This window comes from Lissotriton vulgaris, chromosome 12, assembly GCF_964263255.1.
Source record: "Lissotriton vulgaris chromosome 12, aLisVul1.2, whole genome shotgun sequence".
Classification (NCBI taxonomy): domain Eukaryota; kingdom Metazoa; phylum Chordata; class Amphibia; order Caudata; family Salamandridae; genus Lissotriton; species Lissotriton vulgaris.
The window spans coordinates 86,437,240-86,508,894 of NC_141700.1; the positions used below are offsets into that span (position 1 = coordinate 86,437,240).

Here is a 71,655-nt window from a genome sequence, read left to right on the forward strand (position 1 = left end):
TATAGGTGGTATCTAAAATAAACTTTTGTTTGTGTTGTATTTTCATATTAATGCTGCAGTTATTATGTAAAGTAAGGGATGTCAATTATTGTGATGTCCTCAGGATTAAGGTCACATGACAATACCTCCTGGAAAGATTTGGAGTCAAAGGTCATATGATATCGCTTTGTGCCATAAGAGTGAAAACATGTACATGTGTGGGCATTTGTGTCTATGTGTGTCAGCATGTGTGTGTGTGAGTGAGACAGCAACAGCTAGTGAGTGAGCATGAGTGTGAGTAAGAGTGACTGCAGATGAGTGAGAATGTATTAACAAGAATACATGGAAGGGAGTGATAGAGATTGTGAGTGAGAAATAGCGAGTGACCGAGAGTGGGTATAAACACAAGTGCGAATGAGTGAATCAGTGAGAGAGAATAAGTCAGGGTGATGTAGAATAAGGGATTGAGAATTGTAACAGGGTCGGGGCGGGAGGTCTTGAGGACTGGTGGACCCCTGACCCTAACTCCCCTCCTTCCCCGCAGACTGACTCTCCGAGGGCAGAATGGGAAAGCCTTCTTGAACAGGACGATGAATATGACCCCGGCGCCTTTAACTGGGCGTATGACGACCAAGACGAGACTCCGCCCCCTGCTGACGTCGGAGGCTCCAGATTGGTGAAAGGGCAGGAAGTCCTGTATGCGAAGTGAATGTGAGTGAAGTAGTGTGGCTCACTGGTTAGAGGCGGCAGACCCGAGAGCAGAGGACGGCCCGGGACCAGGGTTCGATTCCCGGCGCGGCAGGTTTCTGGACCAGGGTCAGCGGACTCGATAATTCTCTCGCCTCGGTGCCCACTCTGATCAGCGATCACACTCGGCAACTCTGGGCATTAGCTTGCCTCATCTTCACTAACGGCCCCACCAGACCGCCGGGGATGCCTGGTCTCACCCTGGAGATACCCATTAAGGGACCATCTCTCAGGGAAGCCAGGAAGGGTTTCGCAGCGGTCGAAGCGCCTTGGGACCCTACGGGTAAGTAGTGCGCTATATAAATGCCTACACATACACATACATTCACATACAGTGTGACATCACCCCGGAGGTTGGAGAAGGAAGCGGAGAAGAGGAACCGAAGGAAAAGCGAGGAGAAGACGGAGAGGACGGAAGAAACGAGAGCGGAGGAGAGCCAGGAGGCCAATGACCCCGTGAACCGCCATGCCACACTCCCGAGGGAGGAGTGTGGCTTTCTCAGGTACGGCGGCGTTGGGCAGCCTGGGTGGGGAAAAAGAGCGCCCCTTTGTAATTATTGTAAATACCCCTGTGTGTGTCTTTCCCGTGTTCTTTCCCATACCCTTCACCCTCCCTTACCCTTTCCACGTTCCTCACGCCACTCCTCCTCCCTGAGCACGAGCACGTTCTTCTTGTATAAAACACGGGTGCTCCCTCACAACCACTCGGTCCCAAATCGGGTAAGCCGGTGTCAGACAGCGAACTAACGGCTTCCCTCTGTTGGTCTCTTTTCCCTTACGGTCCGGAGACGGCGTACCCAAGCGGGAGGAGAAGACATCCGCTAGGAGCTACTTCGGCCAGACGGCACCGCCACCACGGACAATCTGGATTTTGCAAGAGAGAGACTCACCTTTCGAACCCGTCGCACCTTAAAAATAAAACCCAGTTTGAAGAAATCCTCTGGTCTTCAGCCTGTTACTGTTACAGCGCCCATCTCCTCCTCCCCTCCCACGCCCACAAGAATAAAAGAGATTGTGAGTGTGAGTATGAATGAATCAGAGTAAGAATGGGTGAGAGTGAGTGGAAGTGAGTGAAAGTAAGGAGTGCAAGAAAGTGAGAATGAATGTCTGAGAGCAAGTGAAAATGAGTGAGAATGAGTGTGAGTGAGTAAATGTAAATGAGGGAGACGGGGAATGTAGTGTTATGCTTGTGATTCTTCAATTTGCCCAGGCATACCCAAGAAATTCTTGGCTTAGAGAGGCACCATGGTAAAATACTTGTGCCGGTGACCTGAAATCAATTCTGATCACACACACCTTTGATTAAATACTTGTACTGGCATATTAGAGGTAAACCTTGGCATAATTGGTCCAGGATGAAATATTGTTGTTGGCATATTACAAACAATTCTGGGCATATGGGGCACCCTCGTAAAAATCCTGGTGCTGGCATACTTGAGGAAGATATTGACTTAGCCATAATGGGAAGTCATGGCAAAATGCGGGCACAAGTACATTGGAGGTAATAACTGACCTATGGGATGACAACAGTGACAAATGGGAGGGGGGAACCATGATAAAATGCTAGGCCTGACATGTGATGGAGCTCGCTAGTGCTCCAAAATTGTAGGGGATTCAGAAAAGGGGGTGGTGATGAACAGAGTGTCTGAATTAAGCAGACCACTCTTACCCAGTCCAAAGATCAGGGCTTGATCCATCACCGTTATTTATCTCACTGCACCATCCCAGTTCAGAACCTGGCTATATGCAAATCAGTCTGTCCCTGGCCCAGTGCATCATGGGAACAGGGCAGACTAAACTACCAAGCCAATTCTTCACCAGAAAGGAGACAAGCGACCGGGGACCGGTTTCTGGCATTTCAGCCGTCGTCGGCGCGGCTTGCTTGAATCCTGATGGTGCAGTGAGAAAGGGACTCATGTCTGAGTATACCCTGCCACACCTATAGTGGCCAAAAACGATTCAGAAAAGGGGGTGGTGATGAACAGAGTGTCTGAATTAAGCAGACCACTCTTACCCAGTCCAAAGATCAGGGCTTGATCCATCACCGTTATTTATCTCACTGCACCATCCCAGTTCAGAACCTGGCTGTATGCAAATCAGTCTGTCCCTGGCCCAGTGCATCATGGGAACAGGGCAGACTAAACTACCAAGCCGATTCTTCACCAGAAAGGAGACAAGCTACCGGGGACCGGTTTCTGGCATTTCAGCCGTCGTCGGCCCGGCTTGCTTGAATCCTGATGGTGCAGTGAGAAAGGGACTCATGTCTGAGTATACCCTGCCACACCTATAGTCGCCAAAAACGATTCAGAAAAGGGGGTGGTGATGAACAGAGTGTCTGAATTAAGCAGACCACTCTTACCCAGTCCAAAGATCAGGGCTTGATCCATCACCGTTATTTATCTCACTGCACCATCCCAAAACGGTGATGGATCAAGCCCTGAAGACGGCTGTAATGCCAGAAACCGGTCCCCGGAAGCTTGTTTCCTTCCCAGTATTAGAATTGGCTTGGTAGTTTGGTTTGCACTGTTCCCATGATGCACTGGGACAGGGACAGACTAATTTGCATGTAGCCAGGTTCTGAGCTGGAATGGTGCAGTGAGCTAAAAAACGGTGATGGATCAAGCCCTGATCTCTTGACTGGGTAGGAGTATTCTGCTTAATTCAGAATCTCTGTCCATCACCACCCCCTTTTCTGAACCAAAATTGTAGGGGTGCATCATAATCATGGATAGTCAACACCTGCATATATTTCTGTGTTGTATTAACATTTGGTCATTAGAAAACGTGTTATAATAATAATTTGCAAGTGAATTGATAGGAATTGTTTTGTGCCATGCAAAAGAAACGAAATGGCATTTATGTTTGGAAAGAATAACCTTTAGTAAATTGCATTTGCCTAACGAAAAGCTCATGTGTAATGTAATGCATTTTGATTTAAACGTGCATCATGTTGGAGTCTACATGTGAAGGTGACGAAATGCGCTTAATATGTAACACTTGTAGATGTTTCAAAGCAAAGCACTGTTAACCTGTGGGTGTATAATTTGATGTTTAAAGGCCTAGATGGAATGTTCACTTTGTGTAATTGAAGACATATTCGCTTAATTCTTATGTTGGCCGATTTGTGTAGGCCTGAAAATGTAATTTTCCTGGTAAGCTCTCACATTTCGAGGTAGTCAGCGAATTTCATGTGCATGCACGGTTGTTCTGTTCTCACGTTTCCATTGCAGGTGGAAAAGCTGTCTTTGTTAGTTAGAACTAAAGCCTTTTGTTTTAGGAGTTAGGCATGGAGGAGAAGTGATTTTTTTTAAGCATATTTTATTGAGTTTCCTATTGACCACATACAAGCAAGAAAGGCACGTACCACATTTCCCAATTCTGTCAAATATGTCCCCATATTAAAACCCAACATACCCCTCAGCTCCCTCCCCCCTGAACATCCAGTGGTGTGGGCATGTCCAGAGTCTCAAACCCCATCGTGGCATCAGTAGTCCAAAGAGTTCGCACAGCAATTTTGATGGCTTGTCAATCACATGAACATGGAACGCTTATTCTTCCTCCCCCTCCACTGTGAAGTTCCTCAGATCCTGAACCAGGGCTTCCCATGCTCTCGCCACTTCCATGGCCTTCTTATTCCCCACACGCGTAGCCTGCCTCAACCTCACAACACTCTCACATGCAGCCCACTTGCAGAATTCCTTATACCAGCGGTTAAACGATGGCCCCTCCTTTGCCTTCCAATGCCAGGTTATTTCTCATTTGGCCAGCATGAGACCCAAATCAATAAATTTGCTGGTTATTTTAGTTTTGGCCGTGTGTGGGAACCAGTGTAACAAGCAAGTGGCCATATCGTATTCTTGCTGTCTATCTGTAACTTCAGTCAGAAGGTCCCCTACTTCCGCCTAATAACCCCCCATACGTGGACACAGCCATAACATGTGTTCCAGTTCGACATCCTCCTCCATGTATCTAAGACACGCTGCATCCCGAACCCGGAAATATTTCCGGATCTTACCCGGGGTCAAGTAGGCCCTATGTTATTGTTATTGTTATTGTACCGACCGCACCTGAATCGCAAGAGGTTCTACCGCCAGCGCGAATAGCAGCGGTGACAACGAGCAGCCCTGCCTCGTACCCCTCATGACTGGGTACTGGTCGGAAATCACCTCTCCTAGCCGTATCCTGGCTGTTGGCGAGGAGTATAGGACCTCCGTCCACTTCACAAACTGGTCACCCAGTCCGCATCGGCCCAACACTCTGCGTAGGAAAGCCCATTCCAGGCTGTCGAACGCATTCTCTATGTCCACAGAGAGGACTGCAAGTGAGCTCAGGTCACTATGTCCCTCTGCGATCACTCGCAGGAAGCAACGTATATTCGAAGCCGTACTTCTAGTGGGTATAAAATTTGCTTGGTCCGTATGTACTAGCGAGGTCATGGAGGAGAAGTGATACTTTGTAAACGGAATGTTGACAATCAGGAGACGGTGTTCTTTCTCATTGAGGAGACCTGGGAATCAAGGTCATCGAGCCGAACTTGGATGGAGTGAGGAAGACAGTGGAAATGTACCTATGAGAAGTGCCCATCGAGATGAGGTGATCTGTGGGCGTGTTTTACATCTGTGCTTTTTTGTATTAGAGACAGTGTACCGAGAGAAGAGTTAGGGGAAGAGGGAAGAACGGAGAAAGAGAGAGTCTCTTACAACGAGCTCGGTAGCTTTGGCTACTGGACCCATACAACGTGAGTGTACTTCTTAGGAAGTCTTCACGAGCTGACACCTTTAATTGATGCTGCCCGGGAAATGCTAAGTAGGAATGTTACTCTAGAGATAGAGTAGGGATAGTCTAATGCTTTTCACTTTTCAGGCACAATGAAATCTGACTTAGACTAGGGGCAGTCCTTGCCTGTGTTTTGTTTTTGGAAATTTTCATTCTTTTCATGATCTATCGGATGAAGCTCACTCATAGGTATGGCGTTGTATTAGTTCCCATGTGCCTTTACAGCATCGTCCTGAGGTGTTTGTACATTCAGTTGGTTTTGGCTTTGTAATAAACCCACTAAATTGGAATTTGGAGTCTGTAATCTTTTGAGTCCTAATCATCGAAATTGTTGCATTGCCTCTAACGAGTCATTTCTCCCCTTTACACTTCTCAGCAGGTAACAAAAGATCCATTGACCCAGGACTCCTAGTAAAATTCTGATAGCGGAACCCAGCCTCATCACAAGCTAGCGATAATTTATTGCATATGGGGGCTCAAGAGCACATCCTGAAAGAATGGGGTGGTTTGGCTTAGCACACCATGAAAAGACATGAATTGCAAATAAGAGCTAATTTAGAAACTATCCCCTAGATGCATCAACGTTGTCATTTGGGATTCCTTATTTGCGAAAAATAAGGAATCGCAAATAAGGAATTGCAAATGGCAATGCATCATTAATTTCGCTATTTTATTGAGATTCGGTAAAAATTGCAATTTTTACCGGATCGCAATAAAATTGCGAGTTTCAAATTGCGAATTCGCAATTCCCATTCATTCCTATTGGCTGAAATGCCCATAGGAATGAATGGGAATTGCGAATTCGCAATTTCAAATCGGAATTCAACAAAGCCTTTCAAGGGTGGAGAGGGGGGTCCAAAGGACCCCCCCCTGCATCTATGAAATGGACTTTTACATGTAAGTTACATACACACATGTCCTAAGGACATGTGTGTCTGCAACTTAACAGTTTAAAAAAATGCATTTTTGTGCGCTTTTAAACTGTTTTGCAAATTACCACGAAGTTCAACTTCGTGGTAATTTGCATTTGCAATTTGGAAAATCGCAAATGTTTTGAGAATGATGCATTGCATTTAAGGAATCGCAAATTTGCGATTCCTTAAAAGCAATCGCATTTTTGAAACTCGCAAAAAAAAGCGAATTTCAAAAAATGCTTGATGCATCCCAAAAACCATTTTAGGAAGTGCAAAAGGCCGATTTTTGCGAATCGCACCGTTTGCACTTCCTAAAAAGGTTGATGCATCTAGGCATTTGACTTTTTAGCTCATCCATGTGAAAATTTGCTTTACAATACACTATTTGATCCAATATTTTCAGAACGCCTCGGCACACTCCATTGAGAGATTACACTCATTTGTTCACATGGTTAAGTTCAGAGCAAGTATTGTGTTCCCCCCCCCCCACTACTTTCAAAGATCATGTCAGCACCATAATATAGGTGGTATCTAAAATAAACTTTTGTTTGTGTTGTATTTTCATATTAATGCTGCAGTTATTATGTAAAGTAAGGGATGTCAATTATTGTGATGTCCTCAGGATTAAGGTCATATGACATTACCTCCTGGAAAGATTTGGAGTCAAAGGTCATATGATATCGCTTTGTGTGATGCCATTAGGGTCTAAGGGTATGTGATGTCACTTCCGCTACCCCTGACATGTTGGTGAATCTCTATGCCTATGGTATGGTATAGTAAGGGCAGGCTGATGATGTATGAAAACTTCCATGTCAGGTGGGAAGCAAACGTCTTCGAAAACCCACTTTCTGTCTGGAGGTTTTTCATTTCACAGCAGCAGCAGCAGCACGTGCTTTGAGGACCCGACGTGAGATGCACGTGACACATATCAACCAATCCGATCCGCCCAAGTCTCAGAGGCAGAGTGTAGTATATAGTTATTGTTTGAAATGACGCGCGTGAACGCACGCGCGTCATTCACAAACAATAAATATCGTGTAATGGTTTGAATGTGTGTATGTCGTGTGTTGTGTTCGTGTGCAGTGTGTATGTAGATTTGTGCCGCGTGTCTGTATGTTGTTATTTGAATGTTGCGGCGTGCATGCAGGTTTGAGTCGCGTGTCTGTGTTGTTGCTTGAATGTAAATGTCTTCCTCAAATAGTGTTGCTGTGCGGTTAAACAGCATTCAAATTGTACGCTGTTGCTTTGGCTGCACATTAAAAGATCTGTAAATGTCTTCCTCAAATAGTGTTGCCGTGCGGTTAAACGGCATTCAAATTGTACGCTGTTGCTTTGGCTGCACATTAAAAGATCTGCTTACCGATTTAATCTGGATTCCGTTTTCATTTGTTTCCTGGAGAGTTTCTTTGACTTTCATTACATAGAGGGCCATATAATTCACAATCCAGCTCTTAAATATTAAAAGGAAGGTAGATAAATGTGCATCAATTAGTTTTATAAATAGGAGCAGCCTGGCACCATAGTGCAGCTGTTACAACCAAATGGAACTTTGACTCCGCACTCTGTTTGTTTTTTGACGGTGTACTTTTTTAAAAACGAATTTCTGGAGTGTAGTTGGTGCGTGATGTGAGTACCCTTCTGAGCCTCAGGTTCGAAATATGAATGTCAATACGTGTTTCTTGTGTCACAAGATTCACAATCACATCCGCACTCTCTGTTATTTTCATATGCAGGTGAAAAAGTTGTTTAATAAACTTCTTTACTTAATTGTTTATCTGTTCATTTCATTTAATTCTCATGAAATTTTCAGTATTCATTTTTCATTTTCCTTATTACTTCAGTAATATAATGATTGTCATCAATTCATACATTGCCCGATGCATTTCGAGCTACACAGCTCTTCCTCAGGGGACTATATATCTGAAAACCAAAATACATTCCTTTACTAATGGTGTACCGGATTTGTTTAAGACAAGCAATTCATGTTGATGGTCAATCGCTCAAACATTTACTTCAATTGATTAAATTGCGAATGAAATCACATTTCTCAGGTTCCCCAGCGTGCAAAACCTCGAACTGGTGTGTCACCTTATATCCCAGTGTTTAAGACGATAAATAAATAAACGCATGTGTGTTTGAAGGAACTTCCATGTAACTGACCTCTACCCTTGTAGTTTGTAAACTGGTCTGTGTGCTGTAATAAAAAGAATTAACACGCTTGTAATCTAGCTGAAATTAATTCTTTAAATAAAATTGCAGGCGTGTATCTCCCGCCCGTAGGGGGTTCTATCCTTCTCTTACCGAGTACGTGGTTCGTGTAGTTTCCCACTGATAGCCCGTCGGCGTGCGTCGCTCTTTCTACGCGGTGTCTCTATGATTTTTATGCCGGTCACGTGGGACGGGTAGAATCACTTTGTTGACTTCCGCAACGTGTGACGTGAATCGCTCTATACACTCGATGTCTATGGTTTGGTGCACCGGTCACGTGGGGCGGGTTGTAAACAGTGTGTATTAACTGTTTGTTGGCGCGTGTAACGTGTGTCACATAATGTGTATGTGTAACTACACTGGTGAATGAATAATTTCGTGGTAGACACGGAAGAAATGAAAATAAAAATGAAAATAAAAATACGTGATGAAAAGTGTGATGTAGCTTTCCAATATTTTACAGTGTTGTGCAATCGTGGTGCGAGGGAACGTGATAGAAAAAATACAAACAATACATAATTGTTCAACCTTAGTATATACATGTTATATACAATTGTACATAGTACAGTAAACAGGTCTGTACATGTCAACTTTGATCATATTGAGTGCTGGGCACCCTATGTAGTCACTGTTACGGGATGGTGCTACAAGAAGCAACTGAGTTCAATCCTTTCATTTAACCCTTTTGGGTGGAGGGTGCACAAAAAATTGATCCAAAATGTTTCTCTTCGTAGCAGGTAATTGTTCGTGTCTCTTCCTGGCAAATTCTCAACTTTTTCTAGGATCCCGTAACAGTGACTACATAGGGTGCCCAGCACTCAATATGATCAAAGTTGACATGTACAGACCTGTTTACTGTACTATGTACAATACTAAGGTTGAACAATTATGTATTGTTTGTATTTTTTCTATCACGTTCCCTCGCACCACGATTGCACAACACTGTAAAATATTGGAAAGCTACATCACACTTTTCATCACGTATTTTTATTTTTATTTTTATTTTCATTTCTTCCGTGTCTACCACGAAATTATTCATTCACCAGTGTAGTTACACATACACATTATGTGACACACGTTACACGCGCCAACAAACAGTTAATACACACTGTTTACAACCCGCCCCACGTGACCGGTGCACCAAACCATAGACATCGAGTGTATAGAGCGATTCACGTCACACGTTGCGGAAGTCAACAAAGTGATTCTACCCGTCCCACGTGACCGGCATAAAAATCATAGAGACACCGCGTAGAAAGAGCGACGCACGCCGACGGGCTATCATTGGGAAACTACACGAACCACGTACTCGGTAAGAGAAGGATAGAACCCCCTACGGGCGGGAGATACACGCCTGCAATTTTATTTAAAGAATTCATTTCAGCTAGATTACAAGCGTGTTAATTCTTTTTATTACAGCACACAGACCAGTTTACAAACTACAAGGGTAGAGGTCAGTTACATGGAAGTTCCTTCAAACACACATGCGTTTATTTATTTATCGTCTTAAACACTGGGATATAAGGTGACACACCAGTTCGAGGTTTTGCACGCTGGGGAACCTGAGAAATGTGATTTCATTCGCAATTTAATCAATTGAAGTAAATGTTTGAGCGATTGACCATCAACATGAATTGCTTGTCTTAAACAAATCCGGTACACCATTAGTAAAGGAATGTATTTTGGTTTTCAGATATATAGTCCCCTGAGGAAGAGCTGTGTAGCTCGAAATGCATCGGGCAATGTATGAATTGAGGAAGAGCTGTGTAGCTCGAAATGCATCGGGCAATGTATGAATTGATGACAATCATTATATTACTGAAGTAATAAGGAAAATGAAAAATGAATACTGAAAATTTCATGAGAATTAAATGAAATGAACAGATAAACAATTGAGTAAAGAAGTTTATTAAACAACTTTTTCACCTGCATATGAAAATAACAGAGTGCGTTTTTGTGATTGTGAATCTTGTGACACAAGAAACACGTATTGACAACCATAGTGCAGCTGCCAGGACCTCCAATAAAAAAAGATAATAAGGAAGTACAAAGGGTGTGGCAAGGTGAGGCGGAGGAACAAAGATGAAACGTGTGGCGGAGGTAAATGATGAAAAGAATACTGGGAAGAGGGTTGTGGGAGCAACCTAAGCGGGGGTGGAGTTAAATTACAAAAAAGTACAGATTTGTTTCAGAAAAGGCCAAAATAATACATGAAGGACGGAGAGCAAGAGGGAAGCAATACACAAGCTTGGTGGTGGCAACTTGGAGGTGTGTGGACGTTGGCGGTGAACCAGCACACAGGGGAGTGAGTAAAAAACACATGCACTCCCATGGAGTGTTGAAAGCAGTAGAAGGACACAAGCCTTCTACACAACTTTCAAAGAAGCTTTGGTCCAGGGGATGAACAAACACTAGAAGAGGATAGAAAAACATTGAACAAGAGGCCCAAACCCCAGAGTACGTGTTGGTATCGTCCACAACAGGTCTTCACTTGAATAAAGTTAAAGAGAGCAGGTCCTTATTTTTATTTATTTATTTTTGGAGTTATTTATAGCACTAACTAGACCCGAGGGCATCAGAGCGCTTTACAAGAATTATATATAGATCCATTACAGGAGCCATAACCATAGGGCACACCTTTACAAGAGTTACGTGTGCATCATTTACAGTAGGCGTTGCAGGAGTGGGAGGAAAAAAATACAATATAGGGCAGGAAGCAGGTACACAGGGCTGATTTACAGGAGATGGACACAGGAGGGGAGCAAATATTAATATAGTATATGGTGGGGGAGGGGTATCTAGAGGGGGTTGGATCAAGGTCAGAGTGATCAATGAGTTAATTGGTTGGGTTTGTAGGTAGGTCAAGCCAGGTAATTGGGATGGATTAGTTTAGGAATTTGTTGAGAAGAGACAGTCTTGAGTTTTTCCTTGAATTACATGGTTTCCGCCTCTCAGAAGGCAGATGATAAAGAGGGCAGTTTTTTGTCCTTGGTCCTGATTAAAGCCCTTCGAAGGAAGGAGTTGTAAGGAGGGACATTTGGTGCTCAAACACCCTGGATGAAAGATGAAAAGCACCGGACACTGCAGGAGTCAGAGGGATCCACTTATAAGGTAAATTATTAGAACAGAGAGATCCAGGAGAAGAGAGGGGACGTGTCTGGGGCCAGTGGGATTTTAGATGAAACAATGTTAATCATTTTCACCGATGATGAAGCAAACATTACAATGCTTTGATAGCTGCCAAGCTGCAGATGGTGCATTCACCGATCAACTTTGCAGTGAAACAGTGTTTACAGCCACCAGATCCATGATGAGTGTCTTCCACGGTTCCATCTTAAAGATGCTTGGGTCCCAGGGCATGACATATTTTGGAGATCCCCTGAACAGAACCTTTTTGAATGTATTACTTATGTTCAGCTTATTCAAGTTGGACATCTAAAGATTACAAACGTTCAATGGGTTGCAAGGATGCCAGTGGGCTCAAGTTGCAATAAGAATTCTCATAAATAAAGGTCAATTCCAAAGCAAAATGTCCAGTTCCAACTGGTTCCTGGGATTTCTCATCATCAGCAGCACCAGCACTATGTCAGCATCACCTCACACACTTCCTAGGCACAGGGGACAGATTAAAAAAACTGACCTAGATATACCTCCAGTTATAACTAGCTAACATGTTTCGCCCAGGAAGGCAACCACATTTTCTCAGGGCCTTCTTCACTCTCAACTACTGGAAAGTGGTTCCACATATAGAAGCTGGATTAACTAAAGGACCATGACCCCTATTTCATTGGAGGAGGGCATTAAGAGGCTAGAGCAGGTGCTCCTCTGTAGCAGTTTTCCAGTCCCAGAGTCTCGAGGTAGAGCTGTAGCAAATCTCTTCTTGGCCTCTGAGTTAGCTCTTTTCAAGTGCAGTTAATTGTGGAGAGGCATGGTGCAGCAGCCAGGGCAGCTGACTTCGGAGCACAGAGTTCATGGTTCGATCCCCAGCTCCGGGGGCAGCTCAGCTCAACACCATGTGACTCTGGGAAATAGCTCACTTAATTTCCGTGACGGCCCTTAGCGCCTTGAGACCCGTAAGGGTGAGTAGTTTGCACTTTACAAATACGGATTTACATTTAATTTTCTCTGGAAGCGAATCAAGCAGGATGGTGTCAAAAGGGAAACTTCAGTCAGCAAAATATTTTTGTTTTTTAAAACTGTTTTTATTAAACAGTTGCAGGAGACATCAATACCATTGACACAGATACAGGGGTGTATACAATCCATGGTACAGATAGTTAGAAAGTGGGTGGGTTTTCCCTGTGAGCCCTCCTTTCTCTCATCGTTGCGTCCCAGCCTTGCAGATCAGTTCCATCCAGAACACCCATCCAGACTGTAGTTTAGTCCTGCCTATACTCTCCTAAATCTTTTCCCATTTTTGGGGCAGCCTCTACTTTCATAAACAGCCTTCTCTGTCAACTGACACCCGTCCATATCACGCTCCCAGTCCCTCACCCCCAGCGGGGTCGCCGCCCCCATGCCCGAGCGATATTCCTCTTTGTGATCACCAAGGCCAGCATGAGCCAAATGCCGATATGTTTGGGCCACCACTCCTCCCCCCCCTATGCCCAGGATATGCCACCTTGCCTCCAGTGCGACGCGGAGACCCGTGGCCGCAGCCATGACCCCAGTCACTCCTTCCCGACAGCGCTGAACATCAGGGCATATCCATATAATATGAAAGAAGGATCCCTCCTCCCAGTACCCTCTGGCACGAAGGTCCGAATCGCACCGGCCTCATCTATGTTGTAGTGTCCGAGAGGCATATGATCTATGCAGAATACGGATCTGTACCAAGCAGAAACGGGCATCAATGGCTATCTCTATAGGACATTGCAGCGGCTCTGCCCAATCATCGTCTTCTAAAAGCCCCACGTCTGTCTCCTATGCTACCCTCAGTGGGTCCAGGGCGTTGTGCAAATTATTAATAAGTTCAGGGTAGTTGCAGGAAGTGGCCTTTTCCTCCATCGGATTGAGGTCCTCATGGTGGGGAGCTTTCTGGAATCCGCTCACCTGGAGGTAGGCAGCAACTCGGGGCGTGTCGCAACTGCAGGTACCGAAATCACTCAGTGTCAGCCATTTGATATTTGGACTGCAAATCTTCAAACGCGATCATTGCTCCCTCCGGCAAGATATCTCCCAAGTGAATAATCCCAGTGAGGCTCCATCGACAAATGCCCTGTTGGCATCCCACTTCTCTCAGTTGATTGCTAATCTATAGGCGAATTTGAGCTGTCAGTTTGCCCTCCCAGCCCAACTGTTTTGTCGCTTCCCGCCAAGATCGCATGAGTGTGTGTTGGGAGCTCTCTCTCTTCCAATAGAGCGCCCCTAGATAGACCGTTGATTCCATGGCACGCCGATCCAGCTAGTATGCATGCTCTGAGGAGTCTAAGAACACCCAGCCATTTATGTTTATGAGCATATCTCTGGATGCAATTAAAGAAGCCGCAAAATACTAGTCAGCGACACACCAAGCTAAGCTCAACTTTGCAGCATAAGTGTTTTACACCACGCCCATAATTCATTGACCACGCCGACCGTTTGACTAATATTAAGGGAGGTGAACATGGCAGACCAATGCCATTCATTGGGTCGGCTGTCCACCGGCTCTTGCTTCAACGACTTAATATTATGATGCCTGAGTTAAAGCGTGGTGCATGGCTGCCTCGAACTGCTTTAATATCCGTTCTGTCAAGGCAAATACCTACATCGTGTGGCGCCCAAGGTGAAACAATTGTGTAGCTTTAATCTGCTGTGGCCGGGAGGGCCCGGCAAGAATGGCCGAATCTTGGCACAGTTGGGGTTGTGACTTGTGATCAGGATGTGTGGGGGGACTGGTTTCAGACTCTTATGTTAATTTCAAATATCATGGTGAGTGAATTAAAAGAGCGCTGCGGTCAATAACTCCTTTTCCCGTCAGGCAGAGGGACTGCAGAGCTCTGATGATTGCAATGTGGAGCTGAACCTACCAGTTTCTCTGTCGATTCTGTTAAACCCAAGGGTATCTGACGAGGTGCAAATCTGGTGCTCAGGAAACTCAGCTGGAGCATGGGTAGATGTATGATGCATTGGAATTTGTTGCAGGCTCGCGTCGAGAGAGGATTCAGCGGTGCTGGTGGATTGCCTACGACAGGAAGGGGAAAAGCTGGGGGAGCCTTTCCTTCAGAGGAGGCCCCCTTTTATATCTAGTATGTGCCACCATCTTGCCTTTTCTTCAGGGCCTCTCCTTGTGTGGTGAGGAACTGGCGGTCTGTTGGTTCCGCCTTTTCAATGGAAGCTGCGGTTTTGCTGGCTTTAAAGGTGCAGTGGCAACACCTCATTGTCACACCCTACGGTATACAAACTGCTTTTGATTGTTTGTGGTCATGCTGAGCGACTTGGGGTCTGACTGACCTCGACGTCTGAACCAGATATGTTAAGAATAGGAATACAACAGTCACTTCCGCTGCCAAGACAGCCACAGACTTCCCCGGTCCTCCAAGTTATACTAAGAAGTCTCACAATATGGTGGGTTGGGGGAGATTTGAAACTTAGACTATTAGATTTCAAGCATCTGTCATTAAACCGCTCACATTTTTAGCAATTAAGCAGCCTGGGAAGATTGTGGGCAGGACACTGGAGAGTAAACTATGTACTAGTCATTCCTTTAAGAAAGTTTGGGCATATTGGAATTACATAGAGGCATCTGCTTACTAAGGCCATCCCATCAGATAGTTTGCCATCCACTCAGCCTTTCATAATAATAATGGAATAACATTGATTTTCAACAGGCCTGGGTATAAACAATTGTAATGCACTTTAGTCGGAGATTCAGCCAGCTGATCTCATTTAGAGTTTGAGGCCAAAGGGCTCTTACCTCTTTGGAGGTAGGTCCATTTTTAATTTTGTGCTTATTAAGGGTCTCAAAATCAAAGCGGTTTGTTGTATCTTTCCAAGGGGAAGAAATATAGTTGGTACTTAATCGCTTACAACATAGCACATGAAGGTGGGCAGTGAAGAAAAATGGTCAGGATATTGGGTATGCATTGCCAGGACATAGCCACACACTACTTATGAACGGGCGCCTCTCACAAAGGATAAATGTTGAAAACACAGACTGGGGTACGTTTGTGATGGGTCACAGCTGGTTGGCAGGTAGTGTATATCTGTAATGGACTGCATTTAAGCAAGCCGGGTGGGCTCCGTAAGTTGCCATTCCAAGAAGGCGGCGGTGGCTGCAATAGTGTGCACTACATACATGCACTCAAACCAGTTTTGGTACCAGAAATGTGTTCACTATGATTTAGCAATCAAAAAGGTTTGTGCAATTGTCTGCTCTAAATCAGCAAAGTAGGTGCACTCTGGAACTATGGGCATGCTACAGGTTGCTCCAGCCAAGCAAAACAAACTTTTCTAGCCACAGCGGAATACAGGTCTGGTAGGAGAAGGTAGACTTCCACTACTGGTGCTCTACACGGTTATCAGTTTTAACCCCCCATGTTTAGGAAGAGTCAAGTACAGAAGTAAACAAGGGCTTAGTCAACCTGAACGTGAGGCACATATTGCATGCAGTGCTCAATGGATTAAATCAGACATTCGAGGGTTACGAAGAGCAGTAGTTTTGCATCCCCGTCTGGGTAAGAAGTCTGGCTGGCGTGGTACTCCTATACAGGAGGAGGCCAGCTTGCAGAGATAATGGGATAGAGTTGGTCACATACAATAACTCGTTAACAAATACGCAGTGTGCCTGGGAGGCCATTTCAGTATATTCTGAAATCAGTGACTGGGCGTTGTGGGTAAGGCACAACCCGTCAAAAGTAGCCCGTGTTGGCACAGTGCACCATAGGGTTTTCACCCTGGACTGTGATCAAAGTAGAGAGCAATTGTTTCATTTCGGGTAGGCCATCGAACAAGCCAATGTAAGTGGAGGCCATCAGACTTGCCTTTGATGGGATACACAAGCCATGCACAAGCCCATCAAACAGGAAGGCTTAGTACAACCTGAATGCAAAAAAAAAGAAGGGCTTGGTATATAAGGCATGGTCTCTTGAGTGGATACGCCACTATATTTCCACCGATAGAGACGGGGTACGCCTGCAGAGCTGGATGGGAATTGTCTAGCTAGAAGCACTGGGAACCTTCAGAGGTAGACCGGAAGGGTCCGGCCAGAAAGACTAGTAATCACAGGGGGTGTTTTATTGAAGATGGGGTCCAACAGTCTAGAGTGGGCATAGACCTGTTTCTGATGGACCTGGTCGACGCCCTATAGTCAGCAGGGTGTAAGTAAGAATGTTTGCCTTGGTGGGGGGCCCTGGGTGTGATGGGTGCAACAGCCAGAGCTATGGTGGAGTTACAGGGCGATCCGAAGGCTGAATGGTACATGGGGGTACCCTCTTCAGGAGCACAAGAAGGGTGCAAATGCCAAACAACCCCAGTAAGTCCTTACGGCAGGACCCTTGAGGAACGACGGCACCCCGTTAGTCCTTCGGGCGGTTGTAAACCTGAGTAACCCGGGGCTCGCCTGGATACACTGCGCCCCCTCAAGGGGTGTGAGTAAATGGATGGACTGGTGGTCCACGGTATGAAGGGAAGAGACCCCCCTAAATGGTTAGCACCGATTGGTTAGGCTACGGTGCAGTTGGGCCATCAGGTGGGCAGGGCAGCATAGGGGCTGCCTGCCCTCGGATCGGCTGTAAGTTGACCCACCATATTGGCATATTTATTATACGAAATAAACCTGCAGCGATATTTTCTCCAGCAATGACTGTGTCTTGTGTGTTTCTTTATGATGAGATGCTGTGTTTTGCGGGTTGGGTGAGTTGCCGATACTGGCACTATGAGGCTGCCCGTGGCCCATGCAGGGCGACCACCTTAGTGCCACATTTGACACAGCCCAACCGGTCTAGGGTTCGACCTCCAAAGTACCCAATGTCCAGCGCGTTGACTCCCTCCCTACCGCTAACCCGGCATGTCAGCTTGATGGGTAGCTAGGGTAGGAAGACCATTAACTTGGTATTTTCTGTTGGAGGTGGAGTTACAGGGTGGCCCAAAGGCTGAATGGTATATAGGGGTACCCTCTTCAGGAGCACAAGAAGGGTGCAAATGCCAAACATCCCCAGGAAGTCCTTATGGCAGGACCCTGGAGGAACGATGGTGCCCCATTAGTCCTTTGGGTGGGTGTAAACCTGAGTAAATGGGGGCTTGCCTGGATACGCTCCACCCCCTCAAGGGGCATGAGTAAATGAGTGGACTGATGGTTCATGGTATGAAAGGGGGAGACCCCCCTAAATGGTTAGCACAGATTGGTTAGGCCACGGTGCAGTTGGCTCATCAGGTGGGCAGGGCAGCATAGGGGCTGCCTGCCCTTGGATCACCCGTAAGTTGACCCACCATGTTGGCATATTTCTTGTACGAAATAAACCTGCAGCAATATTCTCTCCAACATTTAATGTGTCTTGTGTGTTTCTTTATGATGAGATTGCTGTGTTTTGCAGGTTTGGTGAGTTGCCGATATTGGCAATAGGGGGTCTGCCCTCCTTGGTTTATTCATCCAGTCTCTAAATCTTCCTGCACTGATAGATGTGACTTCCTAAAAACAAATGGCCCTTGGCGATAGACTCGGAGCGAGAGTGGATGACACTCAGTCACAAAACCTTTGATACTAAAATCTGACTTCTAGGAACTGAAGGAAAAATGAAAACTGCCAACTGTGTAATGTAACTGGTGCTCACGTAATGCGCTCCAATACCTTCGGGTCGAGTTTGCGCTATATAAATCTGCAAATAAAAACTACTTTTAATCATAGATAGAGCTAGTCTGTCCCTCACCCTTTTTATTATTGTTGCAGTTTTTGTATAGCGCAAACTCATCCGAAGGTTTGGAGCACTTTACATGAGCGCCAGTTACGTTACACAGGGACACGTTAATTTTTGATGGGCACTGAAAGATTCAGTTATTTGCCCAGAGTCACAAGATGTTGAGCTGACGCTGAGATTTGAAACTGGTTCCCCAGCTTCAAAGTCTGCAGCTCTGGCTGTTTAGGCCACATCCTCTCCCCACTGCCTGCGCCATCACTCTGAGCCACCCCCCCCCCCCAAAAGGCTGCAAACGAGCACTTCATGGTCGCTCACACACGCAGGTGCCACTCTACATAGTAAGCGCTACCCCCGGTGCAGCGTGCTACCCCTCTCACTTATGCTCCTTGGCACACCACAAGAAAGTAGGAAGCGCTATGTAAAGGCTACTGCTACAGAAGACATAGTAATGGGGCAGTTGATGATGTATGAAAATGTACATGTCCGATGCGAAGCAACCGCCGTTGAAAACCCACTTTGTCAGAAAGTTGTTGACTGGACAGTAGCAGCACCTGCGTTTTATTGCCCCCATGTGAGATGCACGTGACACAAATCAACCAATCCGATTCGCCTAAGTGTCAGCGGCAGAGGGCCATATATTTCGCAATCCAGCTCTTAAATATTGGGGATGGGAAATTTTGGGACGTTCGGGTGTCTTGAAGGAAGGCCGTTGACAGAACTTTTGATTCGTCTAGAAATAATCGGATTTTGATGATGTATACTCTTCTACTGAACTGTGCTGCCAACTTAAAGGAGCACTTCCGTCAGTTTAATTCCTTGCCTGGCCCGGAAGATTTAGCTTTCAAAAACTTGACTTGTCTTAGCCTCCATGTGGGGCAGCCTAATGCTAGTCCTTCTCTCTGTAAGTCCCACAACACTGGGATAAACGTCTCCAAGACTTACAAGTATCCTTCCACCTCAATTCCCAAGATTTACCAAGCAGTGGCAAAGCCAACAGGTCACCTCTTGTGGTTTACACTGCCAACCTATTGGCTTTGCCAATGCTATTGCATGGTGTCCCCGCGTGATAACTTATATGTCTACATGCATAACCATGCATGCTCACACATCTGACAAGACATGGCTGACAATTTTTGTATTGACCTTTGTGGGGTGGCCAATTTGGTGGCTACCAATCTATTAGCAGTAAAGAAAACATAAGTTAAATGTGCACCAATTTGTTTTTTTTCCAATTGGAGCAGCCTGGCAGCAAATTGCAGCTGCCAGGACCTCCAATAAAAAAAGAAATTTAGAAAAAAGGATGACGAAAAGGTGTGGCAGTGTGAGGCAGAGGAACTATTGTATTGTATTCTAATTGCATTTATATAGCGCTTACTACTCTTGATGAGGTGTTGCAGCACTTTTTCGGCGATTAGCACGCTACTCCGGAACCCATAAAGGATTAGTGGTGAATTAGTATAGTGAAATATGAAGTCATTTGAGTGGTGGATTTTAGTCAGTTATTTGGATCGAGAAGGATAGTGGAGGAATAGAAGGGGGACAAGTTTGCATTTATATAGTGCTTGCTACCCTTGATGGGGTGTTGGAGCATCTTTTCAGCGAGTATCATGCGACTTCAGCATAATATGCATTGCGCAACGCGCTCAAACGGAGCTCTGGTTGGCACCAAGACCCTCAAGTCAGCTGAAGTGCGACTGACTCCTCCTCACTCTCAAAACATTTTTAGAGACACAGACCTGCCATGAAATATTTCAATTTCCTTCGTTATATCATGATTAATGCATTAATAATTGGTTCATATTTCTCACTTTACTGTAATGTCTTTCCACTCAACAATTAAAGCTAGACATGACTCAAAGTTCACGTTTCTATTGTAGGAAGATATTTATATGGGTCAAGATTTTGAATACTAGGCTTTGGGAAAATATTTTGTTGTGGTCAGATCTGCTGGTTCAAGCACTGGCAAAAAACAGGAACATGTGAAATCAAATTCTCCAGTTAACCCATGGTAGAAAGACACATTCACACTGTCCACTGACAGCCTGTGTAAGTATAAATAAAACACTGTTGCGCTGATTTACTACAGATTTCTCATACTTACGACAGTTTCACGACTGCCAGAAGGAATGAAAGCTGACCCCCATGTGTGATGCAGTCTGGTCACTGCTCTCTCAGACTTAAAATAATCTTAAATCTTTCATTTCTGGCTTTCTTTATTTCTTTCACAATCAAAGTAAAACTGATCTCCTTGCCTTCTTATGAAAGAGTACAATACATATACCAAAAATATTACCATACAAGTTATAATCTATTCAGAAATATATTGTGAGGCTTGGAAGTATCGGCCTCTGCTTTCTTCCTGTTACTCACATAATGAGCTAATTTCAATAAAACACACATTAGGATGCAAACCTGCTTCAGATTTCTTCTAATTAAAAGTGCACCTTTTTTAATCTGCTTTTGTAAGCGAAGTATCAAAATCAGACTCTTTAAACCCAGTGGATTTTTTCTTTTCCTTTCAAACAATGGAAATTCAGAACATCCAAGCCGGGCACACCTTCCAACAAGGAGCATGACCAGGCAACAGCAAAAACCCTGATTTACGCACGGTCAAGTGTTGTGTGGTTCTGTAATTTCACAATAAACTCCAATTCTCATATTTCCAACCCGCCTCACTCTAGTGATCAGCTGCCAACTTTCACCCAGTGTGATAAAAGAGAGTGGGAGGGTGTTTGATACCGCACATCTTTAAAAAGTAATCCATTTGTCTCCATAGACCGTAACTTCCAATGAACATCTTCCTATCGTGGTAGATGATTTTATCTCGGAAACCAACCGCGGGCCATTTGGAACAATAGTCTCTCCACTTCCTGAGTTGAAATGGTAATTTGTAAACAAACTGTTTGTCAGCAGTATGTTGGGTCATTCAAAAGTTGCTAAGCGGCCAAAATCAAAAGAAATTATTTGTTATTACTTCAGTGAGTCATGTTCCAGTAGCCTTGATCAATGTGTCATAACGGGTGAGGCCATGTTAGTAGAAGGTGCATCCAATGTACTCCCCAAATCTAGATACTGTGACCACTGGATCTAGAAGACAATCTTTAGATTTTCCAGCCAATACCTAGAAAGCTAACTCGCGGGGACCAGTGCATCTCGGTCAGGCAAATGAAAAACCTTGTTCTGCTTTGATGATGGCCGCACCACGACGCCGGCACACTGAGCGACATCCAGCTCTTTTTTGCTGGACATTCCTTAGAACACAGTTTCATAACATATATGTTTGAAAGTTACCATGTGTATCCGGATGCATGCTTCCTGGCTTGACCTTCTTTACCAAGGGATATTTGTTACATTAGCGCATGACATATGCTTTTTTTTGTCTGACATTCACTCTGGTATTGGAACAGCTGATTGCAGAATTAGGACAAAAGGTGATCAGATTCAGCAATTTCTCCACTCCCAAGAGGAAGAATAGCAGGATGCCTGAAGTATATCGTTTGCAATCAATCGGTCCCCTAGAGTTAGACACGCTACCAGCTGCCTCAGGTTTACAACCAGAAAGCACATGTAGGGAGAGAATGCTAGTGTCACATAAACCTTGTTACACCTGAAAATAGCTTCAGTTTACAAGACTAGGGGCCATCTTACACATGCGGCGCATTGTCCTTGTTTGCGCCAGGCGCACCTTTTAAAAGTCAAAACTCACGCTGCACTGGGGACAGCGTATTCATGTGAAAAACGGAGCGGCTGCTTTGAAGCCGCTCTGTGTTTCTCAGAGCAGGCGGAGACCCGCCTGCACTTTTAAGAGTGGAGAGAGATCCCCTTGCAGGCAAGTGCAGTGAGTGACTGCACCCCCAGCAAGGGGATGTCTGAGGGTCCATGGTGCCCCCTTTACCCCTCCAAAGGGTTGTCGTATGGGGCGCACTGTTAATTTGCCTCCTGACGGCTTCTTTGCCTCTGTGCCCGCATCCATTATATTGCTCGGCTGCAGAGGCAAAGGAATTCCCTCAATTGCATTGGGTCAAGCCCCCATGAAAATGAGGGAATACCCTCTGGTGATAGAGCTGGCACTATATGTGCGCCAGGCAGCACTATCGGTATTACAGAAGGGGATGCATGAGCATTTGCGGCCCTTCTGCAATACCAAAGTACCTCACGGGTGCAGAAAGCGGGAGAAAATACCCAAAGTACCTCCAGGGCACTTGTGTTCGCCCCTTCGGTGCTCATGACGGAGCAGTTCCGTCATGAGCGCCGGTTGGGCTGTGCTTATGACGGAACCGTTCCATCATGGCCCCGCCCGCTCAATAGAACGTTCAGCACAGCGCGAAAATTCGCGCCGCGCTGAAGGTGTTAATGTGTTCTATGGATGGTATTAAGATGTATTGATGGAGTAACAACATTTAAGCAGAGGCCCGCCCACATCAACAGGCAGGCAGAATATTTCTGAGCCAAAATGTCCTGCTACGTTGACCCTAAACATTCTATCCCTAAATTCCATGTTCTAACATTGATCAATACAACATTATTATTAAGGATGCAACAAAGGCTACCAATTTGAGTTTTTATTTTGAATGAATGACAAGCTCGCCATCTCTGGTGACAATCAGCACAATCCCATCCTGATCATATCTTTGCATTTGACTCCGAATGGCGCTCGGCTAGGTTTGTGGTATACAAGATGGCATACAAACAATAAATTCAGGGTTATACATCACAGAAAGCATATTACATTTCAATAACAATGACCAAAAGTAATGAATCAGTTAATAGCAAAACAAAACAATTTTGTATTTGAATTTCCAAATTTTTCAGATATACCCAGTGTGGAAGCAACCTTTATAATGCCACTCCTCTTGAAAGTAGAACCCTCTCAGCTTTTTATCCAGCATTCCATTCCTCAAATTAATATGGTGAATCATATCCCAGGACAGGAAACCTAACAAACCCATCACATTGAAATGTAAATGTACATTTAACAGACATAGTTAGACCTACTCACTTGCCATGAGGACGTACACGCTTGTCCTGGCACTTGAAAATCTTGTTTATAAGTTGGACCTGGTGTGCTGCAGCGACTGAAGCTGAGCTGCCTTACTTACTTAGTTTTCCATTTTTCCTGAGTTTGCTGTGAACAGTACACTTTTTGGGGGTGAGTGCAATTTTGCATAATTGATTATATCATGGGTGTGATGTCACGTGACGTTTAACTCTAGAAAGTGTCATAGGAGGAATTTGTGTGTGGGAGTCTACCTAAAGCAGGGGTCTCCAACCTTTTCTGTAATAAGAGGTACTTATGTTCAGTGAAAATATCCCAAGCTACCAAAAATATTAGTTAATCGTTACCACTTCTAACCAGATTAAATTAGTAGATACCATACAAAATATTTCCAGCAGTGCTCACCATAGTGCATCATGGGTAATAATAACAACCATATCTGTGATGCCTCTGGCACCAAGGAAATGATATTAGTTATGTTTCCCCAACACCGCATTATTTATCAGTCAAATATCAGCTTTAAATAAAATTCAAGCATTTTTCTCCAAATATCAGCTTATGAGTTCTGAAAATACCCAAAATCTTTTCTCTGATACACACTTTTCAATTTTGGTATACATATATTAACTTGACCTAATGAACCCTTCTAATTGAGCTGCACAAAGGAGAGCTACTAACAGGTATCTGTACTTATGACAGCCTACACTGGAGATAGGGCATTCTCACTTGCTTCAGCCAGAGTATGGAATGACCTGCCGCAGGAATTATGAAAAGCATTACTGCTTATGCCTTTTCATAAACACATTTAACAGTTTACGTTTTAATTATTGAGTTTTGTCAACTTTATCCTATACTTATAACCTGTTGGTTTTATTGTTTCTGGAGGGTTATGGGAGATTGAGTTATACATATAATAAATAACATAACATCTGGATGCTGCAGGCAGGCAGGCATTAGGCATGGAAAACCTCGATTAGCCAGGGCTGAGGAGCCCAATTTCAGAGTCCATTCAGAGCCCGTTCAGTGTGTCAGACCATCAAGTATTGATATTGTGAATGAATTCCTCTTTTTTAATGTATGTGTTATTTATATATTTGTTTTGAAAACATGGCAAGCTACTTGTTGATACTTTGGACCACTACACATATCAAGTCAGAGGAAATTATTAAGAGTATGGAAAGCACTAGGTGTTCCAATGAATGTGAGGCCTTGTGCCTGTCTGGTATTCCTCTCTTACTAGCCTAAAGTCTAGATCTTAGTGAGAGGTTAGTCTAAATGAGTCTGCTTCCAAGAGCTTTCTAAAGGACAGAGAGCTTTGTTTAGTCCTCAAGGTAGGGTTCAGGTCATTCCATGGCTTTGGCCTTGACCATTTGAAGACTTGCCTCCATGTTTTAGTCTCTTGAAAGTTTGTGGTTTATGGTGTGAAGTGGCCAATCAGAGATTCCTGGATGGGATGAAGTAGAGGGGTCAAAATGTTGCAAATACTTTTTTTTCTTCCATGCTTTACGAATTGTACAGAGAAATGTAAATGTAATTAGAACGTTGGAATGTTGGGAACTCCATTGAAAACAATGGAGTAGCTCCGGACTTATAATGGTTGGTATAAGCCCGGAGCTCCAACATTCCAATGTTTGTCTTCATGTTTCTCCCTTTTTAAATTAGAATATTATACTCTTGGGGTGTGGGAAGTTCTAATAGCCTTATCGCTCTTCTGCCTCGGGTCATACCTGTTGTTAAAGGCCTTCACCTTGTCATAGGCCCTCGCCTGTGGCTCAGGCCTAAACCTCGGGTACGGCCTTAATAACCGGTATAGCCTCAGGCAGCGTGCTATATGACTATATTTGAGATTCTGATGCCTCTGCCTGCAGTTCCTGCCCAAAAAAATTGCAGTTTCCCAACATCAAATTCGCCACTTGTGCAACAGGGTGGGGAGCTTCAGAATCACAAGTTCTGAAAATACTGGGCCACTTCTAGTAGCCCAGAATAGTATCATTTACAGGGATGCCAATTTCTTCAACTAAAAATATGGAACTAAATATCTATAAAAATGATCTGCAACCACTAGTTTGCGTCACATCTTGGGGAACTTTCATAACATGCCTGGTTATCACAACTACTCTGTTGCACCGGCTCCACCAGCACATCTCCTGTGATGTCATACCTCAGGTCCCTCCAGCTGATGACATTGCCATTTAAGTGTTTGTTATTCATAAAGGCCTGGTGTATTTCTGCAGACGACAAAACATAATCCCACACATGTACATTATCAATTTCACCCGCAAAAGACTGCTTTAGGTCAAAGCTTCCTCCGAACGAGTCCTGCTCTTGGCCAAGAATACATTTCAGAGGACCCTGAATGGAGTAGCCTTTTTTCATGACTTTCCTGACAAGTGGCTTTCCATTGAGAAACATCTGGACCACCCCTGTGAATGAATCCCAAGTGCCACATATGTGGTGGCTTCTGTCCAATGAGGGGCTTGTAGCTCTGAAGAGTGTTTCTGCGCCACCCACGTGGAACTCAAATGGAGTTTCCTTAGATTTACTGTAATAAATTAGAAGATTGTTGTCTTGAGTAGGGCTGTTGCAAGAAAGGTAGCTGTAATCCCCCGATAGCTCTGTGAATGCGCGTAGACAGGCGGTGAAACCGATCAGCGAGGTCACTTCTTGTTTCAGTGTCACATAGTTGGTGGCAGATCGACTTGCGAAAAGAAATACCTGGCCATCCATGTCTGTAACAAAAGAAAAGAGTCATGAAGAATGTAAGGTTCCTTGGAAGAGGGATGATGGCACGTAAGTATGGAAGCCATTTATGTATGTATCTATTTATTTTCCCTGTATTATATGTATGCAAACATCTATTTGTATGCATATTCTATATGTATTGATGGATTTCATTGATAACACACTTTAACCACTAATGTATTATTGTATGCCGGCATTTATTTATCCATTTATTATTTATTTATTTATTTATATATCTTTTTATTTATTCTATATGTTTTGTGCAATGGAGCACTCCAATGTGTCACACTTTTGACACTGAAAAATTAACTCACAACTTAGTAATACTGCTATAAAAAACTAGATTATAATCCAATCTTTGGATTGATTTGACAAAAAAAGTTAACACCAAGCTCAAACACTGGTATGACAACTGTTTACTGACTGCTGATGAATATCACTATTTTCAGAAAGACCGTCCAAGATACCTTGTCTTTCCACCCTTCCAAATATTCATAAGGAGTCTGATTTCCTCCAAGAAGACCCACAGTATAAGGTATTGGGGGCCACAGGAGAGAGTCTCTGAATATGTGGACCTATTTTTACAAGCATTTTTGGAGAAACTTCCATTACACATACGTGACACCAAACATGTTATAAACCTACTGGATGATATACAATGGGAACCTGGGATGTGAATTATCACCTTGGATGTGGTATCTCCCTATAACAGTATTTTACATAAAATGGGGTTACATGCTTTGAATAGCATATTGAATTCGAGACTGGTGACGCTTCTAGAACATCCCCAAATGTTGATTTCTATGGCAGAGATGATTTTAGAAACAATATGTTTTTATTTGAGGCATCATGGTACAAACAGTTGTAGGGCACCGCCATGGAGTCCAGATTTGCACCCTCGTACGCCCACCTTTGTATGGGTGCATTTGAGGAGGACCTTATCTGGGGCCGGAATGGTGTAAAATGAGCATAAACTGTACTGGGGCCGTTATATTGATGACTGCCTAATGATATGGACAGGCAGTGAAACACAATTTAAGGAATTTGTAATTAGTCTTAATCAGAATGAAGATGATATAAGGTTTACGTCAAAACACAGAAATACAGTAATTAAATTCCTAGATGTGGAATCGTACATAAAGGGGGACAAAATACTTAGTAGACTTTACCGTAAGCCCCCATCATGTAATGCAACCCTTCATGCTACCAGTGCCCACCCAAACTTTCACATTAATGGGGTACCAGTTGGTGAGATGATAAGAGCCAGAAGGAACTGCAGTCAGGAGCATGAATACCAAAAGTGTATACAAGAAATAGAGACACGGTTCATAGAAAGAGACTATAACATACATGTAGTAAGATCAGCACAGAAAAGAATCATTGGTATATACAGCAAACACACGTTAAGTACAAGAGAGGTGATGTGGGACAAGAACACACAGATACATCATATTATTAACTATAAATAATGCTCCCTGTTCTCCGTTTTTACTAATTTTTACAGATAAATACAGGCAGAAAATCTTTTATTTTGCTGTACGTATTTTTTTTTTAAAAAGTGGATAAAAACCGAAATTGTGTTGCTTTTTGAGTGATTCTAAATACTCTCTACCATGACTGCCAGGCTAATAGCTGTGTGGACTGATAGGTGTTTTTTAAAAAAAAAAATGAGTTTTAGTAAAGAGTCTTAAACAGCAGTAGATATGCATAAGGTTGATACTGAAATTTGCATATTTGTATATAAGTGCATTGATGTATCTTCTGCAGGTGTCACAGCGCTGAAACTTGACAGGCATTCAAGCATAAGTGCATATTTATCAGTTAAGTACATGTGGAAATATACCAGTTTCAGCTTCATTTTTTCACAAAACCCAAAATAAATATGGATAAAGACAGATAAAATAACAAAAATAAATATGGATAAATACAGACAGAAATGTCAAAAAAATAAATACAATAAAACTGGGACCCCTAATTATAATGGACTGTCTAATAAATATTGCAAACGTTTGAAGAAACACTGGCATCTACTTAAGAAGGATAAGATGCTGGAAGATTTTATCCCAACAAGGCCAGGTCTGACTCTCTGCAGAGGTCACACATTAATTTGTGGTATACATTATTGTGTGTAAGTGTGACCGTGTGAATGTGAGAAGCACCATCCACGCTCTCAAGGATAGGGTGTGTGAACGTGTGAGAGCGGAGAAAAACCGGTGACATGAGATGCCCAGTGGCGCTTCACATGAACGATTGCGAGTCACAGGGAATGCATATGAACTTTATGTTGTACGGAATTGATCATGTGCCCAAGGAACCCAGGGGTGGTAATAGGGAATTGATCATGAGAAGAAGAGAAGCTACATGGATCATGAAATTACAGACAGTGGAATATGGTCTGAACATAGATCAGGAATTATACTATTTTCTGGGTACCTGAATAATCACCCCTGTAATGATAGTTTTTGCCTGTCGCGGAGAGAACATTTTAAGCATATGTGAGTGTGATATTCGCAGTTGTAAAATACCTGAAGAAAATGTTATGCTAATAATGTGTACGGATCTATTTTGTGAATGGATGTAGAACCAGTGATGATCCAAATTGGATATGATCTGTATAATATGTACTCAATTACAAAACTTTGTAATCATTTACCACTACACACCCTGTTAAGTGATTGCTATTTATGGATATGCGAGTACAGGTTGTTTCACTTCGAGTAAAAACAATGATGGGTTCTTATTCAAACAATATACATGATGAGGTGCCTTATACTTTGTTAACAAGCAGAGCAGACACAGCTCTTATGTTGTATGCTATATGATTATCTTGTTTCAGAAGACGAATACAATGTCGATGGCCGATCAATCCATCTCTGGTTTTGAGAGATATATCACAGTGGGTGTCCGATTCCTATGAGGAGTATAAATTCACACAATGGAAGATGACCATACTATCAGTCTGTTAGCAACAAGAATATTATTTCAGCAGTTACTATATACATTTTGCTAACTCTACATACACTGACGTATGTTTTAAGAAATTAGTTTTGTATGCATAAATGCATGCACATTCATGCACACATAATCACCTCATATATTTAATCGACTGATACAGACACTCCAAGATGGCGGAACCAACACATATGGACTTTAGTTTGTCCATTTTCTAACAAATGGATAGGTCCATGTATTTAAGACATGGCCAACATGGCGCCCATTGTGAACACGGTTCGGTCGGACACGCCAAAAACAGAAGTCACAGAGCTTTTGCCCGCACTGGGGCAAGGAACTGACAGGCTATTAATACAATTAGTTATTGTAGTATTTAGATCTGGACTAGTTACTCGGTATAGTTTTGTTCACTGTAGGTTACAAGTGACACATACTCGCTTGAACTTGGGTTTGCGATCTACTTATATTATAACTATAGTTTGGGAAATAACTACGAATTTTTGGTACGTGGATAAGATTACATAATGATTTCTTCAGGATTATCACACACTAGCACTCTTTTTTGATCCTGAGCTTTTGCCTTGTTACTTTTTAGATTGATACTGAAGAATACAGGTACCGAGGTGTATATAGATTTACTCACAGACTTATATCCGAAATCCGAATAATATAACATACGAGGCGCCTAATCTAGATACGAGTCTTCCAGGCTTGCGGCACTTGTCACTTTCTGTTACATTTGGACATATGCATCTGTTCCCGCACACCATGTCACTTTGTGGTTGGTCTGCGTTTTCATTGTGCACAGAGCATGAGTGCACACCTTACAGGCGTATATTAACATCACATACTTGATTTAAGATACGGTTCCGTTGAATCAGCTGGCTGTTTCAATTGCACGTGGCTTGAGTGCACACTTTACAGGTGTATACTAAAATCATATATTCATTGCGAGATATGGTCATTTCGTTAACAAGAATAGATGATTACGGACCACTTCCTAAATTTTATATATAATTAATATACAGGTTGTAGTGCCAACCGAAGGAATCTAATTCTGTAAAGCACTTACAGCATGTGCAAATGTATACTGTATGGCAACACCAGCTGTGGTATAAGACATAGCATTATTCAATTGCTGCTCGTTCAAAGACCAAACGGGTGATCTAAATAAGGGATGTATAATGTAACCCCTTGTGTGCTCATGACGAGACCAGGCCGTCATGAGTCACAGTTGAGCTGAGCACATGACGGCCTGGTCTTGTCATAATGCCGGCCCTCTGCCCACGCACGGTTAATGCCCCGCCTGTGCGGGAGAATTAATGAGTGGGCGGGGTCGTGACAAGCCCAGGCCGTCATGAGCACAGCTCCACCGTGACTCATGACGGCCTGGTCTCGTCATGAGCACCGCGGCGCCGCGCTCAGCCCCTCCCCCCCGCACCGTGGGGGAATAAGCCCCGCAGGGAAGGGGTTGAAGTGAACAAACGTGATGTATATGTAAGATGGGTCTTAATTGATTTTCAGCACTGAGGGAGTCATAGGGGTCCAGGGGCATAGCCAGCACTAGACACAGAGACTTTTCCTTGTGCGGCTCAGGACCAGATAATCCTAACGCTCCCTGTTGAAGCGCGAAGATTCCTAACAAAAGGAACCTTGACTGATTTAGAAACAGAGTGTTTAAGAATGACACTACTGAGTACTTCAGAAGTAGTGTAAGTAACTGATTTGTTGTCCGTTTTGTTTGTCCTGATGAATGCTCCGCAGACCCGGCTGGGCTAAATGGAGCAGAAACATGTCGACTTTGTCATATAAGTGATATAAAGAGATCCAGTAACACGATCTGAAATTATACCCACTCATTTTTAACAACAAAACCTCACCATTTTTTATTAAAGTTCACCTGCGGTGAAGTTTTGCCTTTTAGACAAAACCCTCTAACTCCCCTGTTTCACTTTTGGGGGTGCCCTTCTATCTCTGGACACTACTACCTTTACCAGAGGTTCCCTCAGGTTGAGCCTGGCATGCAGCACAACTTTGGACACCCAATGATAATGCCGTAACGCGTATGTGGGGCGGATAAACGATATACACCGCACAATTTACATAGCGTTTATGAGGGTGATTCAATCCAACCTACGGGTACGTAGCCACAAGTGTCCATTTTCTCACTTGATTATATGGAGTCATAGGGTGAAACATCCATTGACAAAACATGTGTTGGCTGGCAGATGAACCAAAATCTAAATTAAAGAAAGGCTGGCAACTGGACCAAAATCAAAATTAAAGAAAAAACTAAAGAGCCTAAGGATGATTGGAAGATTGATTTGTGTGATTGACTTTGCAAGTGCTAAGAGACTTGTCTTGGTTAATGATGTGAATGTGGTATATAAGATGGAAGAGGGAATGTAAGTAAGCCCCCTATTTGAATAACAAAAACAGGTTGCATTTCACCTACTTTAAAGACCATTAGGTCAATGAACAACAAAATAGTGTAATGGAATATAGTAAATATATACAGTTGCAGCCGACTAAAGCCCTGTCATAAGCGGGGTGGAGGCGTATGAGGTATGAGGCAATTAGGGATAGCATTGTTGCGGTATTTGCCGGATCTGGTAGGCACATCCTTTTCCAAGTTCAAACTCGGAAATCAGGCATAAGAATTATAATTCGGTGTCTCCTGCACCAAATTCTGCATGTCCAGGTAATAACCTTGGATTTCTCTCATTAAATGTCAGAGAGATTGACACTTGAGACTGCATGGGGAAAATCATTTATTGTACCTATAAATTGCCAGGTGAGGTAAACTTCTCATTACTTCGAATTACCATAACTACACAAACAGAGGGTTGCACAGAGATCAAAATTAACAGGCTTGCTTTTAATAGAGTTGTAACAAAAAGGGGGAACAAGGGATGGACAATTTTTAACGGGGTCCAACGTACGTGTCCTATAACGTAGATAACAACAAAGAATGTACAGAGTTCCCCAAAAAAGAATATTGGCTAAATTAACCCATTAAAACCTCTCTCTTGAATGTGTGATTAGAGCAGGGAAAGTGGGAGTCCCTTATCGGAATCAAGGATGCCTCACACAAGTCAAAGGCTGGATGACTACTGTCACCCCACCCGATGATTGTCCAGTGTCATCATTGGCTATCCTGCTCCTTCGGCAGGCTGGCGATGCAATGCCCGTCGGGCAGCACTAAAGTGCTGCACTTTAGCGGAGATCTTTTATTCCTTTCGCCAATGAGTGCATGTGTGTGAGGGACCTAGGGAGTGCAATGAGTGAGCGTGAGTGAGGTTAAAAAAGGTCAGTAGAGTCCAACTGGGGAACCTTTAATAGTATGGCTCACTGCCTTATTAAAAACCGTGAAAGGTTGAGGGGTATTAAGGCGTGACGATAAGGGTAATCAGGCCTTAGTCAACCCTCAGTCCGGGTCTGGTCGACATGTTTCTTGCCTCTAAGGCAATTCTTCAGGACCAATTGCTCATAAGATTGCTCATGAATTCCTCAAAAAATTAAGGAAGTATACGACCTGTGAGGTGTCGCAGAATCAACCCTTCATTGAGACCCTCCCTGGGACTAGAGAAGGAAACAAACAAAGGGTACCATCAATCATGGGTTTGTTAACCCGAGACATTGTTGCATGTGACAATGGCATGCAAATCATTGTGTATTGTAGGGGTTCCCAACCCCTGTGGAATTATCACACTTGTGTCAGAGAGGGTATAAGGGAGTGTAAATTAAGTTAAATTGAAGTGGAGAACTGTCTTACCAACATGCGCCATTGGTAATTCGCGTTTTGGCAAGCATTAAGTATGATCACAGCTCAGAAACGTGCCACACCAGACTGGGTGACACATGTGTGTCATGCACGTGTTGCAGGTATGTGCTTACACACCAACAATAGGAATAAAATTTCAAGGCACCACTAAAACATCTAGTTGTGTACTGGAAGGCATCATTCATGCTAGTACAGTGATAACGTTTGCAGGTGAAATGCACCGGGAGGGAGGTGGGTCACAAGCATGAGGGTAATAGCGGAACCGTGGCGCTTACCCGTGGTCCCTGGTAGGAATTCTAACCGGCTGACCTGGTGGGGCCAGTGCTGTGAGGTCGGTACCTGGGAACAGAGCAAGCGGACCGCTCATCAGGAAAATACACAATGATTTGCATGCCATTGTCACATGCAACAATGTCTCGGGTTAACAAACCCATGATTGATGGTACCCTTTGTTTGTTTCCTTCTCTAGTCCCAGGGAGGGTCTCAATGAAGGGTTGATTCTGCGACACCTCACAGGTCGTATACTTCCTTAATTTTTTGAGGAATTCATGAGCAATCTTATGAGCAATTGGTCCTAAAGAATTGCCTTAGAGGCAAGAAACATGTCGACCAGACCCGGACTGAGGGTTGACTAAGGCCTGATTACCCTTATCGTCACGCCTTAATACCCCTCAACCTTTCACGGTTTTTAATAAGGCAGTGAGCCATACTATTAAAGGTTCCTCAGTTGGACTCTACTGACCTTTTTTAACCTCACTCACGCTCACTCATTGCACTCCCTAGGTCCCTCACACACATGCACTCATTGGCGAAAGGAATAAAAGATCTCCGCTAAAGTGCAGCACTTTAGTGCTGCCCGACGGGCATTGCATCGCCAGCCTGCCGAAGGAGCAGGATAGCCAATGATGACACTGGACAATCATCGGGTGGGGTGACAGTAGTCATCCAGCCTTTGACTTGTGTGAGGCATCCTTGATTCCGATAAGGGACTCCCACTTTCCCTGCTCTATCACACATTCAAGAGAGAGGTTTTAATGGGTTAATTTAGCCAATATTCTTTTTTGGGGAACTCTGTACATTCTTTGTTGTTATCTTGCTTTTAATAGAGCCCCAAGCATTGGGCAGTTTTCAAGCACTTCTAATTCATATAGATTCTGAGAAGGGAAAAGAAAGAGAAAGCGGTCACCCCCTATACATTAAGTTTTCTTTGAAACTCATCACTTTTGCCTACAATGCTTTCTTATAAAATTCCAATAATGCCAAAGAGACCCCAAATATGACAACCTTGAGAGATAAAAAAGAAGCTGTTAAATTATGAGAAATACTATCTATTGGGCAACACCCTTGAATTGAAATTTGTTACCATTGTACTAATGTGATATACATGAGCTAAAAACAGAACAGACTACTTATTGATCCAAACCTATTCAAATTAATTTGTGTCACTAAATCAACAGTACAGATGCCATTACATTTGTGATGTGTGGTCTGTGTTGATTCCCATATTAAAGGCAACAACAACGCATGTTTGTAGGAACCAGGAACATTTGACTTATTGGATAGGTAGGTTACAGTCTCGACATGAGTCGTACCTGAGATCCCAAACAATCTGACCTCTATGATTAATCCCAAGCACACCCAGGGTAGCCTGTCTCTTAAAACAAGACTTTCCTTGGGTACATGTGAAACAACAGACCAATGAGACAGTATAGCTGGGAAGCAAATAATTTAGAATTTGCAAACCAAGTAAGACAACAATATAATGATACGGAGATTAGAACTACAGCAAAAACAAAAAGTACTCCACTGAAAACCAAAAAGAAAGTTAAAAGCCATTATTAGTTTATCGGGTGAGGGGGGCGTGGCTTGGTCGCCACCGAGCATGGACGCGTGAGCCGACAGCTCCGTGCCGGCCTCGGAACTTATCCTGCTAAAAGAGACCCCCCTGGCTGTTCTGGAGAGCTTAGCGGGGGCTCCCCGGAGTTGAGGGGTGCCTGTGCTCCGATCGGGCCTCGGTCCGGGCGGCGGGGCCGCTCGGGTGGCGATTGCTGTTACTGCCTGCTGAAGGGGCCCGGCCATCTGACTCACAGCCTACGTCGGGCCTAATATCCGACCCTGGACTCGCGTGTGGCTGTGCCCGCCGGCGGTGGGCGGAGGCCCAGTGAGGGAGCTGCGGCGGAGTGCGGACGCTGACCGCACCGCGATAGAGGGCGGCGCTTGGGCGGACGGTGGTGACCGGAGTGGAGAAGGGGTCGCCTCTGTGACGTCGGATATTGGCGGTTCGGCTGGGCCCGCACTCTAAGACCCGAGGAGCATTTTGGACGGCTACGCCATCAAGGAGGAGTCGGCGGGGGCGCATAGTGGGTGCGGCACCTCTGGACCCTGGCGCCGTGGGGTGCCCTCCTCCCCGCGCGCTCGCGCCCCGGTGCCCGGGCTGGAGGACTGACGGACCCGTTAGAAGGTGAGAGCGGGCGGAGACGCTTCTGTTGGCCTCATACCCCACTGCTTTGTGGCCAACTCTCACGACTGGTGGCCTGCTGCCTGAAGGGTCTACCGGAGTGACTGCGCCAGCATAGAAAACACACTGACCCTAGAGCCAAGGGGTGCTGGGCTCTGGCCTCATACCCCACTGCTTTGTGGCCTACTCTCACGACTGGTGGCCTGCTGCCTGAAGGGTCTACCGGAGTGACTGTGCCAGCATAGAAAACACACTGACCCTAGAGCCAAGGGGTGCTGGGCTCTGGCCTCATACCCCACTGCTTTGTGGCCCGCTCTTACGACTGGTGGCCTGCTGCCTGAAGGGTCTACCGGAGTGACTGTGCCAGCATAGAAAACACACTGACCCTTGAGCCCAGGGGTGCTGGGCTCTGGCTGAGACTTAATGCGGATCCTGGGAAAGGGATTGTGATACATCTGGAGTGCAGACCGGAGACGTGGTGAGAGCACCCGTGGGTACCTCGCCGTGGCGACGAAGAGGGCAGCTACGGTGGGCGGATTACCGGTGGGGTGGAGCGTGGCTTCTCCCAGGCGGACCTAACGAGGGGGCCTGGCGGCACCACACCCCTGGCCGAGGGTGGTTGGCGCTTCGCCCCCATCATCTGTGCGACGAGCGAAGGGGTGCCACCGTGGTGAGGCTGGACGACAAGACCCACGGACGCTGCAGAATATCATTGGTGCACACCTTATCGTTCCTTGGGGGTGCGACTGGGAGCGCTTGGCCAGGATCTCCTGCGTTGGGTCCCGGACACTGAGGTTGAGCCATGGGGAAGCCGCGGCGCACACCGGAGGCAACGCAGACTGACCCCGTTGACGACATGCCCGAGTCTCAGGATCGGAGCTCAGCTGAGGGCGTAGCGGTGGGGCTGCAACAACAGCAACTTGACCAAATCCTCAAGGCCATAGCGGACACGAAAGAATCATTGCACCACGACATAACGCAAGTGTCCACAAGTCTTGGATTATTGCGGGCTGACCACAGTAAGCTAGCAGACCGCGTCAAGACCACAGAACTTGCGATTGAAATGCTGGAACCTGCTCAGAAGGCGACGGATGTGTCGCTGAGTTACTTGTCGCGCAGAGTGCAACAGTTGGAAAGGAGGGCTGCGGATGCAGAAAGTCGCAACAGCCGCAACAACATAAGGGTAGTAGGCCTTCCCGAAAAATGTGAAGGGGACAATATGGTTGATTTTTTGGAAAAGTGGCTGCGAGAGGTGGTCGCCCCTGAAGGCCTATCGCACTTTTATACCTTGGAGAGAGCCCATCGCGTGCCGGCTCGTCCTCCGACCCAGGGTCGCCCTCCCAGACCGGTGGTTGCCTGCTTCACTTTAAGGACCGCGATCTCCTACTGCGGAATGCCCGGATATCTGGCCCTTATAAAGTGGACAATGCCACAGTTTCCCTCTACCCTGATTACTCCCAGGAAGTCCAGCGAAGCCGCTTTTCCTTCCTGGCGGTCAAGAGGGCCCTCCGAGAGGAAGGCATACAATATGCTTTGTTCTTCCCGGCGCGCCTGAAGGTGATGGTGGACGGGACGGCTACCTTCTTTGACACCTCAGATAACGCTTGGCAATGGCTTGAACAATACCGCATGGGCAAGGACCGCCCGGGACCACGGGACTCGGAGGCTGAGATGCGGCCTAGACCTCGGAGGAGCCGTCGCAACAGGAAATGCGGAGCACAGGGACAATCCCCGCCAACCTCCCAGACGGGATTAGAGAGGCAGGCGGCACTACAGGCGGTCGCTATCATATCTGGAGCGGCGACTGCACTCTCACGAGCGGACACGGAGTCTCAGCAGGGGTCAGAGGGTTGGGGGACGGTGGGTTCTGAAGAGGACGATGGCCATCTACCTCAGGTTACCTCAGGGACTGCTGACGGCCTGCTGGACGAGTGATGGTGTCTAACTTCAATGTGTGAACAGTAAGGGGGGACTGCAAGACGCAGCACTATGCCACTGAGAGGGGTGGAGGTGATTCAGCCAGGAGATAGTGAGGGGTGGGATGTCTGGCCCGGGCGGGGAGGGCGGTTGCTTTGGGGGGGGGGGGCTCGATCGGGGGGGCTCCCCTGGGGCAGGGCGTAGCCAGGAGGAGGGGAATCTTGCTGTTCGGCTCGGGCTGGTGTTGGGCCACGCCCTCTACCTCGCACTTATTGCGAGACCTTGGTAGTTACCAGGGTATTTCCTTTAGTGGGGACTGTGTTTGGATGGGTAACTATAGTTTAGAGCCTGTTCTGGGGAAGTATGGGGAGGGGGGTTGTTAGGGCTGTTTTTGTAAGGGGAGGTATGTCAGTGTGCCCGCCAGATTATGTTGGATTGTGTTCTGTATAACCCTTTGTTATGGCGACCCGACTTGAATTGAAATGTGCGACTTGGAACGTGCGAGGGCTGAACTCCATGAGGAAACACTATAAAGTGCATGCATATTTGGTCCGCAGGGGGATCCAGGTGGCCTTCCTTCCGTGCTCTGGTCACAGCAGCGGCAGGTGATCCCGACATGGCGGTTGAACCCGGCGGTGCTGGAGGACCCCACGTTTGCCGCGGAGGTCGGGTAGGGCGTGGAGCGCTACTTCTCGAGCAACGCGGGGACGGCATCGAGCAGGGCCCATGAATGGGACGCGTTTAAGGCAGTGGTGAGGGGCATATGTATCTCCTCTACTGCGGGGACGCGTAAAGTGCTGCTGCAGGATGTAGACTGGGCAGAGGCTCGTCTGCGCCAGGCAGAATTGGATAGCCACGTGAATGGGAGAGGCCGTGAGGAGGTGACTGCGTTGCGCGAGGAAGTGGCCACGCAGGTCGAGCGGCTCCGCTGTCATGACTACAGGGAATACATGACTCGGGCTCATACTGAACTGGACAAAGTGGGATCGTTGTTGGCCTGGTTGGCTAACCCGGCGGTCCGGGGATCCCCCATAATGTCGTTGACCACACCCACTGGAGACCTGGTTTTTTCACAAAAGGGGGTCAATGACCAATTTTTGGATTATTATACACTGTTGTATCAGAGCAGAATGAGGGACACTCCTGACGGCCTGGATGACTATCTGGAGGCCACGGAGCTACCACAGTTAGACCCGGAGCAGGGCGTTAAGCTGGGTGAACCTATCTCGCTGGGTGAAATCAAGGCGGCGGTTAAACATATGGCAAGGGGAAAGACACCGGGGGCTGACGGACTCCCGGTGGAGTTCTACGCCGCGTATTTAGACATCCTGGCGCCGCACCTGCAGTCGGTTTATAGAGAGATCATAGTACCACTGCTGAAGAAAGGTGGAGACCCTACGTCTAGGGCGGCATACCGGCCGCATTCCATGCTTACGGTGGACTACAAGATCCTTAGTAGGATCCTAGCCACGCGCCTCTTGGACCACATGGGCACTCTGGTGCACCCGGACCAATCGGGTTTCATCCCTACTAGGCACACCGCAACGTGCATACGGCGGTTGATACGGGTCATGGGGGTCGGAGGGGAAGGCTTTACGAGAGCAGCGGTGTTATCAGTAGACATCGAAAAGGCGTTCGATAGTGTTGAGTGGTCGCATCTGTTCAGAGTGCTGAAGGGCTTTGGGCTAGGCGATCATTTTATACGCTGGACCGGCTTGTTATACAGGTCCGCCACAGCTAGGGTTCGTACGGGACACACGATCTCTGCGGCTTGCCAGGTGGAGAGGGGTACTCGCCAGGGCTGCTCCCTGTCCCCTCTATTGTTTGCGCTGGCAATAGAACTGCTGGCAGCGCACACCCGACAGGGTCGGTTGTACGAGGGGGTCCTGCTGCATGGGGAACCACATCACATTTCCTTATACGCGGACGATCTCCTTTTATATCTGGTCGATACAGGGAACTCACTGCAGGGTGCTAGAACCTTGCTCAGAGACTTCGGCCGCTTGTCGGGCCTGCAGGTGAATTGGAATAATACCTGTTTATTTCCCCTCTCCCCTGAGGGCCGACCTCCGCCAGCGTTGGCTGACCTGAGGTGGGAACCAGACTGCTTGCTGTATTTGGGGGTCCGTATTTATCACACCCCCGCCGACCTCTTTGAAGGAAATGTGGGAGGCGCGCTAAGGAGGCTTAGAGGTAGCATAGCGTTCTGGCGCACTCTCCCTATATAGGTGGCTGGGCGTGTAGCGCTCTTGAAGATGGTGGCGCTCCCTTGGTTGCTCTATTACTTTCGCACATTGCCGCTTTGGATCCCCGTTTCTTTTTTTAAGACACTCCGGGCGCTGATGATCGGGTTTATCTGGGGTTCTGGTAGACGGAGGGTAGCGTTAACCACCTTGATGAGACCAAGGGAAGAAGGGGGGCTGGCGGCCCCAGACTTCGAGTGGTATTACTTGGCGGCGCAGCTGCAATGGCTTACGCAGGCAGTGGCACGAGAGTTCAGAGGGCCGGATGGACCACAGGGTAGAGTCATCCCTAGACAAGTACTATCTTTCATTATCCTTCGGCAGAAACTTAGACTGGATCAGCTCACTCTTGAGGAGCGCACCCTCCAGTCATGTTGGATACGTAGTCAGAAACAAGCAGGTTTTGCAAACCCATATGCTCCGGAAATCCCCTTGGGCATGTGCACAGCCCTCCCCCATGGCGGAGATTGGTCGGCATTAGCTGGCTGGGAGGAGCGCGGGATCCTCATGATTGGGGATTTATATAGGGACGGTGTCCTGATGTCGTTCCCGGCCTTGCAGAGAGCCTTCAACTTGCCGAGGGGGGATTATCTGCTGCATGCTGCCCTTGTGGCGGGAATCCAGAAACAGTGGAAGACTGGACTGTCGGAACCCTCGACATCGCTGGGGTGCCAGTACGTCACTATGGCGGCGGGTACGTTCAAGGCCATCACTTGCCTATATAGGCGACTATCTACGGAAAACCTGCCCCCTTTGGACAACTTACGAGGTAAATGGGAAGAAGATTTGGGTAAGCCCATCCCTGAGATGACGTGGCCACAATTACTGAGGCGGGCTTGGAAGGGCACGCACAATGCCAGATTCCAACTGGTTCAATTTTATACTCTTCACAGGGCCTATTTAACCCCGGTCAAAATTCAGCAGTTCTTTGGAGGGACCCAATCGTTGTGCCCCAGATGCAATGCAGAGGGCGCTAACTTCGGCCACATGTTTTGGTCCTGTGCCGGGTTAGGTTCTTACTGGACGGACGTGATGACGTGCTTGAATCAAGTGACGGAGCGGGAGTTGGAGGTAGAGATGGGAACCTGCCTTCTGCTGTGGTTCCCGCACACCCCCAACACTAAAATAACCAGCAAATTTTATGTTTTGGGATTGATACTGGCAAAGAGGGAGCTTACCATGCACTGGAAGGCAAGGGCGGGCCCTAGCTACCGGAGGTGGAAGGCCTGCTTCTTAAATTGAGCAAGGAGTGAGGGGACACTTCGGCTTCAGATGGCCAGGCATTCCAATAATGACAAGGCGCTGGAAACTGCAAGGGATTGGGTGGCACTAGTAACGGAGCTCCAATCCCTAGATGAGATGAGCGAGGAGGATGAGGGTCAGGCAATTGCAGTTCAGAGTGTGGAAGGGACTCCTGAGAATGCTGAGGGGACTGTTTTGGATGGGGATACTTGAGCACAGATGGAGGGGAGTTCAGTCCAGCACGACACGTTTGGAAATACTGGATAGCCAAGAGAAAGACCTAGAGCACACATGGGTAGTCTGGCGGAGTCTCCTGTCTCCTGGTATTACTGCTGTTGTTATCTTTTATTGGTTGTATTAGACTTGGCAGTACCTAGAGCTCTGGGAACGCGCATACAGGGAAATGAATAAGGGCACACTGACAGGGGTGGGGGTGGGGGTAGGGAGGGAGGGGGCGGGGGATTTAGGGAGGGAAATACAAATGCTGAGCACTAGTTTATCCTGTTTTGAATACTGCCTACTGAAAAGCCTTTCAGTTGTTCATGCATGTGATGCTGATTTGACGATATGATGGTTTGAACCTCAATAAAAAACATATTTTTAAAAAAAAATTAGTTTATCGGGTGAGGGAGCAGCAGCGTTGTGATTGGTAGGCACCCAGGCTTCCCTTACCAATCACAACACTGCAATTCAGCGTTGAGATTGGTTTTGAGCATCCTGGTTGGACCCTCACCAGGGAATGAGATCCTGGGCTTGGCAAAAGTGTGCATGACTGGTTTGGGCTACCCGAGAGGGCCGACCAAACAGTCATTGCGCACTTAGGAGTGGGCAAACCACTCTTCCCCTGCCCTGCACCGAGAGCAGCGCAGCCCCGCCCACAAAGCAGCAGTAAGCATAAATCATTATCATTTTATGCTTCTTCTTCACCCTGCTTAAAAGCAGAGCAGAGGAGCCGCCACTGAGCGGGTGATTAGAAGTCAGCACCCTTTGCCACTGATTTGAATTGTTAAATACTTGGTCCATCTTGATAAAAGATTTCATCTTTGGTCTTAAAAACACAATCTTGAGTAGGGCATCGCCGGAAAATGTAGCTAACAATCACTTCACGCATTAACATTCTATCTACCATCGACACAGAAAAAAGGAAAAAATGCTAAAATGGTTCCACCTAGAATGAATCTGTTGTGGGTAAAACAGAGATTACATTCAAATCAAAAGGTTTTTATATATTCTGACACCTTTTTAGACCTCAAAAGATTACAAATGTTTGATTGATTCCAAAGATACCCACCGGTTCAAGTTGCAATAGAAATCCTCATAAATCCAGGTCAGAAAAACAGCAAAATGTCAAGTTCCAACTGGTTCCTGGGATTTCTCACCATCAGCAGCACCAGCACTATATGTCTGCACCAACTCGTACACTTCCTAGGCACAGGTGAGGGATTTAAGAACCTGAGACAGAGAAACCTCTAGGTATAACTAGCCAACATGTTTCGCCCAGGCAGGCAACCACATTTTCTAAGGGCCTTCTACACTCTTAACTACTGGAAAGTGGTTCCACAGGTAGAAGATGGCTTCACGAAAGGACCATGACCCTTGTTTCCTTGGAGGAGGGGCATGAAGAGGCTAGAACAGGTGCTCCTTTGTAGCAGTTTTCCAGTTTCAACATCTCACGGTAGAGCTGGAACAGATCTCTTCTTGGCCTCTGTAAGGCCATTGAGAATTCTTCAGAAATTCTTCAATTCCAGTTAAGTCTTCTCCATTGCAGTCAATTTGCTCTTGAAACGTATTACGCAGAATAGTGTCAAAAAAGAAACTAAAGTCCGCTAAACCTGCATTTCTATTACTGTGTATTGATGCAGTTTTGAAAAAAAATTAAACACACCTAGGTTTTAAAGTGGGTGGTACTGAAATAGCCATCAAACACAAATTACAACACTTTATGGTTATCTTCAATGTGTGATAGTAAGCCAAGTGAACCTCATGAGTTCACCTTTAACCTCCACCTTGAATTAATTAGAGTTCATTTGTTTTAAATAAGCAGAACAATGCCAAGATTATAAGAATAACTATTACAAAATTGAGTATTGTAAAAATATGGTAACTGCACCACCAAATCCAAAATTGGAAAACTTCAGCTTCTGTTTTGGAGACTATGCACTGGCTACCTGTTTGAGTCAGGTTATCATTTCAGATCTTCAAGTCGTCCCATGAATCACTGAGTGGTGTCGGACCATGCACTCTCAAGAGCAGAATCCGTCCTAAGAACTTTTGGTAAGATAGTTCTTACTGCACCTCTGAGAAAGAGAGCTAGAGTAGTATTTGGGTCTTTTCCCTTCATGCAAGCTCTTTGTGGAATAAGAAAGTATAACAGTGTATGCTTAAAAACAACTGCTTCCATTTTGGAAGGTGCTAAAACCATTCTTTTTGTAAATAAAGAGGCAGTCTGTAGTATGCGTGGGTGCCTGGTGTGAGTGTTGTCAGTTGGAAGATGGGCTGAGCAGCTAGTAGGCTGCTCATCCTGCTGTAACTTCTACTTATGGACTTAATAAACTATATCAAACTCAACTCGTCTATGTCTACTATGTCTCCTGAACATGTGGGGCCAGCCCACTACACAGTCTTTGCTAAGTTTGTTTGAATTTTACAATAGTAGGACTAGAGAAATAAGAAAATAGGGGTAGATAAAGATCAATACATAAAAAGGATTTTAATTGAATAGGGTAGAAATCTGTTAGTGGAATATCTTCAGCGGGACTGGTCTTGTGGGAGTTAGTAATACTTTACAACTCAAGAGAAGAATTTATCAGACTTGCTATAGAATGAATTATGCATTACGTTGCAGAGTCTCACCCCACCCTAAGTGAACAAGAGCTGGATTACCATAGGTCCAGCTTCTGTTCTCACCGGATGTTGTAGCAAATGTTATATTATAGGCATGTTTATAGAGTATACCCCAGACAGTATTTGTGCAATTAATCAACAAAAGCATACCAGAAAGGAGGTTATTATTATTATTATTATTAGCAGGTTTGTAAAGCGATGGAATCGACTCCACAAGGGAGTATCTCTGCGCTGTGGAGCCTTCATAAAATGGTAGTAGTGTATACGAAAGACCAAGACAAAAGGACAAAAAGAGAAAGAAGAATATCAGGGGGAAAGAAAATGTAATCACAAAGGGTCAGTAATGCCTAAGGAGATAGAAACCAAAAACAAAAGAGTTTTCAGTTTACGTCTAAAGCTGGAATGGTTCGCACATTGTCTGAGTGAAAGGGGAAGATCATTCCAGAGCGTAGGACCAATGACAGACAGTGCTTTGCCTCCCTGTCTTGCCTTTTTTATCCTAGGCACCTTCAAGAGCAGCTGATTGCTGGATCGTAGACACCTCATAGGAGCATAAGAGACACATTTTTCTGCTAAGTAGGTGGGCCCTAAACCATTGATTCCTTTATGGACAATACAGCAAACCTTAAATTTAATCCTCTGACGGATAGACAGCCAATGAAGCTTGGTCAGAAGGGGCTTTGAAGGAGTTCTGGGAGGAGCATTTAAGACCAGTCTAGCAGCAGCGTTCTGAACTACTTGAAGTCTATCTAGTACTCCTTCGTTGGCGGATGCTAAAAGACCATTACAGTAGTCAATACGACTTAATACCAACGCCTGCACCAGGGTCTTTTTAGTAGAGTCAGGCAAAAGAGGAAATACCTTACGAAGAAGGCCAATCATGTGAAAGCAGGTCCCAACTATGTGATTTCCCTGTTGTTTAAATGTTAGTTCCTGCTCCAGCCGTACACCAAGGTTTTTGATCACAAGTTTGGGCTCGGGTAATGGGCCTAACTCAGTGGGCCACCAATCCGGGGCCCATAGTAGCTTGGCCTCACCGAAAAGCATAAGTTCTCGGTTGAAAGCAGGAAACAATAAGTAAGTAGTAAGATTGGAAAAATAGACCAGCAAGCTATATTCAATTATTGGCAGAATTTGAGGCACTTAGGTACACGTCTTAACTCTAGAGCTAGAACATTCCAGGCATTAGTTTACCCAACAACTCCTCCTGGTGGCCTGCACCCCTTTGGGTGTGATGGCCAGTGGAATCTACTATCTACTGAGATCCTTCTTCACTCCTCTGCCCTGACCTGCTCCTTCTCTCCATGGACCATCTTCCTTCTCTGCCCTGCAACCTCTCCCCTCCATTGATCTGCATCCCTTTTTGCACTGAACACTTCCCTGCCTCCTCAACAACTCCTTCTGTGATCTGGTCTCTCCCCTCCTTCGGTCAGCCGTACTCTTGCGTATCAACAGACAAGCATCTTCTCTCCTCCACTGCACTCATCTGCCCCCTCTCCTCTTCAGTGACCTACACCATCCTCATCACTGATCCACATCCTCTTCTGTCCTCTGACTTGCACCCTCGCCCCACCTTCGGTGACTTGTACTCTGTTGTCATGCACCTGCTACACTGACCTGCCCTTTATCCTCTCCATTGACCTACTCCGCTATCCCATTATTCACCCACATTATCTTCTCTCGCATCCACGGACCTGCATCTTCAACAACTCCATCTGTGGCCTGCACCCCTTCCCTCATTTGGTATCCCTTACCTTCTCCCACCTACTGACGTACTGTCCCCACTCACCTGCCAGACTGTTCTGCAATGACATACAGCATAGCCTGTGAAAATAGCAAGTAATGCATGGAATGCTTGAGTTAATCTCAGCCACTGGCAATCGCTCGAGCCATATCCCAGTCCATCATTTTTCGCCCACCATGCCAACTCAGTTTGGGCCCAGCCATATGCGAATAAGTCTTGACCCTGCATCAATAGGAACAGTCCAACCCCTAAGAGATGCAGGGTGCAAGGTAGGACAGCTTATTGGTTTGAGACCAAGAATTGTGCACCCTTCAGTAACACCCCACAAACGTCCACTGTTTAACAACACTTACTTGTGCATTGGGAAACAGCTCCCATGATGCTGAGAAGGAACAGAAAGGTCAGCCTCATTTTTCACCACGGTTCTGAAAAGTAAAGTATTTAACTGATTAGCACTTTGCATGCTGTAGGTCATTGTTTTCAAAACTAAAAGGAGAGGGTGCTAGCCATGCAAGATTTTCAGGATTTCTACATTAAATGAATGTGAACACATGAACTCTAAATGGAAGTCGTGAATAATGAGAGATGATTATGAAAATCAGGAGTGGCTCCGATCCGTGGGAACCATCTTAAACAACCCTCTGTAACCGAATGAGAGTTGTATTTACTATATCCTCTCGCGCCAGTTTGTTCATTACATTGCAGAGTCTCATCCCACCCTAAATGAACAAGGGTCCCAAATTAGCATGGAACTGACATTTTCTAAATCTCGGTGCGATGGGGTCATTCATGCAATTCACAAACATTGCCATTTGATAAACACTGCCCTGAAGAAGTCCATGTGTTGGGCGAAACACGTTGGCTGCATTTGTTTATCTGTCTAAAGAAGAAAGAAAAGAATTAAAAAGACAAATTCAAGCACAAACTGACTTGTTTTGTACTTCAGCAAAGAATTGGAATACTAATTTAGGAGCTTTTGATTTCCTCTCATTTTTGAGGCACATACTGCTCATTTAAGGTGAGGCTAAAGGAGCATGGATTAGTTTGATCTCCTCTTTCTTACACGAAATGTGAAATGTCTCCTAAGCATCCTTAGAGGTGTCTGTTTCATATAAGAGATGGTGAGAAGTGTGTGCATCTACAGGGACATTAAGGGGTGTCTGTTCATAGAGGAGTTTGTGACAAGTGTGTGAATGTACTGACACATTTGAGATGGCTGCTTCATATAAGTGGTGATAAAAAGTATGTGAATCTAAGGGGACATTAAAGGGGTATGTTTTATATAAGTGGTGGTGAGAAGTGTGTGAACTTACAGGGAGCATGGGCATACATATGTCTACAGTGAGGCTTCTTCTGCCATGAGGGACATTTAGAACACATGCTAAAAAGCGGAGGCACAGCAGGGGTGTCTGAGACCCTGGTGCAACTGCACCTATCCTACTACTGATAGATACGCCCCTAGAAAGATTACTCTCATGTGAGAATCAGAAATGACAGCGCAAGACTGGTGCCAGAAGAGGTCTTCTCTCAAATGAACAGTATTAGAGCTGTGTAGGCGATAACAAATTTACATTAAAAACTAGGAAGGCTGATTTAAGGGTTGAGACGAGGGCAACCTAGTGGCTGCCTGCCAAGCTAGGGATTCTCAAGCTTTTTGGAAAACAGTTAGGGCAGTTTCTGCCCTGGGGGCTTCTCTGATTTAGTGACCACTCCTGTGGTCTGTGATAGATGGAAAGAGCACTTCAGTAAAATCTCCTGATCTAGAGCTATTTGTGAAGAGAACGGGTCATGGATGTACCTTAACCGTTGAGCATCACTGTCACTGATAAAGACTGGTAAAGACTGCTGTCTTCTCCAACCCGTTGAGGCAGGAGCCCCTTATTTAGTTATTGTACAGAACTCTTGGGAACAGATGCTATTAAAGCGATTTCTAACATGTCCCATTTGAGGGCTTGTATGTTTTCCCTCACGGTCAATTTGTGCCTGCTGACATTTTATTATATCCACATGATGAGACATCACCACAGTCACTATTAAACATTACACCTTTTTGTACGTTCTATACCTCATTTACAAAACAGTTTCTGATTACATTATTAGGAAAACATAAGTTTAGCAGGTGTAGAGGTGCACTGATTTTTCTTCAGCAACTCAATGGCTATCTTGTCTGTAATGCAGTCGGATCCTTCTGACTTTATTTTGTAGCCTGTCCTGAGTATACACACAATGCATTTTAAGCAAAAAATCCCTTTGTTAGGTTTTCTGTAATATAAGAGAGGCCAATCAACAACCACAAATAGTTACATTAAACATGCCATAAATAATTGAATTAAATTCAACATACTGGCCATATAGTGTATACATAGAAACCACCTCCAACATGTTACGGAGTAGAACACGCTAAATCCATGCTGTGTTTTGTTCCAAAAAATGATTAGGCCAATGCAAAATGATATCCAAAGTTAAATATGTGTCCTATTACTTTCTAAATAAAATGTACCCGTGCTTAACTAACCCTGTGAAAACATCAGATTTCCACGAATCAATTAACTCACGTGCTTAGGAGTTGTTATCACTCTCTCCGCCATGACTGGCAACATGACCTCATAACTATTTGTATTTTTTTTTGCTTCTATGGGTGTCGCTGCTTGAGTCTGGTATTTGACTATTCCCTACCAGTTGAGGTAAACAAACCCCAGCCCACAAGGAGCAAATATTAGCAGCTCCAGGTGGTGCAGCTGCTGCAACTGTTTCCGTCAGTTGCATTTGTTGCAGAAGATGCCTGTAAAGTGTGAGGAAAGGATGAAAGAAAAAGGAGTGATTGAAACAAAACCTATGGCCACTTGGGAAAGCATCCATGTAGCAGAGCCAGTCGCCAGGGATGGAACAAAACAGCCACTGGGGGGAACAAATGGACACTCTTTCACCAACGAAAGCAATGCAGTTTGTAGAGGAAGACCAAACAACCAATGAAAAAGTGGTGGGCGTGTGTGGACTTCTACTAACTTCACAGAGGAAATACGGCATGCCTCGCAGAGCAGCGCATGCGCGCTGACTCTAGGCTTGACCTAAAAAAGTGCCACCTACTTTGAATCCTAGCTGGAGCCTGTCTGTCTCTTACACTTGCTAAGCCACCACTCCGAGCCACGAACAAGCACTTCAGGGTCACTCACACATGACACCAAGACGCTTCTCACATAGGATCACGACAAGTATAATGCTAATACTCTTTAAAATCTATGTAGCCCCGCTCGCCGCTGTGGTTAGGTCTTTTGGCCTAGGAGACCTTTCCTACGCTGATGAGACTTACATTTTGATTGCATCACGGAGAATGTCTCAGCTTCAGCAGCAAATTTCAAAAACTGTATGTGGGCGGTGGCTGCATGGATGGTTGATAACTATCTTAGACTCAATGGGGATAAAACGGAGGTCTTAATCTTCGGAGACAAGATGGACATCTGGTCAGAGGCCTGGTGGCCTGTCTCTCTCGGATCTTGACCCTCCCCCTGTCTTAGTGCCAAGAATCTAGGCATTATTGTAGACTCCTCTTTGTCTTTGAGGTCACAAATAAACAGAACTGTTTCGACCTGTTTTGGGATGATACGGACTCCTAGGAAGATCTTCCGTTTTCTTTCCCTTCCAGCCTGGAAGCAGGCAGTGGTGGTCCTTGTGGTATCTAGGCTGGATTACTGCAATGCCCTGTATTTCGGGATGAACAAGGGACTCCTGCATCGACTCCAATTGGTGCAGAATGCAGCTGCTAGGCTGGTGATGGGTCTCCCTAAATTTCACGCAGTCTCAGCCACCATCAGAAGCCTCCATTGGCTCCCGCTTGGGAGGAGAATTGCGTTCAAGGCCTTATGCTTGGTTCATTAGGCCGTCCATAATAAGGGTTCTGAAGGGATTAACAAAATGTTTCACAGATACATTCCGGGCAAGAACCTGAGATCGGCTAGCAAGAATCGGGTAATAGTTCCCAGGTTCAGGAAAGTCCGGTGGGGGCAGAGGGCATTCTTACTGATAGGGACCAACCTTTGGATTCTGCTTCCTCTCCCAATTTCCACTCTGAAACACACACCTCATTCCATAAATCCTTAAAGACCTGGCTTTTCACCTGTTCTAGCTGTCACTTGCCTTATTTTTTTTAACTCAGCAACTTTTAACATCTGGTGTATTGATCTCTGTCCGCAGCGCCTTGATGCCCATGGGCTAAGTCCACACTTTAAAAGTCTTATACTCACTCACTCACTCACATAGCAAGCGCTACCCCATAGCGCACCATCCCACCCTCTCAATTATGTTCCTTGGCACACCACCATGAAGACATAGTAATTGAAACGGCAGAAGAAGTTTGAAAACTTACATGTCAGCTGCGAAGCAAACGTCTTCGAGAGCCCACTTTCTGTCAGGAAGTTGATGACAGCACAGCAGCAGCAGGTGCTTTATAGCCGCCAGGTGAGATGCACCTGACATATCAACCAATCCGATTCGCCCAGGTCTCAGAGGCGGAGGGCCATATATTTTGCAATCCAGTTCTTAAGAATTCAAAGGAAGGAAGTTAAATGTGTATAGATCAGTTTTACAAATAGGAGCGGCCCGGCAGCATAGTTCAGATGCCAGGACCACCAATAAAAAACAACTAACAATAATGTAGAAAAGGTGTGGCAGGATGAGACAGAGGAACAAAGATGGGACGTGTGGGGGAAGAAAACGATGAAAAGATTAACTGGAAAGAGCGTTATGGGAGCAACCTAAGATGTGGGGTGCGGATTAAATTACAAAAAGTACAGATTTGTTTTGAAAAAGGCCTAAAACATACAAGAAGGAAGGGGGGCATGAGGGAAGCAATACAAACGCTTGGTGGTGGCAACTTGGAGGTGTGTGGACGTTGGGGTGAACCAGCACACAGGGGAGTGAGTCCAAAAACACATGCACTCCCATGGAGTGTTGAGAGCAGTAGAAGGACACAAGCCTTCCAAACAACTGGATTTCAAAGAAGCGTTGGTCCAGGGGATGAACAAACACCAGAAGAGGATGGAAAAACATCGAACAAGAGGCCAACCTCTGATAATCAATGACCCAAACCCCAGAGTACATGTTGGTATCGCCTACAACAGGTCTTCACTTGAATAAATTTAAAGAGAGCGGGTCCTTCTTTTTATTTGTTTATTTTTTGAGTTTTTTTACAACACAAACTGGATCCGAGGGTATCAACGTGCTTTACAAGTATTATATATAGATCCATTACAGGAGCCATAACCATAGCACAAACCGTCACAAGAGTCACATGTGCATCATTTAAAGTAGGCGTAGCAGGAGTGGGAGGAAAAAAATACAACATAGGGCAGGAAGCAGGTACACAGGGCTGATTTACAGGAGATGGATACAGGATGGGAGCAAATATTAATATAGTATATGCCGGGGGAGGGGTATCCAGAGGGGGTTGGATCGAGGTCAGAGTGGTCAGTGAGTTAGTTGGTCAGGGTGCTGGGTGGGTCAAGCCAGGTAATTGGGTTGGATTTGTTGAGAAGAGACAGTTTTAAGTTTTTCCTTGAATTACATGGTTCCTGCCTCTCAGAAACCAGATGATAAAGAGGGCAGTTTTTTGTTCTCGGTCCTGATTAAAGCCCTTCGAAGTAAGAATTCTAAGTAGGGACATTTATATATATAATTTGAGTGTCTCTCATGACTCTGCCCATTGTGACCCAGCCCCTCTCTGTTGCCACCCACTGACCCCCAATTTATGGCATCTGAGAGTTTTTTAATTTCCATTTCCAGCCAAAGTTGCCTAACCTCACCAATTGCCCATTCTATCAGTTGAATCTCTATATTCGTTGAGTGTGGACCTCAATGTTCTTATTAAAGAAACCGTTGAAACATTTTCCAAGTGATATTTTTGGAGTTTGCCCGCTTTAGCTCATTCATCTGGTCTCAAAAATCTTCGTGCACCGAAAAATCGGATTTTCTAAAACCAAATGGCCCCAGGCAACAGACCCAGAGCAAGGGTGGATGACAAACAGTCAGGAAACTTTTGATACTAAAATCTGAATTCTGGGACTGAAGACATAAATAAAAACTGCTCCATAACTGGAGCTTGCCTGTCTCTCATATGCCCTCAGTTATGACTATGAGCTGCCCCCCACAGATCAGAAGTTTTTTAAACATGGAATATGATGTCCTCTATTGCTGGACGTGGGCTTCACATGTGACTCAGCTGGCTTACTCGTCCACTCTTTGGTGTGTACTGATTTTTGGAATGTGCAATTATATATGTTGCCTAAAACTAATGCTTACCGTGTAGTTAATTACCTGTTATAGAATACATACGGATATCAAAGCATTTCTGACAATGCATACACAGCCAATGAAAATAACAATTCAGCTCAGATGTTCATACACTTCGCAGCAGGAATGAAGATCAAAATTGAAGGCACAGTCCCATTATAATATAGCATACTTGCTCACAAGTGCAGAGTCAATCCCGCTGAATGCTGGACTCACTCTGCAGGGTATATATGACGTTACAGCACAAACCATAACAACGCATGCCTTTACAATGGGGGTTTTCCATCTCAGCTACCTTCACAATGCATGATTTTACAACGCATACCAATACAATGCATTTTTAGAAACTAGCTTTACAATGTATTCCAATACAAGGCATACCATTACAACGCATACCATCACAATGCTTAATACTTTTAGGGTAACCGTGGAGTAAGGTTTGGATAGTGTAGGGGTTCATTTACTATTCCCACTCCAATAAGTGCAACAGTAGAGTAAGTGTTGGATAGTGTAGGGGTAAAAATTACTATTCCCACTCCAGTGAGTGCAACAGTAGGGTAAGTGTTGGATAGTGTAGGGGTAAAAATTACTATTCCCACTCCAGTGAGTGCAACAGTAGGGTAAGTGTTGGATAGTGTAGGGGTAAAAATTACTATTCTAATTCCAGTGAGTGCAACAGTAGGGTAAGTGTTGGATAGTGTAGAGGTAAAAATTACTATTCCCATGTACTCCCAAACCCATACCCATCCTAAAGCTAAAAAACACTCACTTACCTTACAATGCGTTGTAATGGCATGCATTGTAATGGTATGCATCGGAATGGCATGCGTTATAGTGACAAGTGTTGTAATGCCTGCGTTGTAATGGCATACAATGTAAATGCAGTCCCGTTGTAAAACCCAGGTTTGTAAAGGTAGTGCGTTGTAATGTTTTTTTTACCTCTGCAGGTCTAATAAGGGACAGTTAGAGTTTTTATCTGCCTTATTTAGGGTCGGTAGTTCATCCCTGGTGTAATTAATGGTATACCCACTACCTGGCAAAAAACCGACAGGGGTTGTGGCGCTGGTCGCGATCCAGGCGCGGGCGGGCATAGACAGACTTGCCTTTGGCGCTCCTTTGGCGCCCCAGCAGCACGCCCGCTGTGCACGTCCGTTCCGGCATCAGGCTAAATAGGTAGTGTGGCCAGAACCTAGACAGCGCACCACCCAGAAATGCCTACGGATGCCGGAAGTGAGTGAGGGGGAGTGTCCAGTTGGAAAGAGCCCTCCGCATAAACGGCACAAGCCGCGGCGGAACAGGGCAGGGACTATAGCACCGAAGCTCCGCAGGTAAGTCGCGCCATGTCTCCAGTGAGGGTAAAAAGTGCAGGAATGCGGTAAAATGAGAGAAAAACTAGCCATATGATGATTCCAGTAAAATACGAAATAAAAAGTTTAACTGCGTGGTGTGAATAAGGCGATAGCCAGAAGGGTAAACAACAAGTAAAATGCAGAATGCTAAAAAAAAGAGTTAAAAAACACAAAGTTTAAAACTACATGTATGAGGTATTTTTAAATGAAGTGTTACTCTGGGATGTAGAGTCCTGGGAGCCGCTGCATCCTAACCACCAGTGACTATGCGTCCACTCCGCCATCAGGCGAAATAGGTGGTGCGGCGGGAAACTAGACCGAGCCCCACGCGGAAATGCCTGTGGACGCCAGAAGTGAGTGAGGGGTGTGTCCATTCGGAAGGCGCCCTCCAAGCAAACGGATCAGAAAGGGAGATGAGGAGGGTCATGAAGGGAGGACGATAGGGGGGAGGTATCCAGAGAAAGAATGGAGCAAGAGCAACTGTGCGCAAGAGAGAAAAGGAATGATGGTGAAAAGGATAACAATTCTGGGGGAATGAGGAAAGAAAGTGATGGGAGCAATTACACAGACCTGAGAGAGAGAATGAAGAAGTTGGAGGTAAAAACAAGAGATTGATAGTAAGAAGGAGAGAGTAGAAGAAAGGCTGAGAGAAGAAGGTATAGAGGTGCATGGTTAAGGAAGGGAGGTGAGAATTCAAAAAATGGACGATAGAGCAAAAGAGGAATGATCGGAAAAGGAGATGGGGACATTCGTGTATGATGAAACAGGTGTGGTATAACGCACAATTATCCACATTTGTGTTTTGAAATTTCCTTTGATGAGAACTCTTCATTAGCTCCCATTGTATTTTTTGGGACAGCTGATGTGTTCACTCAGCACAGTATGAACATATGACATTGCAACGCATGCAATCACAACGCATGCTTTTACAACGCAGTATTTACATCGCAATTACCATTACATTGCATGATTTTGCAACGCATGCCATTACAACGCATTTTTTTAAAACTACCATTACAACGCTCTCAATTACAACGCATACCACTACAACACATACCATTATAATGCATAATACTTTTAGGGTAATAGTAGAGTAAGTGTTGGATAGTGTAGGTAGGGGTATGAAATACTATTCCCACTCCAGTGAGTGCAACAGTAGGGAAAGTGTCGGATAGTGTAGGGGTAGAAATTACTATTCCCATGTACCCCAAAACCCATACTCACTCTAATACAAAAACAATCTCCATTACTATCCTTATACTTTGTTGTAATGGCATGCGTTGTAATGGTATGCGTTGTAATGGCATGCCTTGTAGTGACATGCGGTGTAATGGCATGCATTTTAATGGCATGCGTTGTAATGGTATGCGTTGTAATGGCATGCCTTCTAGTGACATGCGGTGTAATGGCATGCATTGTAATGGCACGCGATGTAAAGGCAGTTGCGTTGTAACCGCTGTCTTGTAAAGGCAGATCGTTGTAACGGCTGCATTGTAATGGATGTTTCCCCACACTATAGTGGCTGGTATGTCATCATTTGCCAGAGCTGCTTTTGGGGGCCCAGTCCAGCCTGGACTGGTCTCATAGGTGGAACATTCAGTGCCAAGAATACAGGTGTAGCTTGCCCTTCTGGGCAGCATGGCGCCACCCTCCATTTGTGTGAGCTTTTTTTAAATAAAAATGGACCTTCACTGGTAGGTGAGGTAATAAAAATGCCTTTAAATCTAGGTTGTTCATGCGCTTGTGGTGAAGAGTGTGGCCATGAGAGTGAAAATGTGTGCATGTGTGGGCATTTGTATCTGTGTGTGTCAGCATGTGTGTGTGTGTGTGAGTGAGACTCAGTGACAGATAGTGAGTGAGCATGAGTGAGAGTAAAAGTGACTGCAGATGAGTGAGAGTGGGTGAGTGAGCATGTATTAGAAATAATACATGTAAGGGAGTGTTAGAGATTGTGAGTGAGAAATAGCGAGTGACAGAGAGTGAGTATAAACACAAGTGCGAATGAGTGAATCTGTGAGAGAATAAGTCTGAGTGAAGTAGAATAAGGGATTGAGATGAAAAGAGATTGTGAGTGTGAGTATGAGTATGAATGAATCAGAGTAAGAATGGGGGAGAGTGAGTGGAAGTGAGTGAAAGTAAGGAGTGCAAGAAGGTGAGAATGAATGAGTACAGATGTGTGAGAGCAAGTGTCAATGAGTGAGAGTGAGTGTGAGTGAGTGAGTACATGTAAATGAGGGAGACGGGGAATGTACTGTTATGCTTGTGAGTCTTCGATTTGCCCAGGCATACCCAAGAAATTCTTGGCTTAGAGAGGCACAATGGCAAAATACTTGTGCCGGTGTACTGAAAGCACTTCTGATCACTACACACACCTTTGATACAATACTTGTACTGGCATATTGGAGGTAAACCTTGGCATAATTAGTCCATGGTGAAATACTGCTGTTGGCATACTACAAGCAATTCTTGGCATATGAGGCACCCTTGTAAAAATCCTGGTGCTGGCATACTTGAGGAAAGTATTGGCTTAGCCATGAGAGGAAGCCATGGCAAAATGCGGGCACAAGCACATTGGAGGTAATTCCTGACCTATGGGATGACAACAGTGACACATGGGAGGGGGAGCCATGAGAAAATATTTACAACAAGGGGTGGTGAGGGACAGAGTCTCTGAATTAAGCAGAAAACTCTCACCCAGTCAAGAGATCAGGGCTAGATCCAACACCGTTTTTTAGCTCACTGCACCATCCCAGTTTCAGAACCTGGCTGTATGCAAATGAGTCTGTTCCTGTCCCAGTGCATGATGGGAACAGGGCAAACCAAACTACAAAAGCCAATTCTTACACTGGGAAGGAAACAAGCTCCCGGGGACCGGTTTCTGGCATTACAGCCGTCTTCGGCCCGGTTTGCTTGAATCCTGATGGTGCAATGAGCAAGGGTCTCACATCTGAGAATACCCTTCCACGCTTAGGGTGGACAAAAATATTTACAACAAGGGGTGGTGAGGGACAGAGTCTCTGAATTAAGCAGAAAACTCTCACCCAGTCAAGAGATCAGGGCTAGATCCAACACCGTTTTTTAGCTCACTGCACCATCCCAGTTTCAGAACCTGGCTGTATGCAAATGAGTCTGTTCCTGTCCCAGTGCATGATGGGAACAGGGCAAACCAAACTACAAAAGCCAATTCTTACACTGGGAAGGAAACAAGCTCCCGGGGACCGGTTTCTGGCATTACAGCCGTCTTCGGCCCGGTTTGCTTGAATCCTGATGGTGCAATGAGCAAGGGTCTCACATCTGAGAATACCCTTCCACGCTTAGGGTGGACAAAAATATTTACAACAAGGGGTGGTGAGGGACAGAGTCTCTGAATTAAGCAGAAAACTCTCACCCAGTCAAGAGATCAGGGCTAGATCCAACACCGTTTTTTAGCTCACTGCACCATCCCAGTTTCAGAACCTGGCTGTATGCAAATGAGTCTGTTCCTGTCCCGGTAGCTTGTCTCCTTTCTGGTAAAGAATTGGCTTGGTAGTTTAGTCTGCCCTGTTCCCATGATGCACTGGGCCAGGGACAGACTGATTTGCATATAGCCAGGTTCTGAGCTGGGATGGGGCAGTGAGATAAATAACGGTGATGGATCAAGCCCTGATCTTTGGACTGGGTAAGAGTGGTCTGCTCAATTCAGACACTCTGTTCATCACCACCCCCTTTTGTAAATGAGAAAATACTAGTCCTGACTAAGCATGGGCGAATTTTGCGAATTCGCGATCCGCGAATTTGCGGATTTGCGAATTCGCGATCCGCAAAATTCGCGAATTTGTGCGAATTTGCGGATTTTTGTTTTTTTGCATGTTCGCGGGGTTTTTTGCGTGTTCGCTGGGTTGTTTGCGGGTTCACGAGCTTTTTGCGTCTTCGCGAGCCGCTTGCATAGCGAAGTTACCCATGCAGTCGTTTATGGGAGAGGGAGAGAGATAGATAGATAGATAGATAGATAGATAGATAGATAGATAGATAGATAGATAGATAGATAGATAGATAGATAGAAAGAGAGAGAAAGAGAGGGAAAGAGAGAGGGAGAGAGAGAACGAGAGAAAGAAAGAGAGGCCGGATCTCTGAAGGGCCAGATTCCTGAGTTGCCCCTACAGAACATACAGCTTTTTATTTTTAGCAAAATGCATATGAAAATTGTGCTGTAAAGGTCTCTTTTAGTTTAACCCCTCCTGACAACTCAAAATGGGTGTATTTGCCATCCTCTTCCTTCTTCCTGTTTTTTATATCTGTAAGTGCTTCCTGATGAGGTTTAATTCCTTGGACAGGTGCCTCGTTGCCTACTTGTAACTATTCTCTGACCCTGCTTCAAGGGTCAGAGCAGGGTCAGAGAATAGTTGCAAGTAGGCAACGAGGCGCCAGGAAGCAATTAGCAGCAGGTGTCCAAGTTGAAGTTAATTTGTTTGTAACCCTTTTGTAAAAGGTTACAAAGAAATTAGGTTCAACTTTTGCACCTGCTGCTGTAACCCTTGCTTGGCTGAATATTCGTCCCCGCTGATTCGCGGATTTTACCGCAATTTTGCGAGATTCGCGGATCGCAAAATCGCGGAAAATCCGCAAATTCGCCCGCGAAACGGATTTTACGCCCACCCTTAGTCCTGACATGCGAGAGATCACTTCTAGCATTTGGGGGCCCAGAGCACACACACCCTGAAAGAATGGGATGGATTGGCTTAGCACACCATGAAAAGACATGATTTGCAAACAAGAGCCGATTTAGAGCTCATGACATTTTAGCTAATCTATGTGAAAATGTGCTTTACACTTAGGGCTCCCGGTTTCCAGTTTAAACTGATTTTTACATATTATTACAGACGGAAAAAAATGTTTCCTTTGTCTGTATTTATATGTAAAAACTGCAAAATACTAGCAAATTTTGCCAGGCTGCCGTGCTCGAATCCAGTTATCTTGCCACGCCCCCTGGGAGGTCGATGGGGGAGGGAGCAAACAAACACCACACACCAGACATGCACTCCAGCGTCCCCTGTGCCACCTCTGCCATAACGCCTGCACCTGAGCTGAGCAACCCCTGTGCCAAAGCTACACTAACGACATCCCCACCCGCTGTACCAACTACACCGTCAGCGCTGTCGAGCCGGCTCGTCGTCTCACCTTCTGCGTGGCGGGCCCCGTGGCCCGATCTGCTCAGAGCTTTCTACCTCTCGGGCCCTCCTTAGTGCGCTTCACCTCTCGGGCCTGCCCAGCTCCTGCGATGTCTCGCTACTGGGCTCCCTGCACACCTGACTCGTTCTCTGGGCCTCCACTGGGCAAGGGGCCGACCACAGGTTCTGAGGGGGGAGGTCTAGCGGATTTCTCTCAGGCCCCATTCAGCCTGCTTCCGCCATCACTAGCGGCCGATGTTAGAGGCAGTGTAGGCCGGCTGGGATCAGTCGGACGACCGCTGGTGGTGCAGGCGCAGAGCCTGGTCTGTTCCGGCCTCTCGGTTGCATTGTGTGGGAATGCCACCCTCATGAAGTGGATCGAAATGGAAAGAGCGAGAAGGGTCCCCAGTTCGTCAGAGCATGTCTATTTGATTTACAAAGGTAGTGTGCTATACATGGAGAACGTAGCTGAGGGGAAAAGGTGTTTGCATACGGTTTAGAAATATTGGAACTTCGCCTTTTTACTGTACTCCCCAAGCGCGCAACAAGCATTGGGTTCAAAGGGCATCAGCCCCATCCCCCCACCTTCGTGTGTGTCAGCCAGGTGAAGACAGCTTCCCAGGCTCACACACAGCCGCACCCGAGTACTTCACAGGTCTTTAAAAGACCATTTACTTGTTAACAAGGCTTTGTTTTTACTTTCCCCCTTTCTTAGAGCCCCTGCATCTTCACTCTGCCAATTGTTCGGACAATCAGCACCACCCCCCGAAATTTTGATTAGCCGCTCCTGAAATTTTACTCTAGTTGCGCCTCTGGTACTCCCCACGGGATACATTAATGTTTTGACTGCTGAGTTGATTTTAGAGGCATGGTCTATATTGGCCTTGGTTGCTCGTGGTCAGAACTGTTGCCTTACTTTAATCTTTTATGGGCCCCCTTATAGGGCCAGCTCTGTTCTGTAGTCTTGCCCTAATGACCTTGAATATATCTTTAAAAGAGTGCTTAGCTACAGTTTTCATGTAATTTCTTTTTAATATGGAACTAGCATGTGTTTCAGCTTTTTGTGACCTCTTTTGCCAGGTCGTTAGAGCGCACAGGAACACTCCTTCAAATTCTCAATGTGTTTTCATCGATTATTCTGGGATAGTGAGGTGTGTTTTCAATATTGTTGTAACACAGCTGCATTTATTTATATATATTACTGAAAATAATAATGCATTGTCAATTCAAATAAATGTGGAAAAATACTAGCTGTAGCGTCGTCTTTTGCTTGTGGCAAAAATAAATGTGGATAAATACAGAAAAAATGCCCCAAAAATAAATTTGGATAAATACAGAAAAAATGCCCCAAAAATAAATTTGGATAAATACAGACGGAATTGGCAAAAAAATAAATAGCATAAAACCAGGAGCCCTACTTACAATACACTATTCGATCCAATATTTTCGGAACCTTTCGGCACGCTCCATAGAGAGATTTCACTCATTTGCTTCACATGCTAGAATTGAGAGCAAGTATTGTCCCCCCCACTTTCGAAGGTCATGTCAGCACCATAATATAGGTGGGATCTAAAATAAACATTTGTTTGTGTTGTGTTTTCATATTAATGCTGCAGTTATTATGGATAGTCAGGGATGTCAATTATTGTGTTGTCTTCAGGATTAAGGTCACATAACATCACCACCATAAAACGATTTGGGGTCAAAAGTCATATGATGTCACTGTGTGTGATGCCATTAGGGTCAATGGGTATGTGAAGTCACTTCTGCTACCCCTGACATGTTGGTGAATATACGGTAAGTTATAGTAATGGGGAGGCTGATGATGTATGTAAACTTCCATGTCCGCTGCGAAGCAAACGTCTTCGAAAACCCACTTTCTGTCTGGAGGTTTTTCATTTCACAGCAGCAGCAGCACGTGCTTTGAGGACCCGACGTGAGATGCACGTGACACATATCAACCAATCCGACTCACCCAAGTCTCAGAGGGCCATATATTTCACAATCCAGTTCTTAAGAATTCATAAGAAGGAAGTTAAATGTGTATAAATCAGTTTTACAAATAGGAGCAGCCTGGCAGCATGGTGCAGCTGCCAGGACCACCAATAAAAAAGCTAATAAGGACGTAGAAAAAGTGTGGCAAGGTGAGGCGGAGGAACAAAGGTGGAACCTGTGGCAGAGGTAAATGATGAAAAGAATACTGGGAAGAGGGTTGTGAGAGCAAAATAAGCAGGGGTGGCGGGGAGTTAAATTACAAAAAAAGTACAGATTTGTTTAAAAAAAGGCCCAAAAAATACCTGAAGGAAGGGGAGGAAAGCATAACCCCCGCACTCTGCCCCACTCCCACATGTATACCACATTCGCCCATATTGTATTCCTTATCAGGACAAGAAAAGCCAACGTACATGTTCGTCTTGTTGTGGTCATTTGTTGGCCGCAGTTTTTTAGGAGTACAAGGAAACATGTATATACTTTACATATTTTGCATGTTATGTCCTGACAAACTTCCTTGTTATTGTATCTTGGCCCTTCTGGGTCATTTTCTTTGGTAGGTTGGTTTTGTGCTCACTTTGCGCGGGAGGGAGTAGCTTCTGCCCCGGAGGTAGACCACCTCGCTACCTTGTCCGATTCTTGTTGTGCCCTGCCTTCCGGCGGGGGCTGGGCTGCGAGCGCCGTCTGCGTTTGCTACCCCCCCCCCATATTTGGTAGGCCAACTTTCCAGCTGTGAGGCATCCCAAAGTGAGTGGTCCTACACACCTGTCCTTAGGCCAACTCACCCAGCCGTAAAGCATCTGAAGGTGAGTGGACCTATTCTGGCACACCACCCTCCGGTCTGCCTCCCTACTAACCGATATCAGCGTAGTTTTTTGCCATGCTTTGCCTGTTCCTCAGCCCTACGACATTGCTGTTCTTTAGGTGTGGGTGGGAGGGACAAAAATTTGGGCTCCAACGCCGGTGCTGCTCCCCCACTCCGATAAGATAGGAGCTTGCCTGGGGAGCAGTGCTTATATGCCCCCGCCTTCGCCCACTAGACCAGGTAGGCCCCATGCCCATTGGGGGGTTCGCATCCCGCCTCGGCCTCCATTGGCCGGGTTGCCGGTGCCTCTTCGGCGGCCGCCGCAGGGCGGGGGGCGGGAGTGGGGGGAACGGGCATTTGCTTAGTCCCTGCTCGCTTTGCGCGCCAAAAACTGGCCCCCTAGTTGTGTCCGGGGGCACGGCGCTAGTTATGGCGCCGGCTCTCGAGCCCCCTTTGGGAGCAGCCTCTGCCAATACACGAGCTCGGTGGTGGTAACTTGGAGGTGTGTGGATGTTGGGGGTCAAACAGCACACAGGGGAGAGAGTAAAAAAACACATACACTCCCATGGAGTGTTGAAAGCAGTAGAAGGACACAAGCCTTTCAATCAAATGGATTTCAACGAAGCTTTGATCCAGGGGATGAACAAACACCAGAAGAGGATGGAAAAACATTGAGCAAGAGGCCAACCTCTTATAAACAATCACCCAAACCCCAGAGTACATATTGGTATCGTCCACAACAGGTCTTCACTTGTATAAAGTTAAAGAGAGCAGGTCCTTATTTTTATGTATTTATTTTCAGAGATTTTTATAGCACTAACTAGACCCGAGGGCTTTAGAACAATTTACAAGAATTATATATAGGTCGATTACAGGAGCCTCAACCATAGGACACGCCTTTACAAGAATTACATGTGCATCATTTACAGTAGGCATAGCAGGAGTGGGAGAGACAAGTCATACAACATAGGGCAGGAAGCAGGTACACAGGGCTCGTTTACAAGAGATGGATACAGGAGGGGAGCAAATATTAATATAGTATATGGCGGGGGAGGGGTATCCAGAGGGGGTTGGATCAAGGTCAGAGTGATCAAGGAGTGCTAGGTGGGTCATGTGTGGCTCACTGGTTAGAGCAGGCAGACCCTGAAGCAGAGGTCATAGCCGGGACCAGGGTTCAATTCCCGACGCGGCAGGGTCTTGAGCTCAAATGTCCAAGGACTCGATAATTCTTGCTTTGGTGCTTGACCTATTCATGGGTTCACACTCTGCAACTCTGGGCATTAAGCTTGCTTAATCTCCACAACGGCCCCCTGCGGCGGGATGCCTGGCTTTCACCTTGGGGATGCCCTGTAGGGGCTATCTCACAGGGAAAAGCCAGGACGGGTTCCCAAGGCAAGCGCTTAGAGACCCCTGGGTGATAAGCGCTATATAAATCCAACATACAATACAATACAATACAATGCAAGGTCATTGGGGTAGATTCGTTTAGGAATGTTTTGAGAAGAGACCGTTTTAAGTTTTTCCTTGAATTACATGGTTCCCGCTTCTCAGAAACCAGATGATGAAGAGTGCAGTTTTTTGTCCTTGGTCCTGATTGAAGCCCTTTGAAGGATGGAGTTGTAAGGAGGGACATTTGGCGCTTAAACACCCTGGATGAAAGATGAAAAGCACCGGACACTGCAGGACTCAGAGGGCTCCACATATAAGGTAAATTATTACAACAGAGAGATCCAGGAGAAGAGAGGGGATTTGTCTGGGGCCAGTGGAATTTTAGATGAAACATTGCATTGATCATTTTCACCAATGGTGAAGCAAACATTACAATGCTTTGATAGCTGCCAAGCTGCAGATGATGCATTCACCGATCAACTTTGCAGTGAAACAGTGTTTTTAACCACCAGCTCCATGATGAGTGTCTTCCACGGTGCCATCTTAAAAATGCTTGGGTCCCAGGGCAAGACATATTTAGAGGTACCCTGAACAGAACCTTTTTGAATGTATTACTTACGTTCAGCTTATTCAAGTTGGACATCTAAAGATTACAAACGTTCAATGGGTTGCAAAGATGCCAGTGGGCTCAAGTTGCAATAAGAATTCTCATAAATAAAGGTCAATTCCAAAGCAAAATGTCCAGTTCCAACTGGTTCCTGGGATTTCTCATCATCAACAGCACCAGCACTATGTCAGCATCCCCTCACACACTTCCTAGGCACAGGGGACAGATTAAAAAACTGAGCTAGAGATACCTCTAGTTATAACTAGCTAACATGTTTCGCCCAGGAAGGCAACCACATTTTCTCAGGGCCTTCTTCACTCTCAACTACTGGAAAGTGGTTCCACGGATAGAAGCTTGCTTAACTAAAGGACCATGACCCCTATTTCCTTGGAGGAGGGCATTAAGAGGCTAGAGCAGTTACTCCTCTGTAGCAGTTTTCCAGTCCCAGAGTCTCGAGGTAGAGCTGTAGCAAATCTCTTCTTGGCCTCTGAGTTAGCTCTTTTCAAGTGCAGTTAATTGTGGAGAGGCATGGTGCAGCAGCCAGGGCAGCTGACTTCGGAGCACAGGGTTCACGGTTCGATCCCCAGCTCCGGGGGGGCAGCTCAGCTCAACACTATGTGACTCTGGCCAATAGCTCACTTAATTTCCGTGACGGCCCTTAGCGTGCCATGAAACCCGTAAGGGTGAGTAGTTTGCACTTTACAAATACGGATTTACATTTAATTTTCTCTGGAAGCGAATCAAGCAGGACGGTGTCAAAAGGGAAACTTCAGTCAGCAAAATATTTTTGTTTTTTAAAACTGTTTTTATTAAACAGTCGCAGGAGACATCAAACCATTGACACAGATACAGAGGCGTATACAATCCATGGTACACATAGTTAGAAAGTGAGTGGGTTTTCCCTGTGAGTCCTCCTTTCTCTCATCGTTGCGTCCCAGCCTTGCAGATCAGTTCCATCCAGAACACCCATCCAGACTGTAGTTTAGTCCTGCCTATACTCTCCTAAATCTTTTCCCATTTTTGGGGCAGCCTCTACTTTCATAAACAGCCTTCTCTGTCAACTGGCACCCGTCCATATCACGCTCCCAGTCCCTCACCTCCAGCGGGGTCGCCGCCCCCATGCCCGAGCGATATTCCTCTTTGTGATCACCAAGGCCAGCATGAGCCAAATGCCGATATGTTTGGGCCACCACTCCTCCCCCCCCCTATGCCCAGGATATGCCACCTTGCCTCCAGTGCGACGTGGAGACCCATGGCCGCAGCCATGACCCCAGTCACTCCTTCCCGACAGCGCTGAACATCAGGGCATATCCATATAATATGAAAGAAGGATCCCGCCTCCCAGTACCCTCTGGCACGAAGGTCCGAATCGCACCGGCCTCATCTATGTTGTAGTGTCCGAGAGGCATATGATTTATGCAGAATACGGATCTGTACCAAGCAGAAACGGGCACCAATGGCTATCTCTATAGGACATTGCAGCGGCTCTTCCCAATCATCGTCTTCTAAAAGCCCCACGTCTGTCTCCTACGCTACCCTCAGTGGGTCCAGGGCGTCGGGCAAATTATTAATACGTTCAGGGTAGTTGCAGGAAGTGGCCTTTCCCTCCATTGGATTGAGGTCCTCAAGGTGGGGAGCTCTCGGGAATCCGCTCACCTGGAGGTAGGCAGCAAATCAGGGCATGTCGCAACTGCAGGTACCGAAAGCACTCAGTGTCAGCCATTTGATATTTGGACTGCAAATTTTCAAACGCGATCATTGCTCCCTCCGGCAAGATATCTCCCAAGTGATTAATCCCAGTGAGGTCCCATTGACAAATGCCCTGTAGGCATCCCACTTCTTTCAGTCAATCGCTGATCCATAGGGGAGTTTGAGCTGTCAGTTTGCCCTCCCAGCCCAACTGTTTTGTCGCTTCCCGCCAAGTTTGCATGAGTGTGTGCCGGGAGGTCTCTCTCTTCCAATAGAGCGCCCCTAGACAGCCAGTTGATCCCATGACACGACGCTCCAGCTAGTATGCATGCTCTGAGGAGTCTGAGAACACCCAGCCATTTATGTTTATGAGCATATCTCTGGATGCAATTATAGAAGCCACAAAATAACAGTCAGTTGCACACCAAGCTAGGGTCAAATTTGCAGCATACGTGTTTTACACCACGCCGATAATTAATTGACCACGCCGAACGTTTGTCTAATATTAAGGGAGGTGAACATGGCAGACCAATGCCATTTATTGGGTTGGCTGTCCACCGGCTCTTGCTTCAACGACTTAATATTATGATGCCTGAGTTAAAGCGTGGTACATGGCTGCCTCTAATTGCTTTAATATCCTTTCTGTCAAGGCAAATACCTACATTGTGTGGCGCACAAGGTGAAACAATTGTGTAGCTTTAATCTGCTGTGGCCTGGAGGGCACGGCAAGAATGGCTGAATCTTCGCACAGTTGGGGTTATGACTTGTGATCAGGATGTGTGGAAGGACTTGTTTCAAACTCTTATGTTAATTTCAAATAACATCATATTGAACAAATTAGGGGGCGCTAGAGGGCGCACTGCGGAATGGCTGGCTAGCGTGTCAGCTCCGCCAGACGGGCGCAGAAAAAGCGGCCTTTGACCCTCTAAAGACACTGCCACTGGAACGAAAATGATCGAACTGGACGTCGGAATAAGCAGCCCATACATTTCCGACGGTATAATGCCGAAATAGGGAACGCTGTAGCATATAACGGCGAAAACTACCACAGAGACGAGCGGAGCTCCAAGATGGCCGCGCCCGACGCTCGATGCTGCTGGTGATTTGGATGGCTACAGGTCCAGAACTGCACTATCCCCGACCCGCAGAGCAATACACTAAGGTAATGCCCAACTACCAACACAGCGAGAAGGCCGTGGTCAACTGCAGGCAAGGAGAATGCAACAACACGAGATGAGTTCCAGCAGCCACAAAATGGCGGCACTGGTCATGAAGGCGGACAATTGTGCACGGCCGAGGAATTAAACCAAACTGCACAGTCCTAATGGACAAAACAGCAGAGATAGTCTTGCACACGAGGTCCTTATTGTACTACACTACTATAATACGGCAGACACAAACTAATGGGGTTGTATTGAATAGTACTGCTGGTAGATTCTGGCGGGGGGACAAGGGGGTAAAAGGGAATTATTGCAAATTTTGAATAGAGCACATGCGCTTGTCCACGTCCACTATGTGGATGGAGACGTGTGTACCTGGCGACACCCCCAAGTGGGTGCGCTGTGGAAAATAAGAAAAATTGATGTACATAAGCGACGTTCATTTCCCTTTTCCCACTCCTCTCCCTGCAAGCACCATGAATACCGTAAAATATTGACCGCATCATTCTGCCAGTAAAGGCCCGTACCCATATGTACATGACAGCCATTCTAGGCACCCTGGCCCTTTTTTCCTGCTCATTAGAATCACCGGCTTCCCTTCTGCGCGTATCTGGACCCCCCTCCCTCCCTCTCACATGCAGGGATTATGAAACCCTCTCCCTCTGCGCGACCCTGCCCTGAAAGGCAACCCTCCTGCTTGACCCACGCAGACCCCCCATTCCCTCTTGAAGAGGCATCCTTCGCCTTAACTGACATAGCCCTCCCCAGCTGCACCCGACTGCCCCCGCTCTCTCATGTACGGGCCATAAGATCTCTCCCTCTCTATGCGACTCTGTCCCTGTGTCCACCCTGGCTCCCCCTCCCTTCTCCTCACACGGGCAAGTCATAAACCTTCTTCTTCTGCAAGAACCCGTCCTTGGGAGTCACGGCCGCGCCTGACCAGCGCCTCCTCTCCTTTCATGAATAACCCCTCTGTTAGTAAACCCTCCCTCCGCGATTGACTGTCCACACATGTCTGAGGTCATCTCCTAAGCCAGGAGATACTGTTTACTGCTTATTGTATGGAATCACCCCTCTTCAAAGGACCCACTATTGATCCTGGCCACCCCACCCCCTGGGCCATGATCAGGCGCACGCATCCTAAAAGTGGCGGAACACTCAGCTGCATGATTACCCTCCCCTCTTATCAGCAGGTCAAGGGTCCCTATTGTGAACATATGTGGGGTAGGATTGACACGAGGATTATGGGGATGTCTTTTCCGTGTTGCACAATGTCATGATTGTAATGCTAAAGTGTTCTGTAAGGTATAAAAGACGATCTCTCAGCTCACTTGTTAGAGCACCTCCCGATGACACCTTGTTTCGTGTCTGAAATGACAGGCTCTCCTCATGAGAAATAAACTCTGTTCTTGTGATTCCTGCTCCCAGCGCCCGTCTCTTTATTTGGTAACTATTCAGAATGGAAACTAAGAGGCGTCTTGCGCCGGCCATCCGGGCATCGATACTGGTATGGAAACCCACATTTTTACAATTGGCGTCCCAACGCGGGGTCCATCAGTGACATAAGGTCCAATGAGAGAGATCCAGACGATGAGGTGAACATCTAAATGATCGGAGTATACCTGCCTTGAGAGGGCCCTCGTCCGGCTGCCGATTGAATGAACTTCACCAATTCTGAACGGACCTCTCTCGAGTGACCCACTGTCCTGACTGGAATCCCACAGGACTGCTGCGGTAAAATCATGGAGTAAGAGAACGATAGGGCGCTGGAAGGAGGAAGGCGAACAACTGCCCACACGGTCCGGGTAAGGTCGCGTAAATGCGACAAATTGTGAAATAATTGTTTGGTTTGGATAATACTAGTATTACTCTTTTGTTGGTACCTCTGGAGATTCACCGTCTGCAAACGGAGAAACAACAGGCTCTCCCTTTGCAAGCAGTGAAGGATAGGTAACGCAGACTTTTGTCCCCGTTGTAATCCGTCGTGCCTATCTTCCTCCCCCACTGTTTCCCGAACTATTGTTCGTGGATTATTGTCTGGAGATTCTCTGTCTACAAACAGGGAAGAACAAGGTCTCTCTTTGTAGGTAGCGAAAAGGTAGGTAACGCAAACCTTTAACACGTCGTACCTTCTTATTCTCCCCACTGATTGTTTGATTGACCGTACATTAAGTGTTCGGTATTGGTTCTTTTGAGGTATTCACCGCCTGCAAACAACGGAGAATAGAAATATTCTGTCTAGTCTTTGCCCGCCGTGATAAGATAGGTAGTGCAGACTTTTGTCCCCGTTGTAATCCGTCATGCCTATCTTCTCCCCACTGATTGGTAGCCTGTTTAGCCCGGACCGCTTATTAGAGATGAACCATCCAGCTCCACTGGAGGGCACACCTAATAAGGACATGTTCATTAAGTGTGGACTAGTCGCTATAGCATATAATAGGTTATGGCATAAAAATACAAGAAAAGGAGTTGAGCGAAATCAGTAGGCCACTGAGGAGTTATCAACTTCGCTAAAAATAAAAAAAGAAACGTTAGAAATAACCCGTAATAAGAAACATAAAAATGGCGAGGGAAGACAAGCTTGACACCAAGTCAAGCCACGAGGTAGCTAGGTTCCGTTGCCTATTCCTGCCCTAAACATGTGTGCCTCATTGCCCACCACGCCCAAATAACGGCCACATGAAATAGGTACAAATCAATAGGTACCTACCCCCATTCCGGAAACTCCCGAAGTGCAACAGGTCCGCGGTTACGCCCATCCGGTAGGCGAGGCCTCGAGGCATGCGGGGCTCGCCTGGCCGCAGTCGGAAGGGGAGGCTGTGGGGCGGACGGCCCAGAAAACCGTGATGGCCTCTCCTTCTCTCTTCTTCTGCTGCCCTGCAGGCCACGGGGGGGGCTGTCTTGCCTCAGCCACTGACCCCCCCCCCATCTTCAATAGCCGGCACGGCCAATATGGAAACGGCGGAGCCGAGGATCGGCGAGGGGTCGCTGGAAGGGGGAGGTGGCGCGAACGAGCCTCCCCCACCTCCCTCCAGGTGGAGGCTTCCAGCGACACCCCAACGCTCTTACTTAAAGAGGGTCCACATCGAAAAGCGGTCTTTTGCCCGGGGCGGGCACACGCCCCATGCCTTCTCTCCTCAACTTTGAAGATTCTATGAGAGCCGGGGGGGCCCCCCCCCCGACCCCTCTGCATGGGTGCCCCCGTCCCCCTCACTGGGACCCGCAACATCGACGCACTCCTGCCGGCGCCAGCCTCAGTTTGGAAATGGCTAAAACACAGCCAAGGTACAGACTTGATCAGTTCCAGTAAGAACACCAGAATGACCCGGTAGGAAAATTGTTGCCGCCCTCCCCACTCTTTGACTGATGGTCCATATTGTTAGACTGTTACCACATTGCGAAAAACTTTTTGAAACTGCCAACGGAAGGTTCTGGTCCAACCATGAGTCATTGGAGACATTCTGACTATACCGGAACCTGCCTGACCTCGCCCAAAATGGCGCCGATACACGAAACGAAAACTTTCGAACTCCCCAACTCAAGTTCTACTACTGGTTTAATTGTTGTGAAGGGACGGCTTTGGCAAAGTTTGGGTGCTAAAGAGGGTGGGGGGCAGGAATGGGAACTGAGAGTTGTTCGACTTGAATCACTGTGTCTGAGAAGCATGGCGACCTCCTTATTCATCAAATGCATTGTAACGGATGTTATGCTCCATTTCAGGTTCACAACCCCTAGACGAGGGATAGAGCAAACTGCAAACATAACATACACGAGGCAGACAACTAGCAGGACACGGCAGACACTACACCAAATGCCGTGACACGACCTAGCACACTGAAATTTATCACGTGGAATGTGAGAGGCCTAGGCAACCCGAAAAAAATTCGGCAAATATTTGCATATTTTGATCGTTTACACATTGACATAGCCTTCCTGCAGGAAACACACATAGCGGAAAACAGCACATCTACGTTGGGCGCTAGATGGGCAGAATCAGTCACCAGCTCGAATTACTCATCCTATTCTAGAGGGGTCAGCATTTTAGTACGGAAGGGGGTACAATTTAAGATCTCAGGCATACACAGAGACTCTGAAGGCAGAAGCGTCATTGTGGTGGGTACGGTGAGACAGCGACAGGTAGTATTGGTGAACACATATGGCCCTAACATAGGCGACCCAGGGTTCTTCAGGAAAGTGTGGCACACCATAGCGGATATCCAGGCCGACAATATAATATGGGGCGGTGATTTTAACATAGCGCTGCGGGACGGGCTAGACAGGACACTACACACGCAGTAACCACATGTTAAAGCGAGAGAAATGCTCCGAGATGCAATGGAAGACTTACAAATGGCTGATATGTGGAGGGTTCATCACCCAGGGGAGATAATAGCAACACACATAAATGCAGCACACAACAGCTGGTCTAGACTAGACTACTGGCTAGGCACACAAGATGTGATCTCATGGGTTACTCATATAAAACATCTCCCAAGAACGCTTTCAGACCATAGCCCTGTGCTCCTAGAGGTAAATATCCCTAACTACGAGCCTCCGCCTTTCACTTGGCGTTTTAATGCGGCGGCATTGCGTGACACATTGTACGTAGACACCATACATAAGGCAATCGTGGATTACTTTGACCTGAACTGCCCCACGACTGAAGACCCTTGCCGATTATGGGAAGCTTTTAAAGCCACAGTACGGGGGGTATGCATAAGTACATCCACAGGCATACTGAAGGAAATAAGGCAACAGCTAAAAACACGTGAGAGTGCCATACACGCTTTAGAACAGAGATATACACAAACAGGGGACACTACAGTATTGGGAGAAATACAAGCACTACTGGTGGAACATCGACAATTTGCAGCTGATGAGCTTAAATATGTGTACAAACATAGAATTGCTAGAATGTACGGAGAAGGAGGCAGACCAGGCAGAGCCCTAGCTGAAAAAATTTGTTCAGGACGTGCGCCCCAACACATATTATACAAACCCAGACAGGAAGTGTAACAAGGGACATTAAGGGGATAACGGGTGAATTCATGGCTTCCTATGGTAAACTTTATGAGGCACGTCCGTGGATACCGCAGGAGGAACTACTGTCCCACATGGCAGATGTGGAATTTGCATGGCTAGCTGACGGTCACAGGGAATACCTGGCTCGCCCCATAACAGTGGAAGAAGTCACGGATACTATCAAACGACTACCGAATGGCAAAGCACCGGGGCCAGACGGATTCGTGACGGAATTCTATAAGATGTTCGCGGACTTGCTTGCCCCACACTTAGTGAGACTGTATGGAGCTGCGCATGAGGCCCAAACTCTACCGATGTCTATGAGAGAGGCTCTGCTTATTGCGTTATTAAAACCGGGTAAAGAAGAGGACAAATGCAACTCATATCGCCCCCTCTCACTTATAAACGTAGATATGAAAATAATAGCGAGCTTATTGGCAGACAGACTTAAACCACTAATGCCCTTGCTGATACGGCCTGACCAGTCTGGCTTCATCCCAGACAGATCTACTACACATAACACGCGCACATTATTTGCATTAGCCCACTACCTGGCGCCAGAAATAAAAGCTGTGGCAGTACTGTTAGATGCGGCTAAAGCGTTTGACACGATAGACTGGCCCTTTCTTCACGCAGTGATGTTACGCATGGGGTTTCCACCTATATTCATGGGGTGGATTACGATGCTTTACACGAACTTAACAGCGCGCATTAGGATAAACAAATATGTATCAGAGCCAATTCCAATCTGTCGAGGCACTAGACAAGGGTGTCCACTCTCACCGATGCTTTTTGCTTTAATATTAGAACCCCTGGCTTGCAAAATTCGGC

General features: G+C 46.0%; 1 protein-coding gene across 1 annotated transcript; it reads right to left on the reverse strand.

Annotated features, from left to right (window-relative positions):
• Positions 1-23,004: 23,004 nt before the first annotated feature.
• On the reverse strand, positions 23,005-49,893 carry LOC147673416 (mucosal pentraxin-like). The gene is made up of 3 exons (XM_086947270.1): positions 49,743-49,893; positions 45,733-45,804; positions 23,005-26,182 (listed from the first exon to the last, which is right to left on the reverse strand). The coding sequence occupies exons 2-3, from the start codon at positions 45,788-45,790 to the stop codon at positions 25,515-25,517; spliced, it is 726 nt and encodes a 241-aa protein (XP_086803396.1). The 5' UTR covers positions 45,791-45,804; positions 49,743-49,893; the 3' UTR covers positions 23,005-25,514.
• Positions 49,894-71,655: the final 21,762 nt, after the last annotated feature.

Bases quoted from the DNA above. Each gene is read 5' to 3' on its own strand.
- LOC147673416 (XM_086947270.1), bottom strand. From the start codon at position 45,790: ATGAGGCTGACCTTTCTGTTCCTTCTCAGCATCATGGGAGCTGTTTCC. The intron at 26,183-45,732 runs GTAAGTGTTGTT...CTTTTGTTACAG, and splicing joins AGCTGTTTCCCAATGCACAA to ACATGGATGGCCAGGTATTT.